Here is a 72,089-nt window from a genome sequence, read left to right as displayed (position 1 = left end):
CGATATAATTTCTAAACACAACTGTATGAAAATAAGTAGAATAGTGTAAATAAAAAATAGGAAGGTGACTCTGAAGCCTGCGAACGCAGCAACAGGGTTACCTTGAGTCTCCTCGACAAGAATCCTCATAGCCACTAACGATCAATACCTGGATTTGTGCAAAATAATGTACAGAAATGTAGTATGAGCATACCACAGCGGTGCCTAGTAAGTATCAAGACTAACCTCGATGGAGTAGTACGAGGAACAGTCAAGACAACTACTAGTCTAATAAACTGAACAAGTATAAGTGTGGAAACAACAGAATATGATATCTATACCAAGACTACGCGATGTAGATAACGATACAGTAATTCCAATAAGGAAAGAAAACAGGAAGTAACAACGGAACACCATAATAAGAACACAGAAAAGTGAACGGAAATACAACCCAAATCAGAAATCACAAATACAGTAAAGACAAGTCATAACTCAGCAACTACGACAGTTTTCACATTAGGTCTTAGCCAACAAACTTCAATCAATTAGTCAAATCCTTCAATTGATAAAAATATTTTGAAATATACTTCCTTCAAGTAAATATTTTTCAAAAATAGTTCTTTCAAAATGAATATCTTTCGAATATAATCTTTTCAAATAAATATCCTTCGAATATAAGTCACCCTGTGGCACCTCATCTCATAATCATACAATACGAGTCTCAATACCTGAATCCTAACGCTTGGCATCCTGTGCCCTCATCACACCTCATAATCATACTGACAACTCACATGCCAAATAGAGCCATTCTCACATGGAACGCAAATAAACAAGGGTGTGTGTCTAAACTGAGTAATATCAAGAAGCCTCTTATCCGAATAGGGTGCTTAGCCACGTGTATGCTTGTGCAAGTTTCCTAACGTAGTTCATACCAGCTAGTAAGCATAAGGAAAAGAACGGACATCACGTATAATATTTACACAGGGAAAGGATCAATGAAAAGCAATAGCTGAGAACACAATGATAATAACAGGGGATCTCCCAGATACCGTCCCGTAATCTCAAACATAAATGTGTAGGGGGATCTACCGGAATACCATTTTATAGTCCCAAAGTAAATATACAGAACAGGGGGGTCTGTCGGGATACCATCCCATTGTACCAAACGTAAATGTGCAGGGGGGTCTACGGAATACCATTCCATAGTCCCAAAATAAATATGCAGAACAGGGTGGATCTACCGGGATATTGTTCCGTAGTCCCAAAGTAAATATACAACGCAACCAATAGAAATAACAGTTACAGCACTGCAGAAACCTCGTACATCACCCCAATAGATACAACAACAAAAATGACAATAATACAAAGTACAGCGAGTAAATCAACTCAAGAACGTTAAGTCACAAAGAAATGGTAAAACCAGTTCACAAGGAATAACCACAGTAAAGAATGCTAGGCATAAAGGGAACAGTTCAACATGGGAAAACTAACATGTAGCAACGACCCCGAAATAAACAAGTCAACATTATGGAAGCCAACACGAGTCAAATAGTTCCAAATTAAGGCAAGTCAACTAAGATATAGGTTATCTAAACTCCTTTTAAGGTTGAGCGGTTGCGAAGGATATTCAACAATGCAAATAATCGTAAGTAGCAGAAGATAATCTTCACCCCAATTAAGATTAACAATTATAGGATGAGACAATAATAATTCAATTAAAAATAAGCAGTTATAAAAAGATAGCATGAGAGTAGAAGAGGCAAAATCTTCAGTTAAGTCAAATAGGCAATAAAATGAATCCTAAAGCAATTAATTCTAACTAAAGCATGTAGAAGTAAAACCAGCAAATAGGAACTCAAACGTATCATGAACAACTTCATACACAGTGAGTATAAAGACCTAAGAACCCTAAAGGCCAAGTTTCCAATAATTAGTCCGAGCACGCACTCGCCACCTCACGTACACGAACTACAATCAACATAGAAGACCCAAATCCTAACGAAAAATACCCCACACAAGGTTAGGCAAGATACTTACCACAAAGACGATAAACCGATACTCAAAAATGCACTTCTCGGGTGAAAAAACCTCCGGACGACTCAAATTTAACCAAAATAACTTCAAAGTACAAATAAAACTCATAAGAAACTATTCTGGATCATAAAGTCTCAACCCGTAACAAAATCCAAAAATTGGTCCAGAATTCGACCCCCGGGCCCGCACCTTAGAACCCGACAAATTTTACAAAAATTGGATACCCATTCCGATACGAGTTCAACCATACGAAAATTATCAAATTCCGATACCATTTAGTCTCTCAAATCGTGATTTTTCATTTTAGAAATTTTCTTCAAAAACTAACATTTTTCCTCAACCCAAAACACAATTTAAATGATAAAAACAAAGATAAAATCATGGAATATATTAAATTCTAGGTGAAGAACACTTACCCAATCGATTTGCTTGAAAAACCCACAAAGAATCGCTCAAAACCGAGCTCCACAAGTCAAGATATGATAAAAATTATCCAACCCTCGATTTGAGAATATATTTTTCCTGCCCGGATATTTGTGCATCGCGATCGCAGAAGAAAAGATGCGATCACGTAAAAGAAAAATAGCTACTGTCCAAAATGTGGTACGCGATCGTGGAAGGGCTTATGCGATCATGTAGTGAAGGAATTATCTGCTGCCCAAAGCCATTCTTTGCGATCGCGAAGAGGAAGATGCAATCGCGTTTAAGGAATAAATAGCTGCCCGAATGAAAGAACAATGCGAACGCGGACATAGAAGATTTGAACGCTAAGAAGGAGCAAATAGACTTCCGCGATCGCCAACGTGGTCATGCGAATGCGTTGAACAATTAATACCTCCTTCAAAATTACTCTTCGCGATCGCGGAGGAGCAGAAGTGAACGCAAAGAAGAAAACCAGCTGACAAATAACAATAGTTCAAAATAGGAGAAAAATGGCCCGTAGCCCACCCGGAACACACTCGAGGCCCCCGGGACCCCGTCTAAATACTTAAACAAGTTATATAACCTAACATGAACCCGTTCGAAGTCTCAAATCACATCAAACAATGCCGAAAATGCAAATCTCACCATGAATTGTGCTTATGAACTTCCAAATCTTCCAACTTCTAGAACTCGCGCCGAAACCTATCAAATCAACCCGAAATGACGCCAAATTTGGCAGACAAGTCCAAAATGACATAATGGAGTTGTTCCAACTCTAGAAATTACATTTTGATCCCGATATCATGAATGTCAACTATGGGTCAAACTTCTCCATTTTCCAAACTTCAACTTTTCCAACTTTCGCCGAAATGCCTCAAATTATCCTACAGACTTCCAAATCTGAATTCGGACGCACACCTGTGTACAAAATCACCATACAAAGCTATTGAGATCATCCAAAACTCATTTCGGAGCCGTTTATACAAAAGTTAAATTTCGGTCAAATTCTCACCGCTTAAGCTCTCAAAACTAGATTCATTCTTCCAATCCGATTCTAAATCATCCGGTAACTGAATTCAACCATGCACGCAAGTCAATAAACATAATATGAAGCTTCTCAAGACCTTATGTCGTTGAACGAATCTTAAATTCTTAAAACGATCGGTCGGGTCGTTACAATGCTTCACTTCAATATCAATCACAAAACACATAATTCGGGGTTTCATATCCTCAACACTAAGTTTAGATGAGTTACTTATCTTGAACTAGCCAATTCCAACACCGAGAAAGCCAAGCGATACTCTAAAAATACCATCACGCGCGTAGTGACCTCCAAACGACTCACAACTAGCCGAAAGTAACTCAAATACATCAGATAAAGCCCAAGGAACAATTACAAATGATAAAGATAGAATTCTACATCAAATCCCAAATCCGGCCAAAAATCACACCCGGTCCCACATGACAAAACTCACAAAATCCGACAACCCATTCAATTGCGAGTCCATGCATACTAGTTTCACTCAAATCCACTCTAATTCGGTGTTCAAAACTCAAAATTCATATTATGAAACTTTAGGCAAAAATCCCCAATTTCCTCTTTAAAATTCCTCAACCAAGAGCTAAAATCGAAGATAAATTCATGAAATATGACCAAAATCGAGTAGATAACACTTACCCCAATTCATATGGTGAAAATTGCTTCAAGAATCGCCTCTATCCGAGCTCCCTAGCTCTAAAAATGCAAAAATAGCCGAAACACTTGAAATAGAGTACTTTATATTCTGCCCAGGCATTTAGCCTATGCTATCGCGGACAAACTAATGCGATAGCGAAGCACAAAATTTTCCAGCCCTTTTTTTCTTACTCTATGCGATCGCGGCCATTCTCCCGCGATCGCGAAGAACAAATTTTTCCAATAGCCTTTTCCAACTCTTTCGGATGACCTCTAGTATAATGGTCATAAATTTTTGTACAAAACTCCAAATTACAATTGGTTTAACTTCCTAAAAACTAGACATCAAGATATACAACTTTCATATTTGGATCATCTCCAAATTCCTTATAGATTGTGAGATATAAGCTTCCAAAGTCGAGTCAGTGCAACAGAGATTTTACTCTATGAGACCATGTGAAGGCTTCCGCAATCGCATAGCACAACTCTGTTTTTCCTATTTTTCTCTTTGCTAACGCGGCCAGATCTACGCTAACGCACTGTACGCCCCTGAAGCAAAAAACCAGCAACTAGAAATGGCCTAGAAATGGTCCGAAACCACCCCAAAACTCACCCGAACCCTTCGGGACCCTGTCCGAACATACAACAAGTCTCAAAACATATTACAGACTTAATCGAGGCCTCATATCACATCAAACAACGCTAAAAATACGAATCACACATCAATTCAAAATCAATGAACTTTGAGACTTCAAACTTCCATAAGTGATGGCAAAACCTATCAAATCACGTCCGATTGACCTCAAATTTTGCACACAAGTCACATTTTACATTGCGGACCTGCTCCAACTTTCATAATCAGAATCCGGCCCTGATATCAAAAAGTCCACTCGTGATCAAACATTCCAAAATTCTAACTTTTGCCATTTCAAGCCAAATTCTACTACGGACCTCCAAATCGCAATCTGGACGCGCTCCTAAGTACAAATACCCAACAGAGCTAACAGAACCATCAAAAATCCAATTTGAGGTCAAATACTAAAAAGTCAAACTTGGTAAAACCTTTCAAATTTTAAAGCTATCTCATAATCATTCTTCTAAATCAATTTCAAATAACTTGAAAACCAAAACCGATGATTCATATTAGTCATAATACCTCATACGGAGCTACTCATGCCCGAAACAGAGCGAAGTGTAAATTCTCAAAATGACTGGTCTAGTCGTTACAATTTTTCTTTCCAATGTTCATTCATCTAATGAACTAGTGTCATTATTCCTTAGATTCCTCATTTCTTGTTTGCAATCTTTATTTTTAGTCTGTTATTTTATGTTAAGTTCATTTTGAGTGTGTAGCGTTCACTTAATTGTTGGAATTGATGCATCAATATGTCATACCATTATAGAAATCCCTTTTCAACTGTTTAAGGCAAATTACTTTTATCTAGTGCTTCCTCTTACTTTATTTTCTGATGTTATACTCGATTTTATGTTCTCTAAGCAAAAATGATGTGAAGATATCCAGGGTTTTACTATTATATTACCTAGAAATTGATTATTGCAAAGACCAAAATGATATATATTTTATAGTGTGTCCATAATAGTAGATATGAGGCTGTAACTCTCTGATTATAAAAAAGAGACCCTCTCTCCTCACTATTTTTAATGATTTACCTTCGAATAGAAAATAGGTAGTTCAACGCTTTTCATTTTTATCTTTTCCGTAAACTGATAGGTGATGCAGGACACTAGGTGAATATTTTTGGTTGCAACGACATTCAAAAGGTACACATGATGGGTGGCCATCTCCCAATTCCTTATAGATTTCGAGATATAAGCTGCCAAAGTCAACCCTGTACAACACAAATTTTTTCTTCGCGATTTTCAAATATCTTTCCAGACAACCTATAGTTTACTATCCGTAACTTTTTGTACACAACTTCAAATGCTAAATGGTTTGATTTTCTGAAAACTAACACAAAGTGCTACAACATTCTTTTTTGGATCATCTCCAAATTCCTTATAAATTGCAAGATATAAGCTTTCAAAGTCGGGTTAGTACAGCATAAAGTTTCCTCTATGCGATCACAAAAGTTCTTCCACGATCGCAAATCACTGGCCAATTTCTCCCATTTTACTCATCCCGAAAGGCCAGCCCCCCACGATCGCATAGCACACTACTGTAGCCAGAAACCACTAGTTAAAAATGACCTAGAAATGGTCCGAAACTATCCCAAAACTCACCTGAGCCCCTCAAGAACCTGTCCGAACACACCAACAAGTCTCAAAACATAACACGAACTTAGTCGAGGCCTCAAATCACATCAAACAATGGTTAAAACATGAATCACACACCCAAATCAAGCCTAATGAAACTAAGAAATTCCAACTTCTACATTCGATATCAAAACCTATCAAATCAATTCTGATTGACCTCAAATATTGCACAAATCATAATTGATATTACAGACATACTCCCACTTTCAGAATCGAAATCCAACCTCGATATTAAAAAAGTCCACCCCGATCAAACTTCCAAAAACCTTCAACTTCCAGCTTTCGCCAAGCAGCCTCGAAATGACCTGCAGACCTCTAAATTCACATCCGGATGCACTCCTAAGACAAGAATCACCATACGGAGCTATCCCCACTGTCAAAATCCCAAACGGACATCGACAACATTAAAATACACTTAAACCCAAACTTATGAAATTCTTCCAAAATGCTAACTTTCCATCATAAGCACCAAATGCTTCCGGTTAACCCAAACCCGATCTGTCACGACCCAGATTTCCCACCATCGAGAGCCGTGATGGCGCCTACTATTAGAGCTAGGACATCCAAGTATTAAAACATTGCCGATAACATTCGCAACAATATAAATAAAACGAGACAATTAAATAAAAGCGGAAGTCTTTAAAAGTAGATAACTGAAATCAGATGCGGAAGTCTAAATACATCTCTACCCAGAGTCTGGTGTCACTAACTCACGAACTACTAGAGAGTACTACAAACAAGGTTTGAATAAAAGATACAATGCTTTGTTCCGATACAAAAGGGAAACAATCTAAGAAAAATAGGAAGGGACTCCGGCCTGCGGACGTCAGCTAGGCTACCTCAAAAGTCCCTGGACTGAAGTCAGCTCCCGATCAAATCCTACTACTGAGGTCCAAACGCTGCTCCTGGATCTGTGCAAAAAGATGTTCAGAGTGTAGCATCAGCACAACCGACCCCATGTGTTGGTAAGTGTCTTGGCTAACCCCGGCAAAGTAGTGACGAGGCTAGACAGGACCTACCGAAAACAACTTGTGCAGATATATGCAATAAAAGGAAATATACAGAATTTAAACAGCTAAGAGGGGGGAGCATGCTATGGGGGTGTAGCAGTTCAGATATAAAGTCAACAGATAGAGAAGTGAAACTGTACAATAGCAACAGTTAAGGAGAACAAGTTAATCAACAAATGCACGACACCAACCTTCGTGCTTTCTGTCATGACCCAAATTGGAGGGCCATGACTAGCACCCGACCATACTTGCCGAACACCAATGTACATTTCATCTAATCTTCTTTATTATCTTTTAGGGCTGACGAGATCAATATAAATGGTAGACCTGGATCATGGACAACCAGCAATAAAATATGACGGCATGAACATACATAGCAGGGGATGACCAGACAATCAAGAAACTACATATAAGGTATGAGCTACCACGCTACCATGAAAGACTATACAACAAAAACCAGCCGACAAGGCATACCAAACTATACATGAGTCGACACTTGTCTATGAGCCTCTAAATGAACATAAGTGCTGCAACATAGCCGGAACAGGGCCCTGACATACCCATAATGTCTATAACAGAAATGCATACCAAGACCATGGCAAGTCCGGAGAAGAGATCTCGCCAATCACGCTGAACTGGACATCCTACTGTGGTGGGGAAGCTGCACCTGCCTGTCTATCAAGACCTGCAACACGACATGCAGCGTCCACAAACAAAAGGACGTCAATACGAATAAAGTACTGAGTATATAAGGCAGGGAACCATAAATACGAACAGTAATGTAAGCAGGGATAGAGAATATACAACCTGGAAAATCTTAGTACCTCTGAGGGCTACTGATATGCAATGCATGATACATATGTATGTATACATAAACTTTTAAAACATACGCCTCTGTGGGCATCATCATCATCATCATATCATACTCGACTATAATAGGCTCAGTAAAAACATACCCGGCCATCATAAGGCTCGGTAAAATCGTACCCGGCCACGTGGAGATCGGTAAAACCCAACTGATCAGTGGTTGCACAATAGGTGTCGTACCCGGCCGACTATAGCGCGGCTCGGTAGAGTAAAATAGATACATATATATAATGCATGCTCGACTCATGGAATCACATTCAAAACCTTTCAGAGTGACGTAAGGTCGGTATCCTATGTACACGTTATTAGGACCAACTCTTCATTACGAACCTTATAAGAATCATGAAGTACCAACAACATTGATAACATAAGAATAAGAGAAATAACATTAACATCAATCGTTCCATAAGAGGGAAAGCAATGTAAGTACTACTAGCTTCTAAGAGTAGAGTATCTTTGGAAGCTCGTTCATTACATTATGTACAATCGGAGTCGTGCAAAAGAAGAAAAGGGATAGCCTCACATACCTTGTATATACTTCCCCAATCACAAGCTATGCAATTGTCACAACTCCTTAGTCTACAATAAGAGAAACGATACTATCGTTATCATTTAAGCGTCATAACTATTATGTATCGACCACAACCTATTTTACGTTGAAACGGACAACACCTCCCCTATATATATGACTTCACACCATTCCAAACAATCACCAAACAGCCCAAACAACATCAATAATAAACATATTGAGCCTCCCAAAATAGTCCACGCACAACCTTATTACATCATACATACGACGACCACCGTAGTCGTGTCAAACGACCAGGAAATGTTACGAATCACTATCAGCCCACAACCCTACATATATATGGTGTTCCTACACACCCTTCCACATCCAAAACTCCACAAAATAGTAGTAAAACACGCAGCCCAATAGCAACACAAAACAGTCCACAAAACAGTCCACAAAACAGTCCGCTACAAGTGAATAACTCGAACTCACGACTTCCGATCAACGTCCCGTGAGTTCTTACATGTATAGAACGAATTACCATGAATTCACAGCAGAGAAAAATGTATGAAAGATGTCAGTAACTTACCTTACTTGTTGGATAACTCAGCCCTTCCCTTGGTTCTTCAAACTCTAGGTTTTACCTTCAAATAGAACTTGAAAGAGAGGGAAAATCGATTAGGGTTTGTGTGGGATTTTGGGGAGGAGTTGCAGGGGTTAACTTTGGTTTTGAGGGTCTGAAATATGGATGAAATAACTGAGTTCATAACCCCTTAAAAGTACTCTCTTGGCAAACTTAGGTCTTTTAATTTTGTCCTATCATTTTGGCAAGTAGGTGATGCACCTACTTGTCATCTACCAATCTGTTTGCGAAAATATGAATATCTCTATACTCCGAGATCGTATTGACAAATGGTTTAATGCGTTGGAAACTAGACTCATAGATCTTTAATTTTGTGGGTAGATAACCCCGTAATTCCTTGTAAATTAGGAGAAAAGCTTAGAAACATTTAACCTAATGTTTAAGTAAAATTATGAACTTAAGTTGCGACAACGTTTGTCGACTTTTGTTTCATAAATCGTTTGACTTCAAGACTTATGATACGTATATTATATGATTCAAACACCTTAATACATGACCTTGAGTATATTAAGAACCTCTAGGTTACCTGAAAATACGAGTTACCACATCCTTGATTCGTTTAATTTCTAATACTTGTTAATCACCCTCATACACCCTTGTATCACTTAAGACCAATAGGATTAACTTCTTATCATCTCAAAGGTAATTCCTTCTTGAATTTATGTTAAATAATATATGGCATGAACTAACGCGTGTGGATATGGGTTGTAACACTTTCACTCTCATTCTCACCAAAACTATACACGGCAATAACCTTCGTGCTTTTCCTCACGTAAACTCTCATATCAAGGCACGGAATGACCCTTCGTGCATAAATATTCAAAACATGGCACAGAATGACCCTTCGTGCATAAATATTCTAAACATGGCACGGAATGACCCTTCGTGCATAAATATTCAAAACATGGCACGGAATGACCCTTCGTGCATAAATATTCAAAACATGGCACAGAATGACCCTTCGTGCTTTACACTCTTTCCTCCCAATAGCAAACAATTCACGGCATCACCCTTCGTGCTTTAACACTCTTCCTCACCCAAACAATAATCACAAACAAAGGGGCAAGGAAGTAGATAAATAATGGTAGAAATCCCGGCAAGGGAATACAATTAAACAGCTACATCCCGACAAGGGAACAATATCAATAAATCTCAACATCCCGGCAAGGGAACATTTACATCACTTTCTCTTTTGATCACTTCTTGCTCAATTATCATATTCTCGTTTGAGCCAATGCTACAAGAATGTACAACTCATAATTCTTCCTCAAACTCTTCACATTATATGAAATTTTATCAATTTAACAAGGAAGAGGTATCACAAAATCCGAATAAACACAAATAAGACTTACGGTCATGCTAGACTCCGGTGTATAGATACTCGTCACCATGCCTATACACCGTACTCAACAATTAGCAATTAGCAAACAACACTCTAATCCTATTCCCTCAAGCCAAAGTTAGAACAAACACTTAGCTCGAATGCTCCAAACTCAACTCAAGCCTCTAGTATAGCTTTACCCCTCGAATTCGGCTCCAACTCAGTCAAATCTATGAAATATTGACTTTACAATATTAATAATAGCTAAACAAACTAAACCCAATGCCTAAATATGAATCTCTAAGCTTTCCCCCCTAAATTCCAAAAATCGACCCCAGACCCGCTTGGTCAAAACACGAGGTTCGGACCAAATTCATATCACCCATTTATCCACGAGCCCGAATATATAATTTGTTTTCAAATTCGACCCCAAAACGAGGTCTAAATCAAAGAAAAACGAAAAGCCCTAACTCTACCCTTTTCCCCCAATTTAAACCCTAGATTACATGATTTAAACTTAGGAATTCAATAATTAATGATGGAAAATGAAGAAAATAAGTGAGAATTTACTAAACCAAGCGGTCTTGAAGAATGGGGGCTTCAATGGACTCCTAAGTGCTTGGGGAAGAAGAAAGCTCATGTGTTTTTGAATGAATCCTGTAGCTACTGTGTCTATTTTTTAGAAATATAACTGGGCAGAATTTACTCTATGCGATCTCGGAGGGAGTTATGTGATCGCATACTGGAAAGGCAGTTGGCTATTGCGATCGCATGAGGGAGATTGTGAACGCATAGAATAAAACGACTGTGCACTCCAGGTTTGGACTTAATGAAACGCAATCGCGGAATAAAGATTGTGTTCGCATTGAAGGAGCTGGCTAAGCTATACGATCGCGGTTGAATCTATGCGATCGCATAGAACAAATGTGGGGCACCTGAAGGATTACTCTATGCGATCGCGATGCTACCTATACGATCGCATAGAACTAGATACCAGAACATCATAACTGAAACTTCTGCAACTTTTCTAAGGCCAAAACCACTCTGAAACACTTCCGAAATACTCCCGAGCCCTTAGGACTCCTAACCAAACATACACACTAACTCAACAACATCCTATGAACTCAACCGTGCGATAAAATCGCCAAAATAACATCATAAACGAGGAATCAAACCTCAAAATCATCACTTTTTCATCAAACTTCATAAACTTTTAAACTTAGAGTTTTAGGTCCGAAACACGTCAAATGACGTCCGATTTCAACCAAATTTCACAGGAAGCACTTAAACCACATATAAGACCTGTACCGACGCCATAACCAAAATACGGGCCCGATACCAATGCTTTCTAATCCATTTTCATTTCAAATTTCCAAATAAATTTTAGAAAAACAATTTCTTTTAAAAAATTCATTTCTCAGGTTTGGGACCTCGGATTTCGATTCCAGGCATACGCCCAAGTCCCATATTTTTCTACGGACCCTCCAGGACCGTCAAATCATGGGTTCGGGTCCATTTACCCAAAATGTTGACCAAAGTCAACTTTACTCATTTTAATACCAAATTTTAGCATTTTCTACAGAATTTTACATATAAGCTTTCCGACTACGCGCCTAGACTGCACACGCAAATCGAGGCAACTAAAAAAGAGGTTTTCAAGGCCTCAGAAGCACAGAAAAAGGGAGAAAACAGGTGATAATCCTTTGGGTCGTCACATTCTCCACTTCTAAAATAACCGTTCGCCCTCGAACGGACAAAAGAAAGAATATCACCTCACATTCTTCTATCTCTCTTTCATAACCTCCCTCCCACACAAGTATTAATCACATCCACCATTTGAAGCTCTATTATAATACTTGCACCTCTGATGCCTATACAATCTGGTGGGAGCTCCATACTGAATTCTTATGAGGTTGGTGTTTTTCTAACTGGCTTTATCGTAAAACCATTATAGAATATGGTTGTTGTGCTATCTCTCTTACACCTCTAATATTAAGAGTGATTTTGCTATATTCTCAATCATGATTTCTATAAATTCTTGGTCCAATAATCGAATTCCCGATTTACTTCGTTAATGTAACTCTTTAGTTTCCTCCTTCTTCTAATCGGCCTTTATGTTGGCTTAAGTTATCTCCCGATCTATGGTTCATGGTATTAGTTATTCTGTTTAGCCTTTCATGGGCACTGAGGAATATGCATGATGCAATCCTTTAACAATTTAATCCCTCATTTATGACTTGGGCTCAATTCTTTCTTTTAACGTATACCAGAATCTTCTACGACTGTATATGTTGCATGTATAAAAATCTGATACCTTAAGTGCATTCATAACGTAACCAACTCTGGATTATTGATTGAATAATTTCTTTCGTTCCTTCTTTGCTTTCTTTCAACGTAAGCTATTACTTTTCCTGGCCTTTCTGCCCCTTTGTTGCGTCTATACTTAGCTTATCTTAGTTCCCACACATGCCAGAGTTTTTGTGCAACTCATATGATCTCAAATATTACTTTTAATTTTACTTCCCGTTCATTAGCCATGGTAGGTGCCACTTTTCTTTGGAGTTCTTACGGTGTTGTTGTGAGATTGTTGTTACACGACCATTTCTTCTTTAGGTCGTTGTGCTTAGGTTGAAGCCTGAGTCAGGAAATAGATGAGGATAACGGCTCCGCATATCAGACTCGGACTCCCAGGTCGATGCCTCAGTAGACTGACCTCTCCACTGAACACGAACTGAAGGAAAACTCTTCGACCTCAACTAGCGAACCTGCCGGTCTAGAATAGCTACCGTCTCCTCCTCATAAGATAAGTCCTTTTCCAACTGGACAGTGCTGAAATCTAACACGTGGGATGGATCGCCGTGATATTTCCGAAGCATGGACACATGAAACACTGGATGTACGGCTGATAAGCTCGGTGGCAATGCAAGTCTATAAGCCACCTCTCCCACTCGATCAAGAATCTCAAATGGACCAATGAACCTAGGGCTAAGCTTGCCCTTCTTCCCAAATCTCATCACGCCCTTCCTAGGCGACACCTGGAGCAATACCCGCTCACCCACCATGAAAGCCATATCTCGAACCTTGCGGTCTGCATAACTCTTCTACCTAGACTGAGCTATACGAAGCCTATCCTGAATAATCCGGACCTTATCCAAGGCCTCCTGAACCAGATCTGTACCCAATAACCGAGCCTCTCCCGGCTCAAACCATCCAACTGGAGTCCGACATCGCCTACCATACAACGCCTCATAAGGAGCCATCTGAATGCTGGACTGGTAGCTGTTGTTGTAGGAGAACTCTGCTAACGGCAAAAACTTGTCCCACGAGCCTCCAAAATCAATGACACAAGCTCGGAGCATATCCTCTAGAATCTGAATAGTCCTCTCAGACTGACTGTCCATCTAAGGATGAAATGTTGTACTCAACTCAACCTGGGTGCCTAACTCTTGCTGGACTGCTTTCCAGAAACGCGAGGTAACTACATACCTCGGTCCGAAATGATAGACACAGGCACACCATGAAGATGAACAATCTCCCGGATATAGATCTCAGCTAACCTCTCGGATGAATAGGAGACTGCCACAGGAACAAAATGCGCTGACTTGGTCAGCCTATCAACAATGACCCAAACTGCATCGAACTTCTTCCGAGTCATTGGAAGTCCAGTAACGAAATCCATGGTAATCCTGTCCCACTTCCACTCAGGAAGCTCAATCCTCTAAAATAATCCACCAGGCCTCTGATGCTCATACTTAACCTGTTGAGAATTCAAACATCGAGCCACATATGCAACTATATCTTTCTTCATTCTACGCCACTAATAGTACTACCTCAAATCCTGATACATCTTCGCGGCGCTCCGGTGAATAGAATACCGGGAAGTATGGGCCTCCGCTAAGATCAACTCTCAAATCCCATCAACATTGGGCACACAAACTCGCCCCTACAATCTCAAAACACCACCATCATCTAAGGTCACCTTCTTGGTACCTCCACGTTGCACCGTGTCTCTCAGGACACACAAATGGGGATCATCAAATTTTCGATCATGGATACGCTCCAATAATGAAGAACGAGCGACCGTGCATGCTAACACTCTACTAGGTTCAGAAATATCCAACCTCACTAACTGATTGGCCAAAGCCTAAACGTCCAAAGCAAGTGGTCTCTCACCGACCGAAATATATGCAAGACTGCCCATACTGGCTAACTTCCTACTCAAGGCATCGGCCACCACATTGGCCTTTCCCGGGTGATATAGGATAGTGATGTCATAATCTTTCAACAACTCCAACCACCTCCTCTGCCTCAAATTCAACTCCTTTTGCTTGAACAAATACTGAAGACTCTTATGATCAATGAACACCTCACACGCCACGCCATACAGATAGTGCCTCCAAATCTTCAATGCGTGAACAATGGCTGCCAACTCCAAATCATGCACTGGATAGTTCTTCTCATGAACCTTCAACTGCCTCAAAGCATAGACAATGACCTTGCCATCCTGCATCAACACTGCACCAAGTCCAATACGAGATGCATCACAATAGACTGTATAAGGCCCTGAACCTGTGGGCAAAACCAATATCGCTGTTGTAGTTAGAGCTGTCTTGAACTTCTGAAAGCTCGCCTCACACTCATCCGACCATCTGAACTGGGCACCCTTCTGGGTCAACCTGGTCATCGGGGCTGCAATAGATGAGAACCCTTCCACGAACCGACGATAGTAGCCTGCCAATCCCAAGAAACTCCGAATCTCTGTGGCTGATGCTGGTCTAGGCTAGTTCTTGACTACCTCAATCTTCTTTGGATCAACTTGAATACCCTCTGCTGATACAACATGACCCAGAAATGCAACTGAGCTAAACCAGAACTCGCACTTCGAGAACTTAGCATATAACTGACTATCCCTCAAGGTCTGAAGAACCACTCTAAGATGCTGCTCGTGCTCCTCCCGGCTGCGGGAATATATCAAAATATCATCAATGAAGACTATCACGAACGAGTCAAAATAAGGCCTGAACATTTAGTTCATCAAATCCATAAAGGCTGTTGGGGCATTGGTCAACCCAAATGACATAACCAAGAACTCATAATGCCTGTACCGAGTGCGGAATGCTGTCTTAGGGATATCGGATGTCCTAATCCTCAACTGATGGTAGCCAGATCTCAAGTCAATCTTTGAAAATACCTTGGCACCCTGAAGCTAATCGAACAAATCATCAATCATCGGTAGTGGATACTTATTCTTAATTGTAACCTTGTTCAATTGCCGATAATCAATACACATTCTTATCAAACCATCATTTTTCTTAACGAACAATACCGGCACACCCCCAAGGCGAAACACTAGGTCTAATGAAACCCTCCTCATGCAAGTCTTGTAACTGTTCCTTCAACTCTTTCAACTCCGGCGGGGCCATACAATACATCGAAATAGAGATGGGCTGAGTGCCCAGAGCCAAATCAATGCAAAATTCAATATCCCTGTCGGGTGGCATACCCGGCATGTCTGAAGGAAATACCTTAGGGAACTCACAAACAATAGGCACAGAATCAATAGATGAAACCTCAGCACTGGAATCATGAACATACGCCAAATAGGCCAAACATCCCTTCTTGGCCATGCGCCGAGCCTTCACATAAGAGATAACACTACGGGTAGTATGGACAGGAGTCTCTCTCTACTCTAAACGAGGCATACCCGGTAAAGCTAAGGTCATAGTCTTGGCAGGACAGTCCAAGATAGCATGGTAAGCTTATAACCAGTCCACCCCCAGTATAACATTAAAATCGACCATGTCTAGAAGCAACAAATCTATTCGAGTATCAAGACCCCCAATCACAACTACAAAAGAGCGATGGACTCGATCTACCACAATAGAATCACCCACCGGTGTAAACACATAAATTGGAACACTCAAGGAATCACTAGGCATAACTAGATATGGTGCAAGATAAGTTGACACATAGTAGCATGTATACCCTGGATCAAATAACACTGAAGCATCTCTATCACAAACCAGAATAGTACCTGCACCTCCACCTCTAATACCTTTACCTCCACCTCTAGCATCTCTACCTCCACTTCTAATACCTCTACCTTACCCTTTAATACCTCTCTCTAAGTGATGTGGAAAAACTTCTCCTGAAATAGCTGCGTGAATTGTTCTCAAGTCAAAGCTGATGACCTAACTGGTATAGCCAATCAATAAACCCTCTAACAGGTCTTGGCAGATTCAGACAAGCGAAAAGTAGCAAAATCAACCTCATTGGTCCCCACGATCCCCATGTCCATAGATTATTTAACAAAATGGCAAATCTCAATTTCTAAAGAGTTAAAACTAATTAAATGAGGGCCATGGGTTTTGGGATTTTATTCAACATGGCACACCTTGAGTTGTTTTACTCAGCCAAAACGAACTAAGGATATTCATAAGTGATTATTTTGCTAAATGAGAAAAATATGCTAGCTTTATGACTTAATTGCTTTACCAATGCCTATGCGAAATGGCTCGAACCAATAGATAATATTTGTTTTAATCCCAATCCAATTTTGTATCTTCCTAAGATTAACAAACGGCCTAACCAAAGTAAATGCTAACCAAGCAGCCTATCGATTAGTGAGGCAATGGGAATTCAATTTAACGAAATTCACATTTTTTCAAACAACTTATTTTCCAACTAAAGATAGAAGCTACATAATATTGTAGCAAAATTATGAATACTAGCAAATGATTAAATAAATACAGAGGAGGCAAATTATATTTATTCAATTCTTACGTACCAAGAAAACAATACAAATCCGCCGATTATTGCTGGCTTAAAATGATTACTAGTTTATATCTAAAACCCTTAAAAGAGAATAGCCATCGAAATAACTTAAACAAACATATACCAACCAAATTTCGGAATTACGACAAATCCATTGCAGCAGAAATGGAGGATCGTAATTCAACATACTTCAGATTTCCATTCAAGCTTAAAAGACAAACGAATCAAACCTAGTAATGGTTTGATTATGAAAGCAGGATTACACTCCAATTTCAACGATTAACAAAAGGGAATGGAATTTAGCCATTTTAATTTCATAACAACACAACTAATCATGTTGCTCCTGTGCAGAAGCTACCATATCTAGTGATATTTGATCATTCAATATCTAATTAAGCAAATGACTACTCAAAATTATATGCAGAACTCCATTACTGACCTAACTAAGCAAACATGTTGTCCTGACTTTTTAAACAGGTTTAAACATTATGACCAGGTCCATTTACACAATGTTGGTTTTAAATTACAGAATATTCGACCAAAATCGAATCCCATATCTATTTTAAACCAAACTCAACCTCTAGAAGCATTATCACTTACCAACATTCAAATGCAAGCATGTTCAAACTAAAACTTGAAATAAAGATAGAATTAAACTCTTCTAATGAGACTAAACGGCCAACATGCTTCAGATTTCCATTTCACAGAAGGGTTTACAGTGGGTAGAATAAAAATGTACCTGGAAATAAAAGAAGGAAGCAGAAAAATGAGGTATCAGCAATAACCAACAGCAGTAGTAGCATTCAAAAGTTGCAACAGCAGTACAACAACAAATAACCAGCAGTTTTATACTTCCCCAAGTATATAGCAGAAGTAAAAGGGAGAAAGTTCTAGCTATTTCAGATCCTAAACCAAGCAATGAAAAAGACAGTAGCTATTTTTCAACTTTCCCAGCTCTTCCAATTCACTCTCTCAGAATGTTCTGTTTTCTCTGAAAAATCCCCCCCTCTTATACAGACCCCCCTTACCTTTTAAACCTACTGCCCGACCCCTTTCTCCCAACAAAATCTGAATTTTTCCACTTAAAATCCCACTAAGGAAAACATTTCCTTATTTTCAGCCCCCCAATCCTTTTTGTTCCCCATTACCAAATTAATTTAAAGACATTAATATCCCACTAACAAAACACTAACATTATAATATTATCCTAACTGTTTCATTCCAAATCACCCCTGAAATCCCTTAATATTACTGCCCCAAATACAATTATTCAACTGTATTAAAACTCAATTCTGAAATCTGTTCAAGCTAACAAAGATTTAAAAACTAAACCTGACTAACAGCTATAACCAAACTTATTGACAGCTAAATGACTAAGGTTGAACTCCAATTGACACAAATGAACTGAATTTAAATCACCACACAGAACTAACATAATCATTTAACCTGAGATTGAAAATTGAATTAAAATGCACATGAATGCAGGTAACATGAATGCAGGTTTATTGTCAACCTGTTGACAATGCCCTGAAGCTAAGTGTTCACAGATCAAGCATACAGAACAACCATTTGACGAGCTTATTGGTTTACAAACAAGAATGAATTAATCGACGAGACCTAATTAACTGATTACCTACAACAATTGATAACAATCAATCTGAAAATAGATAATCATGCAATTTCAAATGGTATTGACAAGAACAGAGGTTTATAATAAAACAACTAATCGGTGAAACTTATTTGAATTGCTTATGCAGCCTATAATTATACACAACAAAGAACAGAAACAAATTCGACCAAATAAAAAGGCCTGATGGAGAAGGAAAGAATAATCGACAAAACTGAAAAATGAATATAACAATACTAAACACATAAACAGACACTTAAAACATCAGACAATAGAAAAAAAGAAAAAAAGGAAAAATACCTTAGATAGAACAAAGAACAGACGGACTTGAATCGACTCGAATTTGAACTTCTTTTGAGGTCAAACGGACCTTAATCGAGTGTTCTCAACTGAGAACACTTCGAATAAGGTCAGTTAAACACCCAAAACCTCTTAAAATTCGGACAGAAACTAGTTTTGGTTTTTCTAGGGTTCTGTTTGTTTCAATTTGGGGTTCGAGTGTCTCTAGCCAGATTCGAACCAAACCAACGGTGGTTTGGTGACGAGGGAGGTCATGGACATGTCTGGTATGAGTTTGGGACTGGTTGGGGTAGATCTAGTTCCTGCTCGAATCTTCGATTGAAGATTCGAGAAGCTGGGGGTTGATTCGAGGCCAACGAAGTATGGATTCACGTTGAGGGTGGTTAGAAGGCTCAGGGGTGTTAATTTCATGGCCGGCGGCATCGTTGCCGCTGGGTTTACGGCGAAAGGGAGGGGTGGTGGCTGCTAGGGTTGAGGGGGTGTTCGTTTCTGAGTTTGGAGACGATGGGGTGGGTTTGGCTATAGGGGGCGGGGTAAGGTTTAGGAATATATACTAGGTGTGAGATTAAAACCTGGCCATTTGATCTGATGAGATCAACGGCTCGGATTAATTCTCTTGAAGGAAATGGTGTCGTTTGGGTGCAGTAACGGGTGAGACCGGGTTGGGGAATGGGTCGGGTTAAGTCAATGGATATAGGGGTGTGGTTTGAGTCGTTGGATCGATGTGGATTGAATAGCTAAGATTGGTTGACGCTAAAACGATGTCGTTTGAGTCGTCTCTGAGGTCTGAACTGAATGGACCGGGTATGCATGGTTTTGGGCCGATTTTGGTTGGGTATTAGGTGTGTTTGATTTGGGCTTGAGGATTGGATTGGATTAGTCCAAGAATTCTTTTCCCTTTTCTTTTCTTCCTTTTCAAAATTTGAAAATAAAATCCTAATTAAAATAATAAAAGACCTAAATTAGCTTAAAAATAGTAATTAACTTTAAATAATACCTATCACAAAATATTTAAACACTAAATTAAAAGAAAATCACACAATTTGACCAAAAATACAAACAATATGTTATTTTTTGTGAATTTTTATTTTTGTAAAACACCTAATTATTAATTAATTCCAAAAATATAAAAATCCAATCCTAAATGAAAATGCTATATTTTTTTTTTTGTATTCTTTTATGCATTAATAGAATTAAACATGCACACAGATCTATGCAAACAAACAGAAAAATCGCACAATATTTCCTAAAAATAACACATAATTAAAGAAAAGACCTAATTTTGGGAATTATTTTGGAGTAATTCGTATGAGGCAAAAATCATGTGCTCACAATTGGCACCATAGGGCGAAAGCTGAGAAAAAGTAAAAATGAGAGAGTCTTATCGATGAAAACCTTCGCGGGCATCATAATGCGACAAGGAACTGAGGAACAAACGAATGAGAGAGGATTTGTCGGTGAAAGCCCTTCAGGGCACTGCAAGTCAAACAAGGTCCGTAAGTTGGCGGAAAGTAAAATTGGGTTGTGGAAATCTTGGAGAACAAAGTAAAACAATTGGAAAAGAGATTGGTTAAATAGACTGGGCTGATTAATCCAAAATGCATACCATGATCATTGGTGCCAGTGACTCCACTCAGATAAGTTCCTTGTTCTTATCTCCAACAGTCATCCAAATTTTGATTTTCTTCTTTATTCTTAATTTTCAAAATCGTCGTATTTCATTGCTGTTAATTTTTACTCCTCTAAAGCTCTTCTGAGGTTAGCCTTGTTCCAACAAATAAGAAGGAATGTCAAGGTATACTACCAAGATTCAAAATTGCACAAAGCAAAATACGACTAGGATATGCTGGAGGCAATATGATGAAAAATGAGACATAGGGTGTAAGCAAAAGTTAAATCGGTGAAATGGTTCAGTAATGTCATGAGAGATGTATGGTTACGAATAGAAGGGTCAGAAGTGAAAACAACAGTTGGGGATCTTGCAGTTAAGGATCAATCATGAGGTCAAAACAGTCCTTTCGACCAGTTCAACGCAGTCTGATGAAGCAAAGCAGGGCAAAGAGAAAACCCTCCCCAGCAAAAATGCCACAACTAACTACCACGTTTTAAACTGATAAGATTTTCTTTGATTTGAAAACAGGGGCAAAGACGGCATTTGTTTCAGGAAGCGCCCTGTGAGGAAAGCAAGTACCATGCAGGTTTGATCATATAAATTCTCAGGACCCTCCTAGAAAATGGGACTTAGCTTTAATTCAAAACATTCATGAATACAAGATCTGACATAAGCTCTACTTCGTGAAAATATAAGTTGGTTTGAATTTTTTTTAAGACAAGACTAAATTAGAAACTTCAGGAACCTCTTTAAAAATGGGACCTAGGTTAAACCTTAAAACAATCATAAGTAGTAAATGTAGGACAAATGTGCACCAAAGGGAATATAAGTTGGCTTCAAAGTTCGCGTAAGAGTTATCAGGACCCTCCTGGATAATGGGACATAGTTTAAAACTGGTTTAGATAACAAGATTTAGCAGAAGTCCTGCCTTTAAAAGATATAGCTTAGATTTAAAACTGTCGTTTAATTAAGAGTTGTCAGGACCCCCCTGGATAATGGGACATAACTTTCAAATTCTTAATAATATTTGGTAGTATGATTTAGTTTTACAATCACATCTGTCCCCAACTACCAAACCGGGGCAGAAATATTTCTTTGATTTTGTCTATTTTGTTGAAATCAGGCGTCCACCTGGAGAACAAGGAACAACAGTTGAAGTTTCAGCAATCAGGAGCCCACCTGGAGAATAAGGGAATACAATTCAAGTTTCAACAATCAGGAGCCCACCTGGAGAACAAGGGAATACAACTCAAAGTTTCAGCAATCAGGAGCCCACCTGGAGAACAAAGGAATACATTTCGAGTCGCAACAATCAGGAGCCCACTTGAAGAACAAGGGAATACAATTCAAATTTTGAGTAGTCAGGAGCCCGCCTGGAGATCAAGGAAATGCAATTCAAATTTCAAATAATCAGGAGACCGCCTGGAGAACAGAGGAAAGGAAACAATAGTCAAAGGAAGACATTTAAAGGGTCAGCAGTCAGGAGCCCGCCTGAAGAACAGAATGGTGTTATATTTTTAAGAAGTTGTTGAAGTCAGGAGCCCGCCTGGAGAATGGAGGTGCTATATTCTAAGAAGTAATTATTGTTGAAGTCAGTAAAGCAGTGGGAAACAACAAAAATCCCCAGCAGAGGAAGTCAGTTCAAGATTCGAAGGAAAATAATGCGAAGGAAATAAACAGTTCGAGATCGGCGATCAAGGGAGAATGCAAGTCAAGTCAGAAGTAAAAGCAACATCAGAGGAAACACAAGGCAACAAGGCAACACCAGTCACATGACCAAGTTTGAGAATAAATTTTTGTAGATCATAGTTTAGTATAACTTCTTTATCTTTCATCAAGGTATAATAAGGAGGTCAGTAAGAGGTAACATCAGCAGCAACAACAGTAACAGCAAAAGTTAGTCCCATGGTAGTCCCAGCTACCCAAAACTTCCCGAACTACATTGACCTAATTCCTTTATAGTCAAGGATATGTATGAAACTTTTGAAGCAGAGGTTCGGTCAAATCTTTCAAAAAATGCTTCCCATGGAGTATTCAAACAGGCAAAAATCGCTCGTATCCGCTCACTTTATCTTTGCACGAAAACTCTTCGTGTTTCCGGACAAATAGGGGTAGCTGTGAGCACGTGATTTTTGCCTCATAAAAATCACTCCAAAATAATTCCCAAAATTAGGTTTTTTCTTTAATTATGTGTTATTTTTAGGAAATATTGTGCGATTTTCCTGTTTGTTTGCATAGATCTGTGTGCATGTTTAATTTTATCAATGCATTAAAAAATACAAAAAATATAGCATTTGCATTTAGGATTGGATTTTTATATTTTGGAATTAATTAATAATTAGGTGTTTTACAAAAATGAAAATTCACAAAAATAACATATTATTTGTATTTTGGTCAAATTGTGTGATTTTCTTTTAATTTAAGTGTTTAATTATTTGTGATGGGTGTTATTTAAAGTTAATTAATATTTTTAAGTTAACTTAGGTCTTCTATAATTTAATTTAGGATCTTTAAGTTTAATTATTGAGAGAAAAAGAAGAAAAGAAAAAGAGTTAATAAAAAGAGAGGAACTCAAATTTGGGCCAGAAGATCCTCAAGCCCAAACAAAATCCGTCCAAACCCACGACAAACCAGCCCAGACCCGTCTACCATACCTGGTCCACCCCCACCAGAACCAAACGACATCGTTTGGACACGTTTCAATCTGGACCGTTAATCTCAGTCGATCAAACGGTCCCAAAGCTTTGACCAAACCCGACCCTCGACCCGCTTACCCTGAACCACACCTACCCCAGCATTACCCCAAAACGACACCGTCTCCCTTAAATGAACTAATCCAGGCCATTGATCGTGCCTGATCCAACGGCCAGGATTAGACCATCCCTTCAGTATATAAACCTAACCTCTCTCCTCACACCCCCCTAAGCCATACCCTGTTCATCAACTCTTTCAGAGACGAACCCAAGCAACCCTCCCAAACCCTAGCCACCCTGAAACACCTTCGCTTGAAAGCCGGCGGTAACAACGCCGGTGACCACCAAAATAACACCCCTGAACCTCCTAACCACCCTCTCCACAAATCCCTTAACCGTTTTGCTCGAATCAGACTCCAGCTTCTCGAATCTTCAATCGAAGATTCGAGCAAACTTGAAACCCACCCCAACCAGTCCCAAACTCACACCAAGGAACCCCCTGACCACCCTCATTATGGATCTGTTAACCGTTGTCCTCGAATCATCATCAGGGCTTCTTCGAATCTTCGATCGAAGCTCAGGACCCAAAACCCTAGTTCATCTAATGAACCCCAAACTCACACCAGCTATCCACCTGACCTCCCTCGTGCCTAAAATGCCCTTGGTTTGGCTCGAACCTTGTCAGAACTGTTCGAATCCCAAATCAAACAAACAGAAACCTAGAAAAACCAAAACTGGTTTCTGTCCGAAGTTTGAGGCAATTTGGGTGTTTAACTGACCTTAGTCGAAGTGTTCTCAGTTGAGAACACTCGATTAAGGTCTGTTTGACCTCAAAAAAGTTCAAATTCGAATCGATTCGAGTCCGTCTGTTCTTTGTTCCATTTAAGGTATTTTTCCTTTTTTCTTTTATTCTATTTTTTGATGTTTTAAGTGTCTGTTTATGTGTTTAGTATTGTTATATTAATTTTTCAGTTTTGTCGATTATTCTTTCCTTCTCCATCAGACCTTTTTATTTGGTCGAATTTGTTTCTGTTCTTTGTTGTGTATAATTATATGTTGTATGATCAATTCAAATAAGTTTCGTCGATTAGTTATTTTATTATAAACCTCTGTTCTTGTCAATGCCGATTGAAATTGCCTAATTATCTATTTTCAGATTGATTGTTATCAATTGTTGTAGGTAATCGGTTAATTAGTTCTCGTCGATTAATTCGTTCTTGTTTGTAAACCAATAAACTCGTCAAATGGTTGTTGCGTATGCTTGATCTATGGACACTTAGCTTCAGGGTATTGTCAATAGGCTGACAATGAACCTGCATTCATGTTACCTGCATTCATGTGCATATTGATTCAATTTTCAATTTCAGTTTAAATGATTCTGTTGAGTTCTGTGTGGTGATATAAATTCAGTTCATTTTTGTTTCAATTGGGATTCGACCTTAGTAATTTAACTGTCAATAAGTTTGGTTATAGCTGTTAGTCAGATTTAGTTTTTAAATCTTTGTTAGCTTGAACAGATTTCAGAATTAAAAGTTTAATACAGTTGAATAATTGTATTAGGGGCAGTAATATTAAGGGGTTTCAGGGGTGATTTTGGAATGAAACAGTTAGGATAATATTTTAATGATAGTGTTTTGTTAGTGGGATATTAGTGCCTTTAAATTAATATGGTAATGGGGAACAAAAGGGAATGGGGGCTGAAAATAAGGAAAAAGTTTTCCTTAGTGGGATTTAAAGTGGAATGATTTAGATTTTAGTGGGAAAGGAGGTAAGGCAGTAAGTTAAAAAAGGTCGGGCAGGCCTGTATAAGAGGGAGAATCAGGTCTGTAAAGAAGAGGGGAATTGGAAGAGCTGGGAAAGTTGAAAAATAGCTACTGTCTTTTTCATTCCCTGGTTTAGGATCTGAAATAGCTAGAACTTTCTCCCTTTTACTTATGCTATATACTTGGGGAAGTATAAAATTGTTGGTTATTTGTTGTTGCACTGCTGTTGCAACTTTTGAATGCTACTGCTGGTGTTGGTTACTGCTGATACCTCATTTACTGCTTCCTTCTTTTATTTCCAGGTACATTTTTATTCTACCCGTTGTAAACCCTTCTATGAAATGGAAATCTGAAGCATGTTGGCCATTTAATCTCAATAGAATAGTTTAATTCTGTCTTTATTTCAAGTTTTAGTTTGAACAAGTTTGCGTTTGAATGTTGGTCAGTGATAATGTTTCTAGAGGTTAAGTTTGGTTTAAAATAGATATGGGATTCGATTTTGGTCGAATATTCTGTAATCTAAAACCAACATTGTGTAAATGGACCTGGTCATAATATTTAAACCTATTTAAAAAGTCAGGACAACATGTTTGCTTAGTTAGGTCAGTAATGGAGTTCTGCATATAATTTTGAGTAGTCATTTGCTTAATTAGATATTGAATGATCAAATATCACTATATATGGTAGCTTCTGCGCAGGAGCAACGTGATTAGTTGCGTTGTTGTGAAATTGAAATGGCTAAATTCCATTCCCTTTTGTTAATCGTTGAAATTGGAGTGTAATCCTGCTTTCATAATCAAACCATTATTAGGGTTGATTCGTTTGACTTTTAAGTTTGAATGGAAATCTGAAGTATATTGAATTACGATACTCCATTTCTGCTGCAATGGATTTGTCGTAATTTCGAAATTTAGTTGGTATATGTTTGTTTAAGTTATTTCGATGGCTATTCTCTTTTAAGGGCTTTAGATATAAACTAGTAATCATGTTAAGCCAGCAATAATCGGTGGATTTGTATTGTTCTCTTGGTACGTAAGAATTGAATAAATATAATTTGCCTCCTCTGTATTTATTTAATCATTTGCTAGTATTCATAATTTTGCTACAATATTATGTAGCTTCTATCTTAAGTTGGAAAATAAGCTGTTTGAAAAAATGTGAATTTCGTTAAATTGAATTCCCATTGCCTCACTAATCGATAGGCTGCTTGGTTAGCATTTTCTTTGGTTAGGCCGTTTGTTAATCTTAGGAAGATACAAAATTGGATTGGGATTAAAACAAATATGATCTATTGGTTCGAACCATTTCACATAGGCATTAGTAAAGCAATTAAGTCATAAAGCTAGCATATTTTTTCCATTTAGCAAAATAATCACTTATGAACATCCTTAGTTCGTTTTGGCTGAGTAAAATAACTCGAGGTGTGCCATGTTGAATAAAATCCCAAAACCCATGGCCCTCATTTAATTAGTTTTTAACTCTTTAGAAATTGAGATTTGCCATTTTGTTAAATAATCTATGGCCCTCAGATAATTAATACTAACTCTTTTATAATTGGGATGCGCCGTGCCAAATAAAAATGACAAATGCGTGGCCCTCATATAATTATTTCTTTCAAAAAACTTAAAATTTGAGGCATGCCACTTAGCTAATTTTCAGGGCTCTCGCAAAGTTAATAACGCGTTAGTTGCTTTAGGCACGTTTAATATATTGTCGTGGTTGTGGACACGTTCGTGTGACATGATTATAGTTCTAAAGACAATTTGGAGTATGCGTTCGCGCAACTTTGAACAAATCTTCTAAATAAAAAATGAATTTTCAGAGGTTATTAAATTAAATTATCTCATTTAGTCCGAGGCGCGCCGCTTACCATTTAATCATACAAAAAATGACAAATTTTCGTAGTTTGTTTTAAGCACGCGCAACTTCGGCCAAATTCGTTTTTATAATAAAAAATGTTATTAATTTAATTATGTACACGTACACGTGACATGATTCCTTACATACAAAAAAATAAAACGAATATACGTACGCGTGATTCGTTTCAAGACAATTCTATAATTACAAATAATCAAGCTAAAAGCGGTAATAAAAGTTAAAAATACACAATAGGTATAAAATGTGTAATAAGTCAGATAATTAGGCCAAGTATAAATTGTTAAGCGACCGTGCTAGAACCACAGAATTCGGGAGTGCCTAACACCTTCTCCCGGATTAACAGAATTCCTTACTCGGATTTCTGGTTCGCGGACTGTTAAACAGAGTCATATTTTCCTCGATTCGGGATTCAATCGGTGACTTGGGACACCATAAATCTCCCAAGGGGCGACTCTGAATTTCTTAAAATAAATCCCGTTTTGATTGTCCTTTAATTAGAAAAAAATCCCTTTACGTATACCCTTTTCCGCGGTGTAGGAAAAAGGAGGTGTGACACAAGTATACACGTAATTAATCACCTATGTTGGATTAAGAAGATGAATCCTGATGTTATTGACCATTTTCATGCACTCTTGTTTATCTGCCTTATGTGGGAGAGTTATTCTATGGCACGTGAGTTGTCTGTGCGGTCATGAGTCATTGTTATTGTTGGTACGTGAGTGGTCCCTGCGGATATTAGATATTGTCATGCTTTTGGCACGTGAGTCATCCACGCGGTTATGAATTATATTATGGGCACAAGATCCTAAATGATTAGGGCTCATGAATTAGGACCCTTGATTTGTGATTATGAGGTTTGGTACCTCGTGGAAGTTCTTGAATAAATCTGATGTGAAAGCGGTTGTTCTTATTGAGTTATTACTTTATTTCTTTTATTTGGTTTCACCGGACTTAAACTGCGTTCAGCCTACTCTACAACGTTATTACTTGTTTGCCACTGTTGCTAATTGTTGCTCTTATTTCCCTATTATAAGCGTTGTTTTTGTTATTGTTATCATTCTTAGCTCTATATTGATATTGTCCCCTACTATTTCACATTTATACTTGTTCTGGTTGTTTAGTACAGCAGGTATCTTGACTGTCCCTCGTCACTACTCTACCGGGGTTAGTCTTGATACTTACTGGGTACCGATGTGGTGTACTCATGCTATGCTTTATGCATATTTTTGTACAAATTCAGGTACTTTAGAATTTGGTTGTTGATTAGCTAGTTGTTCGGACCTTGCCGTGGAGACTCAAGGAATACCTGACGTCGCGTTCGCAGGCCTTAGAGTCACCTTCTGATATTGTACATGTACTCTTTATTTCTATTCTGAAACAGTTGTACTTAGAAGACTTTCTAGTAAACTCGGTAAAGCTTATGACTTGTACTTCAGGTTTTGTGATAGTTGGCTTGTATAGAAAATTCATGTTTCATGTTTAATAGTTTTTGGTTGAGTTTTCTATTTATTCAGTAAGTATTAGGCTTACCTAGTCCCTAAGACCAGGTGCCATCACGATATTTTACGGAGAAAAAATTGGGGTCGTGACAATATCTTTCCTTATTAAAAGAAGTGGCATCAAAAGGACCACATATATCAGTGTGTATAATTTCAAGAAGCTGTGTGCTTTTTGTTGCTCCTTTCTTTGTGTATTTTGTTTGTTTTCCTTTAATACAATCCACAAAAATATTAAGGTTTGTAAATTCTATATTTGGAAGGATTTCATTCTTAGCTAACCTTTTCAGTCTTTCTTTGGATATGTGACCTAAACGTTTATGCCATAAGTAAGCAAAATGTTCATTCACCAAACTACGTTTGGTTCCAACATTATGATATAGAGTTAAGAGAGTTTTCGGCAAACAAATTATCAAAGTTCAATTTGTATGAATTATCACAAATAATATCAGAACCAAAAAAATGATTATGCTTAAATAAACTAAATTATCCATTGCCAAAATTTAAAAAAATATCCAGCTTTATCCAAGTTAGACAAATATTTAAATTTCTTGAAAGAGACGATACATAAAAAGTTTTAAATAAGTCTAAGTGACGCCCAGTATCTAGGATTAAACGATAAGTCCTGATATCTTCAATTGGAGCCTTCATTCTATTCCTCAAGTACACAAATCTTTCATTCCGATTTATGGTCTGGGTTGTAAGGAATCCCTGCATTGTATGAGAAACATGAATAGTAGATGCAGAGTCAATCCACCAAATATTATATGAAAAGTTAAATTTGATTCTAGACACGTAAAAGCACAAGGCTTACCTTTCTTCTCGAACCATGCCTTACATTTCAGGCAATCTTTCTAAAAGTGTCCAAGTTTTCCACAGAAACGATACTTATAATTCTTGCGTTCCTTCTTACGTACTTGAGAAGAGGACTCATTGACATTATGTTGCCTTTGTTTAACTTTTCTATGTTTCTTCCTTTCTTTCTAGCTCCTTGATGTCCTACAAGGTTAATGGAGTGGGCTCATTGATTCTTCAGCCTTGTTTCCTCTTGAACCAGCATTCCGTACAGTTCATGCATGTTCTATCTGTCTTTCATGGTGTTATAGTTCATTTGGAAAGGACTATACTCAAATGGTAATGAGTTAATGATTAATTGAACAAGGGAATTCTCATCCACTTTTATTCCAAAAGACTTAAGTCTTGCTACTATATTTGTCATTTTAATGGCATGGTCATGCATGGTACGCGAACCATCAAATTTCATAGTGGTTAAAGTACTCCATTAATGTCCCAGCAAGAGATTTGTCAGCGGTTTGGGGGCATTCTTCCACAAGTTTCAGAAGTTCTTTTGCACTTTTAGTTTTGGGAAGAGTAGTCTTAATGTTGCCTGAAATATTTATTCGCATAAACATTAAGCTTAGTCTGTTAGACATGTCCCAGTGCTTAAAATAAGACCTTTCTTCATCACTGCTAGTTTCAGTAATAGCAGTTGGCCTCTCAGTATAAAGTGCAATATCAATATCTAAAACTCCGAGATGGAATTTGATTTGTTCATACTAGTGTGAGAAGTTGAGTCTGTTAAAGCTCGTAACAGAAGCAGAGTGCGAATGAAGAGCAAGTGCTGCAAATAAAATATGCTCATTTGTTAATGCTTTGAGTAAAAAAATTAAGATTCAAAGTTTATGTATTGTTAAACGTATATTGATGTTCTCTTTTAGGCGAATCTTCAAAATACAACTTTAGACATTATGATGCTTAAATATTTGAACATAATTCGATAATTTTTAATGCACCAGTTAGTAATACTTACTATCTTTGGATATATATAAATAGAACTAATAGCACATCGACTTAATGTTCAATGATTATAAGAACAAACTATAAACCTTTGGGCGATCCATAAATGTCTTATAATCAAGAACTTCAATTTACCCATAAATATTATATCGTTTATAAGCATTGAATTTTATGGGTAATTGAATTTATGTTCAATAATTTTGGAATTAATCCTTCAAAGATTTGACCACTTTGGTGATTAACGAATTTCGCATATATAATTCCAAATAATTTCATAAAATTTTATAACCTTAATTTTGATGAATTTAGAGGATTTTTGCATAACAGTGAAACATTAAGAGCTTTTCCATGATAAAGTTCATCTCTTTCTTTTAATTCCTGCTAAACATTCACATCAAAAGTATTCACATACATACTGTAGAAAAGTTCTCCAAGAACTAACCATTAGTCAATGTACTCTTTCAAATTTAATTTAATATTCTGGATATAACTAAACTGTTATCAAACTAGAAAAGATGATATAATAAAGATTTGCCATAAAAATTCCAAATCTAGTAAGAGACAATATTATAACAAAAAATTCAATTCCAACAGAATCATGATTCATGTCTCTGCCTAACAATATTCTTGGAACCATTGTTTATAAGAAGTTGTCACGACCCAAATCGATGGGCCGCGACGGGTGCCTGAATCCTACCTGTCAAACACCCCTAAGCATGCGTCTAAGATATGAACCTGAATAACATCTACTGCATTACGAAAATAACATACGTGAAAGAAACCTGCCATCAAGGCATATGTACGTATACATGCAGAATATAGTGGGCGAGCCGGCAAGGCTGCTATTATTCATCCAAAACTAAAACTGAAAGCCGACAAGGCCACATACAACCCAACTAGACATACTGTCTACAGACCTCTAATAGAAATATAACTGTACAAAGATGGGACTGGGCCAGGTCATACCCATATATATATATACAAACATATCGTACCAAAATCAAAAGCAGCTCTGGATCAAGTGGAGCACGCCAACTCTTGCTGATCAAGGATCCTAAGAAGGGGGACCATTAGAAGCACGCCAACTCTCGCTGATCAGGGATCCTAAGAAGGGGGACCGTCAGCTTGCCTACCTGCACCTATGGGCATGAAACGCATGCCCTGTGAAATAGGGCGTCAGTGCGAAAAATGTACTGAGTATGTAAGGCATGAAAATTAGTACGTAAAAGACAAAGATGAAACGTGGAATATAGAAACACATCTTTAAATCTGAATAACTTTGTAAATTCTAAAACGTTTATAACGTCATGCACATGCATATAAATGTCGTGTCATGCATAGGTATGGGTGTACATAATATCATCAAGCCACTGAGGGCATCCCATCGTATCATCTCGGCCACTGTGGGAAACATCATCAACATATACCAGTTGATCAGGTGGTGGTGCGTATATAACGCCGTAACCTTTTCCCATATTCCATATACTTATATTTACATGTATACATGTATATAACGCCATCTGGTCATGGGTCAATGTACATGTATAAATGAGTGAAATGCATGAAAAATACGTAATAATCTCGATATTCCTTCCGGATAAGTTTTTCCAACTGCGTATTATTCTGAGTCCCATAAACAGAAGCTAATAATAATTCTCATGGGGAATCCAGAATATAAACACTCATACTATTTCTATGAATAGAGTAATTTATGTAAACTATGTGTTTGCTCGTTTTTTCAGTATCATATAGACCATGCCAAAAGAAAGAAGGGAGGGCCTTAATATACATGTTCCTAGAATTATTTGAACGGAATGAAGCTTCTGCTTTTGTGAAATATGTTGAACGAAATTCTGCTTGAATCTCTTGAAATTTTGAAACGAATTTGTGGTTATTCTTTGAAATTTCAATCGAAATTTTGGCAACAATTTGGACGAAATATTTTTTGTTTCAAGGTTCTTGGTTTCAAGCCAAATATATGAATTGAAGCTAAAGACAGAATGGATAAGATTTTCCAAGTCTTTCTAAGACTTAATCTTTAAGTCATGAGTATGATATTCATAGGTAGCCACCTAGAATTATGACTACTTAGTCATTTTCTAGGTTTGTGGCTTCTTTCCACGTTTGGGGGGGGGGGGAGGGGTTAATTTATTAATTTTTTATCCACTAATCCTGTTATCCGGTAATTAATCAATTACCCGCATAATTAAAAAATTACCACAAATTACTTAAAATTCTATTTATTTTTAAAATACTTCATATATACTTTATATATTATACTACCGTGGTCATATGGTACCTTGTATGGTACTAATTTATAATTATCGAGTATTATCGCTCGACCCATATTTTATTCCAAATTGGCCACTTTCAACGAAACTCATTTTCTTTAATCCATGTACCCCTTTATTTAACGTCAATATAATCTCATCCCCGAGTCTATGTCGGTTAACTGAAAACGAAATTTTAACGTACGAAAACACGAGATGTAACATCCTTCCCTCCTTAGAAACATTCGTCCTCGAATGTTCAACTCCACTTTGGTAGGGTCAACTTTGTAACAACACTATTACTAACTCTCCCTATAGAAGCTTAATAATCCAATGCCACACCGGACCATAATTATCAATAACGACAATGGCCTCACATGACCAACGACAACAACTAACACAAGAATTTATACACGTACCTTATGATTATGACGTCTCAGTCGGACCCTTCTCTGGAGGAGGAAATCGGTAGGGATATCTAGACTTCATGTTTTCCATGGCCTCCCAAGTCATTTCTTCCACATTGTTCTTCCTCTAAAGTACTTTCATGGAGGCTACCTCCTTATTCCGCAGCTTGCGGGTTTGTCGGTCTAAGATGGCAACCGGAATATCTTTAAATGACAAGTCCTCTGTAATCTGTACATTATCTGTGGCACCACTCGGGTAGGATCGCCAATGTCTTTCCGTAACATAGATACATGAAAAACCGGATGGACAGACTCCATCTCCGAGGGCAATTCTAACTCATAAACTACTTGTCCCACCTTGCGAATGATCCTATAAGGCCCAATATACTGTGGGCTAAGTTTGCCTTTCTTGCTTTAAGAATACCCAGTCATCAACCCGAACTCTAAATATCATCGCCACACGTCAGAATATGACTTCTGAAAATTCTAAGCTGTCAATAGTCGATCCCAGATAAACTTTACTTTTTCTATGGCCTGCTAAACCAGGTCTAGCCCATGTAATTCAGATTCTCCAACATAGAACCACCCTATAGGCGACCTACACTTCCGTCCATAAAGAGCTTCATATGGAGCCATCTGAATACTGGCATGGTAACTATTATTATATGGAAACTTAATAAGCGGCAGATGATCATCCCAGCTACCTATGAAGTCTATTACACAAGCTCGTAACATATCCTCCAGTGTCTGAATAGTACACTCAGCCTATCCGTCTGTCTGGGGATGAAATGTCTTACTAAGACTTACTTGAGTCCCCAATCCTTTTTGGAAGGACCTCCAGAAGTTAGCTATAAATTGAGCTCATCTATCCGAGATAATAGATATAGGGACACCATGCAGTCGTACTATCTCCTTAATATAAAGCTTTGCATAATCCTCTGAGGAATATATAGATCTAACGGGCAGAAAATAGGCTGACTTTGTAAGCCTATCAAAAATCACCCATATCGAATCGAACTTATGCTGGGTACGAGGAAAGCCTACGATGAAGTCCATATTGATTACTTTCCATTTCCAAGTCGGAATCTCCATAGCCTGCAATAGTCCACCGGGTTGTTGATGCTCAGTGTTAACCTACTGACAGTTAGGACACTGAGCAAAAAATTTTGCTATATCCTTTTTCATTCCGTCCCACTAATACACTTCCCTGATATCATGATACATCTTTGTTTCTCTTGGATGGATAGAATAACGAGAATAGTGAGTGTGATGACCCAAAAGGGTCATCACTTGTTTTAGAAATGAATTTTGCATTCCGAGGCCTTAAAAACCTCTTTCAACATCACCTCAATTTGCGTGCATAGTCTGGGCGCATAGCCGAAAAGCCATTATGTGTAAATCTATGAATAATGATGAATTTTGACTTTCAAATGAATTTAAGTTGACTTCGGTCAATATTTTGGGTAAATGGATCCGGACCCGTGATTTGACGGTCCCAGAGGGTCCGTGAAAAAATATGGGACTTGGGCATATGTCCGAAATCAAATTTTGAGGTCCCAAGCCCGAGAAATAAATTTTTAAAGAAAATTGTTTTCTAGAATATTTATGAGTTTTGGAAATGAAATGTGTTTAAAACTTGATGGTATCAGACCCGTATTTTGATTTTAGAACCCGGTACATGTCTTATATATGATTTAAGATGAGTCTGTGAAATTTGGTAAGAAAAGGAAGTCATTTGAGGTGATTCGGACCAGTAGTTGTGAAAATTGATACTTTGAAAGTTTTGAGATTTTTCTTAGATTTCTATGCTAAATTCATTGTTTAAGAGGTTATTTTGGCGATTTGATCGCACGAATAAGTTCAGATGATGTTTTTGAGTTAGTGTGCATGTTCGTTTTGGAGCCCCGAGGGCTCGGGTGAGTTTCGGATGGGTTTAGGAAGGTTTTGAACTTAGGAAAAATTGCAGGTTTTTGTTGTCTCAGGTGCACAGAGGTTTTGTTCTTCGCATTCGCATAGTTCCACTCGCGAACGCGTAAGGCAATTTCCTTAGGTGTCAGTTTGTTCTTCGCGAACACGGAGCGTGGGACGCAAACATGAGGCTGTGGGGGGAGGGGGGGAAGTACCCTTCGCGAACGCATAAGGTTAAATGCCTGGGGGAGGGGTGTTTCACATTTATTCTAGGCGAACGCGAAGGCTCTAGGAGCTGAAGCTCCGCAAACGCGAGCTATCGAACGTGAACGTAATGATTAGCTGGGCCTGACCCATAGCGAATGCGACAGGCCTGTCGCGAACGCGATGAAGGCCTGCCTAGTGATTTTTGAACAGTAACAGAACATACGGGATTTAACCCAAATTTCATAACTTCTTCTTCCAAACTCCAAGCAATTTTTGAAAGAGAACTTCACCATAAATCCATAGGTATGTAATCTTGGACTCATATATTTCAATTTTCATTAACACTCATTAGATTTCTAGGCTTAAATCATGTTCTTAAGGGTAGAAATTAGGGATTTGGGTAGAGTTAGGACTTTTTGTATCATCGGGATTTAGACCTCGTTTTGGGGTCGAATTTTGGAACTAATTATATATTCGGGCTCGTGGGTAAATGGGTGATCAGGTTTTGGTCCGAACCTCGTATTTTGACCAAGCGGGCCCGGGATCGATTTTTGACTTTTTGGGAAGAATGATAGAAAATCTAGAATTAAGCATTGGATTTGGATTCTTTGGCGTTTATTGATGTTATTAAGTCGATTATGTCTAGATACAATTGATTTGGAGCCAAATTCAAAAGGAAAAAGCGGTGTTTGAGGCTTGAGTTGACCGTGAAAGTTCGAGGTAAGTGTTTGGTCTAATCTTAGCTTGAGGGATTAGGAGTCGTGTCTTAATTGCTACGTGTTAACTGTAGAGTACGACATATAGGCATGGTGACGAGTATCTATACGTCGGTGTCAAACATGCCCGTGAGTCTTATTGTTATTGTTATGACTTTGTTGTGGTTTATTGCGCTTTATATGAGGATTATCATCATTGTTCCCTTGCCAGTATGTTATTATCATTATTGTTCCCTTACCGGGATGTTATTGTATTATTATTATTCCCTTGCCGGGATGTTTGTTTTGATATTATTGTTCCCTTGCCGAGATGTTGTTGTAATATTATCGTTCCCTTCCCGAGATGTTGTTATATTGCTATTGTTCCCTTGCCGGGATTCTTTTATGATTGGTGTTGATAAATAAAATGGGAGCGAGTAGCACGCCTGCAATGATAGTATATGAAATGGGAGCGGGTTGCACGCCTACAATGGTAATATGTGAAATGGGAGCGGGTTACACGCCTGCAATGATAATATATGAAATGGGAGAGGGTTACACGCCTGCAACGGTATCATATGAAATGGGATCGGGTTGCACGCCTGAAACAGTATTACATGTGTACATGTTCTTATATTTACTTATATTTGCTGGTAATTGGTTTATGGCATTCCTTATATTTTTCTATTGTTGTTCTGTTATTACCTGTTACTCCCCGCAACATGTTTCCCCCGCCCAACTTTAGTTGTAATTATTTTCTTTTATTTTCGATATATATGATTTAACTGCACAGCTTTATTTGGTAGTCTGGTCCTAGCCTCGTCACTACTTCGCCGAGGTTAGGCTGGGCACTTACCAGCATATGGGGTCGGTTGTGTTGATAATACACTCTGTACTATGTGCGCATACTGATACCGGAATGCTTGGACCGCAGTGAAGGTGCTGTATTCTGTCCATACAGGAGACCTGAGGTAGTCATGTAGACGTCTGCGGGCCTTGGCGTCTCCTTCTATATTTTCTCTTACTGTTTTTACTTATTTAGAGACAGACTTATGTATTTCATTCAGACCTTGTTTGTAGTATTCTTAGACCGTTTATGAAGCTGTGACTCCAGTTCTGGGTTGTCTTGTTTAAACAGTTGAATTAGATATACTTAGTAGTTTTATCAGTTAAGATCTGGCGACCATCAGTTGAGGATTAGGGCATCTGACGTCCCTAAGATAGCTTTCCGCACTTGGTACGGGCATTATGAGTTCTTGGTGATGTTGTTCGGGTTGACAAAAGCCCCAGCAGCTTTTATGGATTTGATGAACTGAGTGTTCAGGCCTTATTTGGATTCATTCGTGGTAGTCTTCATTGATGATATTTTGATCTATTCCCGCAGCCGAGAGGAGCACGAGCAACATCTTAGAGTGGTTCTTCAAACTTTGAGGGGTAGCTAGTTGTATGCCAAGTTTTTGAAGTGTGAGTTTTGGTTAAGTTCAGTTGCATTCTTGGGTCATATTGTATCAGCAGAGGGTATTTAGGTTGATCCAAAGAAGATTGAGATAGTCAAGAACTGGCCTAGACCAGCATCATCTATAGTGATCCGGAGTTTCTTGGGGTTGGCAGGCTATTATCATCGGTTTGTGGAGGGGTTTTCGTCTATTGCAGCCCCAGTGACCAGGTTGACCCAGAAGGGTGCCCAATGTTCAGACGAGTGTGAGGCGAGCTTTTAGAAGCTCAAGACACCTTTGACCACGACACTGGTATTAATTTTGCCCACAAGTTCAGGTCCATATACACTTTATTGTGATGCATCTCGTATTGGACTTGGTGCGGTGTTGATGCAGGATGGCAAGGTCATTGATTATGCTTCGCGTCAGTTGTAGATTTATGAGAAGAACTATCCGGTCCATGATTTGGATTATTAGCCATTGTTCACGCGTTGAAGATTTGGCGGCATTATCTAAATGGCATGGCGTGTGAGGTGTTCACGGACCATAAGAGTTTGTAGTAATTGTTCAAGTAGAAGGAGTTAAACTTGAGGCAGAGAAGGTGGTTAGAGTTGTTGAAAGACTATGATATCACCATCTTATATCATCCGGGAAAGGCCAATGTAGTGGCCGATGCCTTGAGTAGGAAGTCAGCCAGTATGGGCAGTCTTGCTTATATTCCGGTCGTTGAGAGGACGCTTGCTTTGGATGTTTGGGCTTTGTCCAATCAGTTCGTGAGGATGGATGTTTCTGAGCCCAGCCGCGTGTTAGCTTGCACAGTCGCCCGTTCTTCTTTATTGGAGCGTATCCAAGATTGGTAGTATGATGATCCCTATTTGTGTGTCCTTAGAGACACGGTGCAACACAGAGGTGCCAAGAAGGTTACCTTAGGAGATGATGGAGTTCTAAGATTGCAGGGTCAAGTTTGTGTGCATAATGTGGATGGACTCCGAGAGTTGATTTTAGAGGAGGCCCATAGTTCCCGGTATTCTATTCATTCGAGCGCCGCTAACATGTATCAGGATTTGCGGCAGCATTATTGGTGGCGGAGGATGAAGAAAGGCATTGTTGCATATGTGGCTCGGTGTTTGAATTGTCAGCAGGTTAAGTACGAACATTAGAGGACAGGTGGGTTGTTCCAGGAAATTGAGATTCCTGAGTGGAAGTGGGAGCGTGTTAATATGGACTTCGTTGTTGGACTCCCATGGACTCAGAGGAAGTTCGATGCAGTGCGGGTTATTGTTGATAGGATGACCAAGTCAGCACATTTCATTCCTGTGGCAGTCTCCTATTCTTCCGAGTGGTTAGTTGAGATCTATATCCGGGAGATTGTTCATCTTCATGGTGTGCCCATATCTATCATTTTGGATCGAGGTACGCAGTTTACCTCACATTTTTAGAGAGCATTTCAACAAGAGTTGGGCATACGGGTTGAGTTAAGCACAGTGTTTCACCCTCAGATTGACGGGCAGTCCAAGCGGACTATTCAGATTTTGGAGGAGATGCTCCGAGCTTGTGTCATTGACTTTGGAGGCTCGTGGGATCAGTTTTTGACTTTAGCAGAGTTTGCCTATAACAACAACTATTAGTCGAGTATTCAGATAGCTCCTTATGAGGCTTTGCATGGTAGGCGGTGTCGGTCACCGGTTGGATGGTTCGAGCCGGGGGAGGCTCGGTTGTTGAGTACGGATCTAGTATAGGATGCCTTGGTCAAGGTCAGGATTATTCAGGATAGGCTTCTCACAGCTCAGTCCAGGCAAAAGAGTTATGCCGGCCGCAAGGTTTGAGATTTAGCTTTCATAGTCGGTGAGCAGGTATTGCTTCGAGTTTCGCCTATGAAGGGTGTGATGAGATTTGTGAAGAAGGGCAAGCTTAGCCCTAGGTTCATTGGCCCGTTTGAGATTCTTAATCGAGTGGGAGAGGTGGCGTACAGACTTGCGTTGCTGCCGAGCTTATCAGTCGTGCATCCAGTGTTTCATGTGTCCATGCTTCGGAAGTATCACGGTGATTCATCCACGTGTTATATTTCAGCACTATCCTGTTGGACAAGGACTTGTCTTATGAGGAGGAGCCGGTAGCTATTCTGGACCGACAGGTTCGTTAGTTGAGATCAAAGAGTTTTCCTTCTGTTCGTGTTCAGTGGAGAGGTCACCCTACTGATGCATCGACCTGGGAGTCCGAGTCCGATATGCGGAGCTGTTATCCCCATCTTTTCCCCGACTCAGGTACTTCCTTCTTCTATCTGTTAGAGGACGAACAGTTATTTTAGAGGTGGAGAATGTGATGACCCAAAAGGGTCATCACTTGTTTTAGAAATAATTCTAAATTCCAAGGACTTAAAAACCTCTTTTTGCATTACCTTGATTTGTGTGCGCAGTCCGTGCACTTAGCCGAAAAACCATTATGTGGAAATCTGTGAAAAATGATAAATTTTGACTTTAAAATGAATTTAAGTTGACTTCGGTCAATATTTTGGGTAAACGGACCCGGACCCATGATTTAAGGGACTTGGGCGTATACCCAGAATCGAATTTCGAGGTCCCAAGCCCGAGAAATGAATTTTTAAAGAAAATTATTTTCTAAATTATTTATGAGTTTTGGAAATGAAATGTATTTAAAACTTGATGGTATCGGGCCCGTATTTCAGTTCCGGAGCACGGTACAGGTCTTATATGTGTTTAAGATGAGTCTGTGGAATTTGGTAAGAAACGGAAGTCGTTTGAGGTGATGCGGACCTGTAGTTCAGATGATCGCACACTAACTCAAAAACATCATCTGACCTGCCTAGTGATTTTTGAACAGTAACAGAACATACGGGATTTAACCCAAATTTCACAACTTCTTCTTCGAAACTCCAAACAATTTTTGAAAGAAAACTTCACCACAAATCCATAGGTATGTAATCTTGGACTCATTCTTTTCAATTTCCATTAACACCCATTAGATTTCTAGGCCTAAATCATGTTCTTAAGGGTAGAAATTAGGGATTTGGGTAGAGTTAGGATTTTTTGTATCATCGGGATTAAGACCTCGTTTTGGGATCAAATTTTGGAACTAATTATATATTCGTGCTCGTGGGTGAATGGGTGATCGGGTTTTGGTCCGAACCTCGTATTTTGACCAAGCGGGCCCGAGATCGATTTTTGACTTTTTGGGAAGAATGATAGGAAATCTATAATTAAGCATTGGAATTGGATTGTTTGGCGTTTATTGATGTTATTAAGTCGATTATGTCGAGAAACAATTGATTTGGAGCCAAATTAAAAAGGAAATGCGGTGTTTGAGGCTTGAGTTGGCCGTGGAAGTTTGAGGTAAATATTTGGTCTAACCTTAGCTTGAGGGATTAGGAGTCGTATCATATGTGTTACGTGTTAACTGTGGAGTATGACATATAGGCATGGTGACGAGTATCTATACATCGGTGTCAAGCATGCCCGTGAGTCTTGTATTGTAATTGTTATGACTTCGTTGTGGTTTATTGAGCTTCATATGAGGATTATCATCATTATGCCCTTGCCGGGATGTTATTATCATTATTGTTCCCTTGTCGGGATGTTTGTTTTCATATTATTGTTCCCTTGACAGGTTATTGTTGTAATATTATTGTTCCCTTGCCGGGATGTTGTTATATTGCTATTGTTTCCTTACCGAGATTCTTTTATGATTGGTGTTAATAAATGAAATGGGATCGGGTTGCACGCCTGCAACGGTAGTATATGAAATGGGAGCGGGTTGCACGCCTACAACAGTAATATATGAAATGGGAGCAGGTGGCACGCCTGCAACGATAATATGTGAAATGGGAGTGGGTTGCAGGCCTGAAACAGAGTGGGTTGCACGCCTGCAACGGTAGTATATGAAATGGAAGCGGGTTGTACGCCTGCAACGGTATCATATGAAATGGGATCGGGTTGCACGCTTGCAACGGTATTACATGTGTACCTGTTCTTCTATTTCCTTATCTTTGCTGGTAATTGGTTTATGGCATTCCTTATATTTTTTTACTGTCATTCTGTTGTTACCTATTACTCCCCGCAACATGTTTCCCCCACCCAACTTTAGTTGTGATTATCTGCTTCTATTTCCACTATATATGATTTAACTGCACAGGTTTATTTGGTAGTCTGGTCCTAGCCTCGTCACTACTTCGCCGAGGTTAGGCTGGGCACTTACCAGCACATAGGGTCAGTTGTGCTGATACTACACTCTGCACTGTTTGGAGATACAAAATAACCGGAATGCTTGGACCGCAGTGAGGGTGTTGTCTTCAGTCCACACATGCAACCCAAGGTAGTCCTGCAGATGTCTGCAGGCCTTGGCGTCTCCTCCTATCTTTTCTCTTACTATTTTTACTTATTCAGAGACAGACTTATGTATTTCATTCAGACCTTGTTTATAGTATTCTTAGACAGTCTGTGAAGTTGTGACTCCAGTTCTGGGTAGTCTTGTTTAAACAATTGTATTGGATATACTCAGTAGTTTTATTGTTTTTCTTCTGCTTGTCATAAATTTGACTGTCTTTAAATTATTGCTTATAATTGTTAAAAGATTTAAAATGGGAAAAAGGTAAATTGTCCAAATAGTCGGCTTGCCTAGCTCACATTAGTAAGCTCTATCACGACTCCCGAGGGCGAAAAATCCGGGTCGTGACAAGTTGGTATCAGAGCTCTAGGTTACATAGGTCTCACAGTTCACAGACAAACTTACTAGAGTTTGAGGGAACGGTAAAGAGACGCCTGTATTTATCCCCAGAGGCTACAGAGTTAGGAAAAAACTTCACATTTATTCCTTCCTGTCGTGCGGTTTGGTTTCTCAATGCTAATTGAATTTCTACTCTGTTCTTTCGCAGATGGCGAGAACACGCACTTCCTCATCCACTGACCAGCAGCCCGAGCCCCTAGTAGCAGCTCATACGAGGGTCAAAGGGCGAGGCCGAGGTCGTGCTAGAGGCTGAGGTAGGGGCAAAGCTCAGCCTAGAGCAGCAGCACCAGTGGCGAAGCCTCAGGTTGACTTTGACGATGAGGTTCCGCCCCAGACAGTTTCGGTGGGCCCAGCTCAGGTCCCATAGGGGTTTATTGCTATACTAGTACTCCAGGATGCTCTGGTCCGTCTAGTGGGCCTTATGGAGAGTGTCACCCTGGAAAGCTTGCTTCTTGTAGCACCAGCCGTCTCTCAGGATGGAGGAGGAGCCCAGACTCTTGCTACTCGCACTTCGGAGTAGATGGCTCCTCAGTTTCAGACTCTAGTAGCTCAGCCAATTGGAGCAGTTAGTCGGGTGTGATAGCTCAGACCGGTGATGGAGCAGCTATGTCTGCCGATACTTTGTGAATATTGGATAGGTTCACCAAGCTCTTCACTACTACTTTCAGTGGTGCATCTTCTGAGGATCCCCAGAATTATCTAGACAGCTGTCATAAGGTTCTCAGGAACATGGGGATAATGGAAACTAATGGGGTCGACTTCGCTACTTTCCGCTTGTCTGGATCCGCCAAGACTTTGTGGAAAGATTATTGTTTGGCTAGACCAACCGGATCACTAGATTTGACTTAGGAGCATTTTACTCAGCTATTTCTGGAGAAGTTTCTCCCCATCACTCAAAGAGAGGCCTATCAGAGGCAGTTTGAGCGTCTCCAGCAGGGTCCTATGATCGTTACTCAGTATGAGACCAGATTTATAGACTTGGCACGACATGCTCTTATCATACTTCTCACAGAGCGAGAGAGGGTGAGGAGGTTCATTAAGGGACTTATTCAGCCGATTCGACTTTAGATGGCTAGGGAGACAGGGAGTGAGATTTCTTTTCAGGAGGCGGCCAATGTGGCCAGGAGAGTGGAGATGGTTCTATCACAGGGAGGTGGTTAGGGGTCCGACAAGAGGCCTCATCATTCAGGCAGATTTAGTGGCGCCTCGTTTGGAGGCATGGATTCGTATGGTAGAGGCCATTCTCCTAGGCCTTTTCAGTTAGTACTTCAGGTTTCTCACGGTGTTTTAGGTGGCCATGGTTCTCATATGCAGTATTCTGATTAGCAATCCTACAGTGCACCATCAGCTCCTATTAGTGCACCGCCGCTTCAGAGTTTTCAGGGTCGTCAGCCTCAGCAGCCGAGGGCTTGTTTTACCTGTGGCGACATGAGGCACATTTCTAGATACTGTCCTCGAGCATCGAGCATATCTCAACATCCGAGTTCCCGTGCCATAGTTCAGGCACCGAGTGTTCCACAGCCCGTCCAGCCAGCCAGGGGTGGGGGTAGAGGAGCTAGAGGTAGAGGAAGAGGTGTTAGAGGTGGAGGCCAGCCAGCTGCAGGCCGTCCCAGAGATGTAGTCCAGGGTGGTGGGGCCCAGCCCCGATGTTATGTTCTTCCAACCAAGCCTAAGGCTGAGGCTTCCGATGTAGTTATCACATGTACGGTTCTGGTTTGTAATAGAGATGCTTCAGTCCTATTTGATCCAGGGTCTACATACTCTTATGTGTCATCTTATTTTGCACCATATCTGGTCATGCCTAGTGATTCTTTGAGTTATCCTATTTATGTGTCTACACCGGTAGATGATTCTATTGTAGTAGATCATGTTCATCGCTCTTGTGTAGTTGTGATTGGGGGTCTTGAGACCTGAGTAGACTTATTACTGCTGGACATGGTTGATTTTGATGTCATACTGGGGATGGACTGGTTATCACCTTACCATGCTATCTTGGACTTCCATTCTAAGACTGTGACCTTAGCCTTGCTGGGTTTACCTCGTTTAGAGTGGAGAGGGACTCCTGGTCATTCTACCTGTAGTGTTATCTCTTATGTGAAGGCTCGGCGTATGGTCGAGAAGGGGTGTTTGGCCTATTTGGCATATGTTCGTGATTCTAGTGCCGAGGTTCCTTCTATTGATTCTGTGCCTATTGTTCATGAGTTCCTTGAGGTATTTCCTTCAAACTTGCTGGGTATGCCACCCGACAGGGATATTGACTTCTGCATTGATTTGGCTACGGGAACTCAGCCCATTTCAATTCCGCCGTATCATATGGCCCCACCTGAGTTGAAAGAGTTGAAGGAGCTGTTGCTAGACTTGCTTGAAAATGGCTTCATTAGACCCAGTGTTTCTCTTTGGGGTACGCCGGTGTTATTTGTCAAGAAGAAGGATGGATCGATGAGAATGTGCATAGATTACCGGCAGTTGAACAAGATTACAATCAAGAATAAGTATCCATTGCCGAGGATCGTTGATTTGTTTGATCAACTTTAGGGTGCCAATGTTTTTTCGAAGAATGACTTGAGATCTGGCTACCATCAGTTGAGGATTAGAGCATCTGACGTCCCTAAGATAGTTTTTCGCACTCGGTACGGGCATTATGAGTTCTTGGTGATGTCATTCGGGTTGACAAAAGCCCCAACAGCTTTTATGGATTTGATGAACCGAGTGTTCAGGCCTTACTTGGATTTGTTCGTGATAGTCTTCATTGATGATATTTTGATCTATTCCCGCAGCCGAGAGGAGCACGAACAGCATCTTAGAGTGGTTCTTCAGACTTTGAGAGGTAGCTAGTTGTATGCCAAGTTTTCGAAGTGTGAGTTCTGGTAAAATTCAGTTGCATTCTTGGGTCATATTGTATCAGCAGAGGGTATTCAGGTTGATCCAAAGAAGATTGAGGCAGTCAAGAACTGGCCTAGACAAGCATCAGCTATAGAGATCTGGAGTTTCTTGGGGTTGGCACGCTATTATCGCTGGTTTGTGGAGGGGTTTTCATCTATTGTAGCCCCAATGACCAGGTTAACCCAGAAGGGTGCCCAGTGGTCGGGCGAGTGTGAGGCGAGCTTTAAGAAGCTCAAGACACCTTTGACCACGGCGAAAGTATTGGTTTTTCCCACAGGTTTAGGGCCATATACACTTTATTATGATGCATCTCGTATTAGACTTGGTGCGGTGTTGATGCAAGATGGCAAGTCCATTGCTTATGCTTCACGTCAGTTGAAGATTTATGAGAAGAACTATCCAGTCCATGATTTGGAATTAGCAGCCATTGTTCACGCGTTGAAGATTTGGAGGCATTATCTGTATGGCATGGCATGTGAGGTGTTCACGGACCACAAGAGTTTGCAGTATTTGTTCAAGTACAAGGAGTTAAACTTGAGGCAGAGAAGGTGGTTGGAGCTATTGAGAGACTATGATATCACCATCTTATATCATCCGGGAAAGGTCAATGTAGTGGCCGATGCCTTGAGTAGGAAGTCAGCCAGTATAGGCAGTCTTGCTTATATTCCGGTCGGTGAGAGACCGCTTGCTTTGGATGTTCGGGCTTTGTCCAATTAGTTCGTGAGGTTGGATGTTTCTGAGCCCAGCCTCATGTTAGCTTTCCCAATTGATCGTTCTTCTTTATTGGAGTGTATCCAAGATCGGCAGTATGATGATCCACATTTGTGTGTCCTTAGAGACACGGTGCAACACAGAGGTGCCAAGCAGGTTACCTTAGAAGATGATGGAGTTCTGCGATTGCAGGGTCAAGTTTGTGTGCCTAATGTGGATGGACTCCGAGAGTTGATTTTAGAGGAGGCTCATAGTTCCCAGTACTCTATTCATTCGGGCGCCGCTAAGATGTATCAGGATTTGCGGTAGCATTATTGGTGGCGGAGGATGAAGAAGGACATTGTTGCTTATGTGGCTCGGTGTTTGAACTGCCAGCAAGTTAAGTACGAACATTAGAGGCCTGGTGGATTATTCCAGAAGATTGAGATTCCTGAGTGGAAGTGGGAGCATGTTACTATGGACTTCATTGTTGGACTCCCACGGACTCAGAGGAAGTTTGATGCAGTGTGGGTTATTGTTGATAGGCTGACCTAGTCAGCACATTTCATTCCTATGGCAGTCTCATATTCTTCTGAGAGGTTAGTTAAGATCTATATTCAGGAGATTGTTCGTCTTCATGGTGTGCCCGTGTCTATCATTTCGGATCGAGGTATGCAGTTTACCTCACATTTTTAGAGAGCACTTCAGCGAGAGTTAGGGATACGGGTTGAGTTAAGCATAGTATTTCACCCTCAGACTGACGGGCCGTCCGAGCGGACTATTCAGATTTTGGAGGATATGCTCCGAGGTTGTTTCATTGACTTTGGAGGCTCGTAGGATTAATTTTTGACTTTAGCAGAGTTTGCCTACAACAACAGCTACCAGTCGAGTATTCAGATGGCTCCATGGTAGGCGGTGTCGGTCGCCGGTTGGATGGTTCGAGCCAGGGGAGGCTCGGTTGTTAGGTACGGATCTAGTATAGGATGTCATGGATAAGGTCAGGATTATTCAGGATAGGCTTCGCACAGCTCAGTCCAGGCAAAAGAGTTATGCCTACCACAAGGTTCGAGATTTAGCTTTCATAGTTAGTGAGCAGGTATTGCTTTGAGTTTCACCTATGAAGGGCGTGATGAGATTTGTGAAGAAGGGCAAGCTTAGCCCTAGGTTCATTGGTCCGTTTGAGATTCTTGATCGAGTGGGAGAGGTAGCGTACAGACTTGCGTTGCTGCCGAGCTTATCAGTCATGCATCCAGTGTTTCATGTGTCCATGCTTCGGAAGTATCACGGCGATTCATCCACGTGTTAGATTTCAGCACTATCCAGTTGGACAAGGACTTGTCTTATGAGGAGGAGTCGGTAGCCATTCTGGACCAGCAGGTTCGTTAGTTGAGATCAAAGAGTTTTCCTTCTGTTCGTGTTCAGTGGAGAGGTCATCCTACTGAGGCATCGACCTGGGAGTCCGAGTTCGATATGCAGAGCCGTTATCCCCATCTTTTCCTCGACCGAGGTACTTCCTTCTTTTGTCCGTTAGAGCCGTTAAAAACCTATTTTAGCATTACCTCGATTTGCGGGCTCAATCCAGGCACTTAGCCAGAAAACCATTATGTGGAAATCTATGAAAAATGATGAATTTTGACTTTAAAATGAATTTAAGTTGACTTCGGTCAATATTTTGGGTAAACGGACCCGGATCCGTGATTTAATGGTCCTGAAGGGTCCGTGGAAAAATATGGGACTTGGGCGTATGCGCGGAATCGAATTTCAAGGTCCCAAGCCCGATAAATGAATTTTTAAAGAAGATTATTTTCTAAAATATTTATGAGTTTTGGAAATGAAATGTGTTTAAAACTTGATGGTATCGGGACCGTATTTCAGTTTCAGAGACCGATACAGGTCTTATATGTGTTTAAGATGAGTCTGTAAAAGTTTGTAAGAAACGGAAGTCGTTTGAGGTTATTCGGACCCGTAGTTGTGAAAATTGATACTTTGAAAGTTTTGGTATTTTTCTTAGATTTCTATGCTAAATTCGTTGTTTAAGAGGTTATTTTGGCGATTTGATCGCACGGATAAGTTCAGATGATGTTTTTGAGTTAGTGTCAATGTTTGGTTTGGAGCCCCAACGGCTCGGGTGAGTTTCAGATGGTTTCAGAAGGTTTTGAACTTAGTAAAAATTGCAGGTTTTTGCTGTCTCAGGTGCACGGAGGTTTTATTCTTTGCGTTCGCGTGGTTCCACTCGCGAATGCGTAAGGCAATTTCCTTAGGACCAGTTTGTTTTTTGCAAACACGGAGCTTGAGACGCGAATGCGAGGCTGTGGGGGGAGTACCCTTCGCAAACGCATCCAAGCACTCGCGAATGCATAAGGTTAAAGGCCTTGGAAGGGGGGTTTCACATTTGTTCTACACGAACGCGGCTATCTGACCGCGTACGCGAAGGCTCTAGGAGATGAAGCTCCGCGAACACGATCCATCGAACGCGAATGCGATGATCAGCTGGGCCTGACCCATCGCGAAAACGATAGGCCTATCGCGAACGCGATGAAGGCCTGCCTAGTGATTTTTAAACAGTAACAGAACATACGGGATTTAACCCAAATTTCATAACTTCTTCTTCCAAACTCCAAATTGGGCGATTTTTGAAAGAGAACCTCACCACAAATCCATAGGTATGTAATCTTAGACTCATTTTATTCAATTTCCATTAACACCCATTAGATTTCTAGGCCTAAATCATGTTCTTAAGGGTAGAAAATTAGGGATTTGGGTAGAGTTAGGGCTTTTTGTATAACCGGAATTTAGACCTCGTTTTGGGGTCGGATTTTGGAACTAATTACATATTCGGGCTCGTGGGTGAATGGGTGATCGGGTTTTGGTCTGAACCTCATGTTTTGACCAAGCGAGCCCGGGGTCGAGTTTTAACTTTTTGGGAAGAATGATAGGAAATCTATAATTAAGCATTGGATTTGGATTGTTTGGCATTTATTGATGTTATTAAGTCGATTATGTCTAGAAACAATCGAGTTGGAGACAAATTCAAAAGGAAATGCGGTGTTTGAGGCTTGAGTTAGCCGTGAAAGTTCGAGGTAAATGTTTGGTCTAACGTTAGCTTGAGGGATTAGGAGTCGTGTCTTATTTGCTACGTGTTAACTATGGAGTATGACGTATAGGCATGATGACGAGTATCTATACATCGGCGTCAAGCATGCCCGTGAGTCTTGTATTTTAATTGTTATGACTTCATTGTGGTTTATTGAGCTTCATATGAGGATTATCATCATTGTGCCCTTGCCGGGATGTTATTATCAATATTGTTCCCTTGGTGGGATGTTTGTTTTGATATTATTATTCCCTTGTCGGGATGTTGTTATATTGCTATTGTTCCCTTGCTGGGATTCTTTTATGATTGGTGTTTATAAATGAAATGGGAGTGGGTTGCACGCCTGCAACGGTAATATATGAAATGGGAGCGGGTTGCACGCCTTCAACTGTAATATGTGAAATGGGAGCGGGTTGCACGCCTTCAACGGTAATATATAAAATGGGAGGGGGTTGCACGACTGCAACGGTAGTATATGAAATGGGAGCAGGTTTCACGCCTGCAACGATATCATATGAAATGGGATCGGGTTGCACGCTTGCAACGGTATTACATGTGTACTTGTTCTTCTATTTCCTTATCTTTGCTGGTAATTGGTTTATGGCATTCCTTATATTTTTCTACTGTCGTTCTGTTGTTACCTGTTACTCCCCACAGCATGTTTCCCCCACCCAACTTTAGTTGTAATTATCTGCTTTTATTTCTGTTGTATATGATTTAACTGCACAGGTTAATTTGGTAGTCTGGTCCTAGCCTCGTCACTACTTCGCCGAGGTTAGGCTGGGCACTTACCAGCACATAGGGTCAGTTGTGTTGATACTACACTCTACACTGTGTGCAGATACTGATACCGGAATGCTTGGGCGGCAGTGAGGATGTTGTCTTCAGTCCACACAAGCGACCCGAGGTAGTCCTGCAGACGTCTGCGGGCCTTGGCATCTCCTCCTATCTTTTCTCTTACTATTTTTACTTATTCAGAGACAGACTTATGTATTTCATTCAAGCCTTATTTGTAGTATTCTTAGACAGTCTATGAAGTTGTGACTCCAGTTCTGGGTAGTCTTGTTTAAACAATTGTATTGGATATACTCAGTAGTTTTATTATTTTTCTTTCGCTTGTCATAAATTCCACTGTCTTTAAATTATTGCTTATAATTGTTAAAAGATTTAAAATGGGAAAAAGGTAAATTGTCCAAACAGTCGGCTTGCCTAGCTCATATTAGTAGGCACCATCACGACTCCCGAGGGCGGGAAATCCGGGTCGTGACAGTGCGTTTCTCCCATAACCTGCTGACACAGCTCTGCAACATTAGACACACATAATCTCCCTTGATATCTGAGGACCCCATCTTCTATAATTTCAAACGGTGTCTTTTCCTTCTGAAGAGTGGTATCCCTATAATGAACTAGCACAAGATCCTCGTACTTGCATTCCTTTACTTCAGTTACTAAAGAGGATGTTGATGTATCCTGAAGGGTAATTCCAATATCACCTGAGTCCAGTAACTGAACTCCAAGACTAGCTAGTTGATGAACCTCATGGGCTATTCCCCTCTTTTCTGGCCGTAAATACGAGGCTACCCATAGATCTACGGCTGAGGGCGTCAGCTACTATGTTTGCCTTCACCGGATGGTATAAAATATCAACATCATTATCTTTAAGTAGCTCCAACCATCTCCTTTGACGTAGATTCAATTCCTTTTGCTTGAAGATGTACTGGAGGCTCTTATGATCTGTATAGATATCAACATGAATACCATACAAGTAGTACCTCCACATTTTTAGCGCATGAATCACTGCGGCTAACTCTAAATCGTGGGTCGGGTAGTTCTTCTTGTGATTTCTTAGTTGTCTAGAAGCATAAGCCACAAGCTTACTATGCTACATCAGCACACAACCCAATCCAACGCCTGCAATGTCACAATAGATCACATAACCATCGGTCCCTTCTAGAAGCATTAGAACCGGTGTTGATGTTAATATGTCCTTTAATGCCTGGAAACTCCATTCACAAACATCAGTCCATTGAAACTTTGCTCCCTTCTGAGTTAACTTTGTCAAAGGTGCTTAAAGGGAAGAAAATCCTTCCATGAATCTTCTGTAATAACCTGCCAAACTGAGAAAGCTACGAACCTCCATCGGTATTGTGGGTCTAGGACAAGTCTTTACTGCCTCAATCTTTTGTGTATCCACCCGGATACCTTCATCCGAAATAACATTCCCAAGGAAAGCTAAAGAGTTCAACCAGAATTCACATTTAGAAAATTTTGCATACAACTTCCCTTCTTGTAGAACTCTGAGCACAGTACGCAGATGATCAACATGCTCATCCTCTGAACGAGAATACACCAATATATCATCGATAAATACAATTACGAATAGATCTAAAAAAGGCCTGAAGTCACGATTCATCAAATCCATGAATACTGCTGGGGCATTGGTCAGACTGAATGACATAACTCGAAAATCAAAGTGCCCATATCTAGTCCTGAATGCTGTCTTCGGAATATCTTCATCCTTAACCCTTACCTGATGGTACCCAAACCTCAAGTCTATCTTTGAAAAACACTTGTCACCTTGCAACTGATCAAATAAATCATCAATTCTCGAGAGAGGGTACTTATTCTTGATCGTCACCTTATTTAACTGCCTATAATCAATACACATGCATAAGGAACCATCTTTCTTTCTCACAAACAAAACAGGTGCTCCCCGCGGTGACGTACTAGGTCTGATAAAGCCTTTTTTAAGTAAGTCCTTTAATTGTTCTTTCAATTATTTCATCTCTGCGGGGCCATCCTATAGGTAGGAATAGATATTGGGTAAGTATCTGGTAGAAGGTCAATAGAAAACTCAATTTCTCGCTCTGGTAGGAGGCTCAGAAGCTCATCGGGAAAAACATTGGGAGACTCATTCACCACAGGGATGGACTGAATGGTTGGTGACTCCATTTCCATATCCTGAACCCGAACTAAGTGAAAAATACATCCCTTTCTGATCATCTTCCTTTCCTTGAGATAGGAAATGAATCTTCCTCTCGGCGATGCCGTATTGCCTTTCCACTCCAAAATAGGCTCCCCCGGAAATTGAAATCCGACTATCTTTGATCTATAATCAATGTTGGCATGACAAGAAGCCAACCAATCCATACCCATTATAACATCAAATTCTACCATATCTAACTCGATTACGTCTGCTACGGTAGTTCGACCATGAAATACTATTATACAACCCCTATATTAGCTATCACTGAGTCTCCAACAAGTGTAGATACCTCAAAAGGTTTAACCAATTCAGGTTTTGTTCCAAACTTACCAGTAACTAATGGAGTAACGTATGATAAGGTGGAACCTGGGTCAATCAGTGCATATACATTATATAAGGAGACTGATAATATACCTGTAACAACATCAGATGATGACTCTTGGTCCTGTCATTCTGCCAATGCATAAATGCGGTTCTGAGGGTTGCTCGAGCTAGATGCTCCGCCTCTGCCTCTACCACGACTCATTGGTGCTTGGGGACCTTGCCCAGGGGGGCGTACTGATGATGACGAACCAGCTACAGATCCCGATGGCTGAGCTATGCTTGAATCACCTCTCATCGGACAATCCCTCATAACGTGGCCTGGATAACCACAAGTATAACAAACACCTAACCTCATATGGCACTACCCGGTATGCTTCTTACCAAATTGAGTACATCGTGGCAAGGGTGGCCACATCTGATTTGACTCACCCTTTTACTAAGAACTTGAGGCCTTGAATATGTAGAACAATCAAATATCTTATCGCCAAATTGAGGGGGCGCGCTAGCCGAGGGATGGGATGGATACCTCGAGTATTGCTGCCTCTGGCCACCTTGAAACTCACCAGAAGGACCCGAAGACCTCGCTCTCTTATTCTGGTCCCTATCATGCTCACGATCGTCCATCTGTTTCTGTTTATGCTCCTCTACACCCTGAGCGTATGCCTGAATACGAGAAATATCCATGTCTGGCTAAAGTCAGACCGACATACAATCGTTAAGCAAGTGAGGCTCTAACCCCATCACAAACCGGTGCACCCGATCCTCCATCTTATATACAATAGTGGGAGCATACCTAGCCAACGAAGCAAACTGAAGCATGTACTCCCGAACACTCCATGTTACCCTGCCGAAGGTTCAAGAACCTATCAACTCTGGCCTGTCTAAGCTCTGGTGACAGATAATGACGAAGAAAAGCTTTTGTAAACTTCTTCCATACCGCTAGAGAGGCATCCTCACCTCTAGACAATTTCAAAGACTCATACCAATTAACTACAACATCTCGGAGTCTATAAGAAGCTAGCTCAACTGACTCAGTCATAGTGGCCTTCATTACCCATAACGTCCTTTGCACTCTATTAATAAATACCTGAGGCTCCTCGTTTGGATTTGCTCCAATGAATATCGAAGGGTCTAAATTAATAAAGTCACGAACCCTCGCACTCACGGACCTATTTACATGACCAATACCTACTTCCTAATGTCGAGCCTGTGCGACTACTAATCAGGTCAATAACTGAATAGTATCTCTCATCTCCTGACCCGGTGCATCCGGTTGAGGTGCTGAATGTACAGGGGCGGGCGCTAGAGCTGGAACCCCTCGGAGCTCTTCTAGAAAGGGCGGGGTATGTGAAGTCTGAGATGGAACCTCACTATGAGACTCTTCCCGAGCCCTAGTAACTCGTGGCACTCGACTAGTAGTCTCATGAACCACGAACTTTCCCTGTTGGGCTGCTGTACTCTTTGGAGGCATCGCTGAAAATATAGCATATTGTTAGGAACATGAATTCGTGTATCGTACGATCTGAGATAAAAAGAGATGATAACATCATATATGTCCTGTAGCCTCCTGTTTATAAGTGTAGTGCACAACACACCCATAAACAAGATTCTATTAGACACGGTCTGTAGACAACCCTAGGACAGAACTGCTCTGATACCACTTTTGTCACGACCCAAACCGATGGGCCGCGACGGGTGCCTGAGTCCTACCTGTCAAACACCCCTAAGCATGCATCTAATATATGAACCTGAATAACACTGTTGTATTACGAAAATAACATACGTGAAGGAAACCTGCCATCAAGGCATATGTATGTATACATGCAGAATACAGTGGGCGAGCCGACAAGGCTGCTACAGACAACCATACTAGACATACTGTCTACAGACCTCTAACAGAAACATAACTGTACAAAGACAGGACTGAGCCACGTCATATCCATATATATATATATATATATATATATATATATATATATATATATATATATATATATATATATATATATATGTATCGTACCAAAATCAAAAGCAGCTCCGGATCAAATGGAGCACGCCAACTCTCGCTGATCAGGGATCCTAAGAAGGGGGACCGTCAGCTTGCCTACCTGCACCTGCGGGCATGAAACACAGGCCCCGTGAAATAGGGCGTTAGTAAGAAAAATGTACTGAGTATGTAAGGCATGAAAATTAGTACGTAAAAGATATAGATGAAACATGGAATATAGAAACACATCTTTAAATCTGAATAACTTTGTAAATTCTAAAACGTTTATAACGCCATGCACATGCATATAAATGCCATGTCATGCATAGGTATGGGTGTACATAATATCATCAAGCCACTGAGGGCATCCCATCATATCGTCTCGGCCACTGTGGGCAACATCATCAACATATACCAGTTGATCAGGTGGTGGTGCGTATATAACACTGTAACCTTTTCGCATATCCCATATACATATATTTACATATATACGCGTATATAACGCCATCTGGTCATGGGTCAATGCACATGTATAAATGAGTGATATGCATGAAAAATACATAATAATCTTGATATTCCTTCCGGATAAACTTTTCCAACTGCGTATTATTATGAGACCCATGAACAGAAGATAATAATAATTCTCATGGGGAATCAAGAATATAGACACCCCTACTATTTCTATGAATAGAGTAATTTATGGAAACTGTGTGTTTGCTCGTTTCTTCAGTATCATATGGACCATGCCAAAAGAAAGAAGGGAGGGCCTTAACATACCTGTTTCTGGAATTATTTGAACGGAATGAAGCTTCTGCTTTTGTGAAATATGTTTAACGAAATTCTTCTTGAATCTCTTGAAATTTTGAAACGAATTTGTGGTTGTTCTTTGAAATTTCAATCGTAATTTTAGCAAGAATTTGGACGAAATGTTTTCTGTTTCAAGGTTCTTGGTTTCAAGCCAAAGATATGAATTGAAGCTAAAGACAGAATGGATAAGATTTTCCAAGTCTTTCTAAGGCTTAATCTTTAAGTCATGATGTTATTCAAAGGTAGCCACCTAGAATTATGACTACTTAGTCATTTTCTAGGTTTGTGGCTTCTTGCCACGTTTGGTGGGAGGGTTAATTTATTATTTTTTTATCCACTAATTAGTTAACTGGGTAATATCCTGTTACCCGATAATTAATAAATTACCACAAATTACTTAAATTTTATTTATTTTTAAAATACTTTATATATTATACTACTGTGGTCATATGGTACCCTGTATGGTACTAATTCATAATTACCGGGTATTATCGTTCGACCAGTATTTTATTCCAAATTGACCACTTTCAACGAAACTCATTTTCTTTAATCCGTGTACCCCTTTATCCTTCATAACACTTATTTATCGCTTGTTATAAATAGCGTAAGTACGTTAACATCAAGATAATCTCATCCCCGAGTCTATGTCGGTTAACTGAAAATAAAATTTTAACGTACGAAAATGCGAGATGTAATAGAAGTACTACGACTAAAACAATTTTTAATACTTTCATAGTTCCCATCAAAGTTACTATAATACATATCAACAGCAAACTTGAATTCCTAAATTTCATAATTAGGGTTCATCAAATTGGGAGAAAACTTTAATCTTTATGGACAATCATTTGTTCCAAAACCTTGTGCTCTTGATACCACAAGTAAGGATTTTTAATGTTCTAGATTGTGGTGCATAAACAATCGATATAAAATCTTATTAATTATTTAGAACCGTGCAACTATATAATTTTCACATAAAATACATATACAATAATTTCAATCAAGAAAACTTACCTGAATCCATAATGTGTTTTCTTGATAATATTGAGCGGAAGCCTTCTTCAGAGTTGATGTTCTTGAGAAAATAAGTACTTCTCTCTCTTTACTTTTTTTTATGTTCTTTTTAGAATAGAGTGTGATAAAGATACGCTATTCTTCTTTTAATAGGCAGAGAGAGGGACCATTGATTAATTCCCACTTTTCATTAAAGTAGGTTAATGGGGAGTTATAATCATAATTAACTTCCCATAATTTTATTCATATACTAATTTAACAAAATATATTTATTAAACCAAAATATTTCATAAGCCACATGTGGGACATTTTATATGGATAAGAAGCACTAATTCAAGATATGACCGTTGCAGAAATGTTACAAAAGACACCAAGATTCATCCCGTCATTATTAGCTTTTATTGGGCTTTATTACCCTTTAATATTATTTTTTTTATATTGGTAATTAATTGGTAGATCCTACACTCATAGCTCTAGTATAAATAGAGACTTACATTCCGTTGTAAGTGGAAGAAAGACTAATAGCAAAAATCTAGTATTCCCTCTCTGAAGCTTTATACAAGTGTTGTCAAGGTTTTTCATTTATTCTTAATCCTGGTGGGAACATTCCAAACTCCGGGCTTGTCTTTTCTCCAATTGTTCTTATTTTATTCGCTTGTGCTATTCTTTACTTTATTTTATCGGATCAATTTAATCACGTATCTATATAAACCACGATACAAATTCAACTGTACCGTTTTTCCGGTAAACAAGCGTGTGGAGGAGAGGATGGTAAGTTGTGATGGCTACTGTTGTGACAGTTATATAGCTTGTTTGGCCAAGCTTTTGTGAAGCCAAAAGTGCTTATTTTTTCAAAAAAAAATAATAATATTTTTTAGAGCCGAGGTGTTTGGCCAATCTTTTAGGACAAAAATAAGTGTTGTTTAGTAACAAAAACTCTTTTTCATAAGCTAAACAAAAAGTAATTTCTCCCTAAAAGTACTTTTTGAACCTTGGCCAAGCACAAATTGTTGCTCCAATATTGGCAAAAGCGCTTTTCAAATTGATTAGCTAAACACAAATAATTTTTCTTTAAAAATACTTTTAAAAAAAATATTTCTGACAAAAAAATACTTTCCAAAATAAGCAACTTTTGAAAGTTTGGCCAAAATAACAGGTTGATTAATTTACAAAACATAATAGTCGAACGAGACATTTGTGTTTCTCAACAAAAGGATGCTCATTAAACAACCCTCAAGCAAGCAGATCAATCTTTTACAACAACCTGCTCTGATTATATCTAGACAAATAGAAGTCAGCTGACGAGCAATGACACAAAATGCACGTCGTGCATGGTGAAAAAATATGGCTATGTATATTTTTAGACAAACCAGTTACACTAAGACCGGCAATAAACACCCATGGATTCGGAAAAAAGGATCAAACACTCTTTTCATCAGTCACCACTTGAAGCAACTTGTTCGGAAAAAAATATTGAGTGTGGATTATGTAAAGAGGGGTTTACTTACTGACTCAACTTTAAAATAGGCATCACGCGCTCATCAAAAAATATACGACATGCAATATGCCAGGATGGATAGGGGTTTTTAAAAATTATACCCGGAACGAATTGAAGTGCCTATCTAGTCACTAAGTAAGTTTATGTCTATCTTACAAAAGATGCCAAGTTTAAGGGGTTATCTAGGTATTTGGCCAACGAAAAGGATACCGCATTTACTCGCATTACTGCTTTATAGCTTTCTTAACTTGTAGCCCAGCATAATGCTAGTCTAAATCCGCTCTATCAACTATTCTACCGGGTAGTTGTGAGCTTGTGCGCATATCCAACTGTTCTAATGAGAACCTGTTACTTTTTACCGACACAAGTACTAATGTTTTTTGTCAATCGGAATTTGAACTCTGATCTCCAAGATTTACACAAACATCAGTGACCACTAGGCCATACCCTTGGGTGCAAATGGTTAAGCTAATTCTAAGATCCGATCCAACTTTTCAGCCACAAAATATCCATGTTAATGGATAGCTGATCCAGTTATTACCTGCTCACATCTTGGCCACTTTGAACATAGTAAAAAACACCGCTAACAACATTATCTGGGAGCTCATTCCACTGAATATTTTCAGATGTTATTCTCAAACAGAAAATAACTTGTCACATACCATGCTATCAACAACTAACAGCCCCAATTTAGCCAAAACAATTAATAAAACAAATTCAGGAACTGCAGTAAGAATGTTAAAGACCAAAAAGAGTTGACATTTTATATAGCATATTTAGCCGTCACAGTAATTAGAACCCCATATAATACATCACCATCTGCCTGGGGTATCTATAGAATCAAAACTTGTTCAGAATTTCAAAAATAGAGTACAGTTGCTCCATCAGTGGACCTCAAGAAAAACCAGGAGCAAAAGAGTCTGCAAATCAAGATGGTTTTGCCACTTCAGTTTTTTCATAGATACGCTGAAGCTCACGACTAGCAGCTTGATAGGAAGCTGTATACAAGATGAAAAAATGAGTGTTAAAATAGAATAGTAGTAGAGGTGGTAAAATTGGTTAATGAGTGAAATAGGTAACACAGGACACATCGGCTAATTAAACGGGTCTAGCTATAAATGGGGGGAAATAAGAGCAGCTTTCACATACTTATCCAAACCCGTTAGAACACGTGATTACTTTTGTCATACATTTATCACACACTAATCCATTTTACCACCTCAAACTAGAAGGAATAAACAAGTAAAAGAAAAATGTGTCTTGCACTTATGGAGAAACAGAGTATTCACCTTTCCAAGTTTGGAAATTTTTCTGGTTGATAGGAGAACCAGTGATATTTTGAATTGCTTCAAACAGCTTTTCCTGAGGGGTATTCTTTAACTCCTGGACCACGGCATAAATTGTCTTCCCATTCTCGAAGTAAATATGATTGTTAGGATGTTTGGTCTTGCAAGCAGCATGACGCTCAAATTCAAAAGCATTTAGATTCTGCGTAAAAAACATTAATGCCCCCTTAGACATGAAATTTTGAGGAAGCATCTTGGCTGAATTGCCGAAAACATATAATAGAACACTAAAAGTTCTTGCCTTGGACAGCTTGCAGTCATTGCAGCCACACAAGTAACCAGTCCCTTTAATAATTCCTCGAACAGTTTTCTGCATGTATGCATGTAAAAGATACTCAGAACAAAAACCTCTAAACATCACTGAAGAATTCAAAATCAAAACGTACCTCTCTTGACCACGAGACATACTTCACCGGCACTCCATCAAGCATACCAGTTGACAATAGACTTTTAACATTGGATGGGAAATTGTTCGGGGAACTCTTAGGTGTCTTCTGCGCCTTCTGCTTGGACATGTTTTCTGTTCTGACAGTAGTTTCTGGAGCAACAATCTCAATTTGATCTGCAGAGTGCTCCACTGTACTTCTCTCTGTCAGTGATTCTGAAGCTTCAAGAGAGGATTCACTTATCAACATATCATAGCTGCTGATGACCTTGTCAGAAGGATTATTTCCTCCATGCTCTTGCTGAATCTCCCCAAAAGATATGGTGGCTCTTTCACCCTTACTCATTGATATGAAGCTTGAATTTTCTTTGCTGCAAGTACCAGTTGATATGACAGCTTCTACCACTTTATCAGGAGTTGGGCACCTAAAGGCAACACCAATCTCTGCATTACCAGTCAGACCCACAGGCATGAAGTTTTCATTAGCTTTACTATAAGAAGGGAACATAGAAATGAAATTCTCATGCACCTTGCCATAAGATGGTATTGGTGTGAAATTTCCATTTTCCATGAATGGCTGATTTGCTGTTCTGTAATAGCCGTTTCCTTTGTCAAATGATTGATCCATAAGATACAGACTGCAGTCACCCCTGCCGTACTGATGACCCATTAGCATGCGATTTCCATTCACCTTGTTGACTGTATTGCCTATAGGAGTGGCGGTTTGTTCGCCCTCTGCGAAGTCGTGCCCCATTGAAATGACATTTCCAATTCCAGCACTATATGTTAGTCCTACAGCTGTAGCATTTATGCTATCTTCTCCAATATTTGAAGAGTTCCGCAAAGAAAAAGGATAACCACTTGTATATTCATTTGCAAGATTGACCCTGGCTTCTCTAGTTCCAGCATTCTGATAAACAGGATCTTCCCCAGCATAAGACATTGATAAACTCACAGTTGAATTATTTTGAAGAAGATTCATGAAACGGTTTCTTTCTGTTGTCACATTTTCATTGCCTGAAGAGAAGACGTTTGTATCGCCAAAGCTGAATGTGCCTAGAGGCTCAGGTGCACGTGATCGATCACTAGAATGAAGTGGGGCAGACTGAGAATTAAATGCATTACCCCAGAAGGAAAAGTTCAGACTTGCAGGTGTTGAAATTGGTTTATCGCTGACAGACTGCAGAGCTTGTTTCTTATTGGAGAATAACTCCCCTTCAGAAGCATCCATAAAAAATTGATGAGCACGCTTCTGTTCAATCCTCAACGAAGTCTCGCCGCCCATCTCTCCATCAGTTAGAGGACCATTGTCTTTTAGCACCCAAAGGCCCTTATTCTGTAAAGACTGGGAAGATCACATAACAATTGTCAACGAGAGGAAAAGAAATAATTCAGGTTGTAATAGTAAAAGCAACCTGGAAGGGAAATGAGTACGAAGCAATTTGGAAGGGAAATGACCAACTTCAGGATAAATAATGAGCATATGATAGTCATATGCAGAAGGCCTAATCGATATGCATGAGTTTGTTTTCTTTAACTTCTATATTTGTTTGGGAGGAAAATAGATTACCTAAAAGAGAAAGGTCGCTAGCAAAGTCAGTTGTAACTATTTAAAAGATGGGAAAAGGGTCGAAAATACGCCTGCACTTATGAAATTGCTCATGTTTACCACTTTTATAGTTGGGTCTATTCAAACCACCCCACCCTCACCCCCACCCCAAAAGAAGAAAATCTCAATTTTTCCTTCCCGCATAACGATCCTCCAGCTGAATTTTTTAATTCGCTTTTGCTGATGTGTCCGTCAATGTGGATACTTCTGTCCCCTTTATTAATTTCTGCTTATCTTCTTCGTAAATTAGGTCTCCGGTCAACTCTTCCAAGTTGGAGTTCTCCATCAATTAATTTCCTTTCCCTTTCTTCTTCTTTTGAAAGTTAGGATTTAGGGTTGAAATAATTTTTCAATGTCTGAAGGAGTGTGTTACTACGTGAAATCCATGCCAACGTGAAATCTGGTATGCCAGGAGATGCCATTTTGGTAAAGAAAATGCCTTAGACAACTCCATTATCTATCTCAACAATCAGATAACCCCCCGCCAAAATATGATTGGAAACCCCTTCAACCAAAGAGTACTCTGGCGACTCCACTTACCACCAATCCAAATAATCATCCCAAGCCGAAACAGGAAATATGTGGATCGAGATCTCACTAACCGACAACTCAAACAAGAGAATTTTTATCCAAAATTCTCAACTCCGAGAAAGGAAAAGCCAATCTGCACTCAGGCAGAACATTCGATTCGAATCATCCTTAGCGGAGGAGCTCAGCGCCATTTGTAAAAATCTTGAGAAGCTAAGAATCGATAGAGAGAAGACGGAGAAGATGCTCAAGGAAAGGAATCTGCTGCTGGATTTGCAGATAAAAGAGATGCTAAACAAAGGGGAGCTGCAAAAACAGCTTGAGCTTGAAGTTGATCGTTTTTTCCAATTGAAAAAGTTCAGATTATCCAACACGGTAACTCTATTTTTGTTCTGATTGCTTTCAATAGATTTTATTTTGATCAAAACTGGGAAGAATTTTTTTTTCAAATCTTTGTTTGAAATAAAAACAAGTAAATTTCAGAGATTAAATTAAGTCTCAAAGGAAAAAGACTTGTTTAAGCAAATCATTTGACAAGCTCTTGGCATACGGGATTTGAGGTGCTGACACATGTCCTTCAGATATTGAAGAAAACTCAGCGCTAAACCCTTACTTTCAAACGAAGAAGGGAGATGAAATTAATTGATGAAAAACCCTTATCTGGAAGTGTTGGCCAGAACGATATTGATGAAAAAAGGGAAGGTGAAATTAATAGAGGAGATAAGTGTCCACATTGGCAGATGCATCAGCAAAAAGTGAATAAAAACAACTGGAAGATCATTAATTGGAAAGGGTCTAATTGAGACTTTTTCCTATCAGCAGGGGTTTGGATAGACCCCAAGTATAATGGAGGATAAACTTGAGCAAGTTTTTATAGCACATCGGTATTTATGACCCTTCTTCCTTAAACTATATACATTAAAAGTCTAGGTAATCCTCAGCTGCTGTCTTTTGGAAATTAAAGCTAAAGACCAGTTCAAAGAATCTGATCAGGAATGCAACCTGATATATTAATAGGTTATTAAGTCACAATACGTCCTACTTGGCAAGTCGAAGACAATAGGTATAGTACTTTCAAAAAGGAAAAGCAGGAAAAAGTTATTGTAGAGACCACTTAAGGTAAATGGGCAAAAATATAGCTATGAAGTACGCCTACGGGTAATTTGAATACAATACCAATCTGACATACACATTTTTGTATTATTAGCATGATATTATTGCATTTATATCCAGAAGAATGGCTATTACTTGTTTTTTTTTCTTTTGATAAGTAAATGGCTATTACTTGTTTAACAAAACAAGTGTCTTCATTAATGCATCCCTGGCATAAAATTACGGATGTTGGTAACAAGATTATGTTAGTTTTGCTCCTTTCCCTATACGTTTGAGAAACATGCATGCATTTCATGACTAATAAGGCACTCCTTTAGTTATCTTTCCTAATTTCCCTTCCCATCTTGAATATTGGAGCATTATTTGAAAAGCTTTAGACTGACTTATCAAAAAACCTGAATGGAAACAGCCTGCAATAGCACTTAAAACTTTCTCTGAAAAATAAAATTCCTAATTGGGAAAAGGAAAAAAATCTAAACACAAATGGCTAGATACGAGGAATAAAGCTACCTGCTTTGAATATTGAACCAACTAAATTCTAGTACACTAAATATATCACGGATATAGAAATAGTTACCGGAAAGGGAGCGAGAAGATAAATGCATCTAATCAGGTGCATCTGCTGACTGAACAAATATATATCGAACAAACAAGATGAGATCAATGAAGTACCCTCTACAAGCCAAGGAGGAGTCAAAATGTATCCTGTCTCAGAATGCAGAACGGAATACCAGTAATGCAACCTTTTGGTTCGAACAACTGAACTCAATTAATTTTATACAGCATGAACCAACAATTCTTCAACATGAAAAAGATTAAGCTTATGCCAAAATGTAAAAAAAAAAAAAAAAAAAAAAACATTGTAGCATGCTTTGAGATTGAAATGCAAGAAAGAATTACTGCCAAATTTAACAGGAACGCGAGAAACATAAAAATAATAGTCTTACAACAGTTAAAAATTGTCTAGTGCAACAGAATGTGCATAAATGCTGAAATAATTCAAATAAAAAACTTTACCATTTCCAAGTATTTCAAATGTAGTCCTCCGATTTGACGTACAGATAACTCCAATTCAGACTAGCAGCTACCCAGCTCTACCAATGCTACAATCTCTCCATTACGTTTAGAACGACATTCCAACTTCAAAAGCAAAGCCAAGAATGAAAATAAAATAATTAGAAAACAAACGAGGGAATAAATTCAACACTAGACCTAATAAAATGGGGGAAAAAACTGATAATTAAAAAACACAAAATTACAATGGTAGATTAAATCAAGCAGAATACCAAAAATATTGAAGATAAAAAATTAATAAATAATCTGTTACTTCTCAGGTAGATGTGCTATGTTCAACATCACATCGCTACCATTGACAAAATGAAAATTTGGGACGTAGGAGGTAGCAGATACCCAATGCAATAGTCGAGGTGTGCTCAAGCTGCCTCGATACCACCATCATAATTTTTTTAATTCTTTTTATATCTTTATTTTTTATTACGGAAGGTGTCCGGATTAGCTTGTGCGCACCTTGCCTAATTCCATAGGGTGTACCCTCTACCTCCACTAGCATTTCATATATCATACATTTCATATAATTTAATAATAAAAATCAGTTTACAGCTCCATCAAAAACAAATTCAGGTATATATAAGATTATATACATGTAAAAATATATCATGCATTTATATCGATGATCAACGTGAAGCTAAGCCCTAACTAAATGAATTAAGCATAATGACTGAGTTTTTCGAACAGTTCACCTCAATCGCCGGCGAATTCTCCGGGATGAATTTCCGGTGAAATCAGTCGGACAGTCTTTTGAGTTCAGTGTTTTCTCCTAAATTCTCTCAGAAAATGAAAAGAACACTGAAATTTGACGAGTGAGACTGAGAGGAAAAGCTCAGGGGTTTTATACTAATGTGCGGAGAGATCGTCTACCACGCGGTCTACGATAAATAACGTAGTACGCCTTTGTATATTATTCGATACGTTTCAAGGGGAGATGATCTTAGCCGTTGTTTTGTTGAATTTGGAGGGAACTTTTTCGGAAGAAAGTGATCTTAGCCGTCAAAATTTTGTTCTTGCTATGGATAAAAAAACAATAAAAACCTATTAGATAACAAAAAGCAATTAAAGATTTGAACACACAATATTACTCGAAGCTTGATATCATGACTAATAGTTTATCATTACGGATCTTATGATAAGTTGTTCATAATTAGATTTTGGAAGGTGAATGAATAAATCGAGACGTTTTATTAATTATAGATGAGACGTAAAGATTTGAATACACAATATTACTCGAATCTTAACGTCATGATAATTATCGTTTTTTTTTTTGTTTTTATAGTAAGCTATTGATATATAGTATTTTAAAAGTTATTGCTAGACGAGACGAGACATAAATCCTAAGACATCACGAGGCTCAAGCCTGTTTTTTAGTTTTATTATTTTCAAAATATAATGTTTAAAGGCATAAGATATAATTTTTTAATCTAAATTATATAATTTTGGAGCAAGATTGACTTTTGATGGGAAAAAACTTATCCGCATCAGGTATTTACACCAAACCAATAGATACATGACATGTATCTTGCATGTGGACTTCAATCATTTAACCATGATAAATTATATGCATTCTCATCTAATTTAATTAATTAACTATAATGAGTTAATATAGGTTGGTGCAAACAGCCGATGTTGTGTCCACACTTAAGCTGGATGTCTCAATGCTAAGCTGGATAGACTCTGATATTTCATATGAAAACTTATCAAGAAAAATCTAAAGGAGATTACATAATTAAATAAGCAGTTACAATGAATAAATTACACAGGAATTAATTATTTTTCATTTATAGGAGGGTAATTAGATTATTTCTTCTTAAATCCCATCTTATCTACAGCTTCAGTACTCGGACAAAACGGATGAGCTAAGGAATTACGTAAAACAAATCTGAGGAAAATGGTAAAAATTTTAAAACCTTGATATATTTTCCTCTCTAGTGTTTCTAAATTTAAAATTCAAATATTTTGTAAATAAGAAATTAATCATATACTACTTGTTTTATCCTAAATTACTTGATCACGCTTCTTGTCAACAACATAAAAATATATTCACACGATTTAATATAAAATTTGAAATTTAACATGTTACATTATCTTTTCTAGATTACCAATCTATTATTAAAGAGACACCAAGAATTGACTTCAAATGACACCATTAGTGTATTACTTATAGCAAATGAGCTTGAATTTTTTACTCTTTTATTTTTTTGGCACAAGGTTTTATCTGCACAACAAATTAGTGTACAAGCCAATACTCCGTGATGTTGTATAATTTTAATTTCGATGTGACATTTTTAACAAATTATTCCGTTTTAACTAATTGCTCTCTCAATGCCCCCTCAATCATAATTTATCATGGCAAATTATAAGAACTTAAATGCAAATATATATATATATATATATATATATATATATATATATGATTTAATGATTTAGTATAAATAACTATGAAGAGGAAAGTAAAAGAGATTAGATTTTTAGTAGAATATTGTGGGTCATATTGACATGAGAAAATTACGGACAAGGACATTAAGTAAAATGGGGTAGTAAGAATCGTGATTATCATGATTGTAAAGTTAATTAAATGATTCCAGCAGTACATAGAAAGTGACTAATAAATATAAGCTGGATCCTACCATTAATGCTCTTCAAAATTTACTTTTGAAAAAACAATTTTCAAAGGTTCTTACCTTATGATAACAGGATGATATAAGCCGGTTAGGAGTGCGATAAATCAAACCAAACCGAAAATTGATTCAGATGAAGAAAAAAAATCGCATTTTGGTTTTGATTTTTAATTGTAAAACCAATAAAATTTTGTATGACTTTGGTTTTAAGCAAAAAATTAACTGAAAAAATCAAACCAATACAAATACCTATTTAAAAAAATTATAATTATACATATATATGTGTATTCCTATATAAAATTTATAAATTTTACCGTACATATTAATCTTTTACACTTTTGGTTTGGTTTGTTATCTAGTCTTTGCTTAGCAATTTAGTTCTTTGCATTTACTTTCTAGTTTGATTTATAGTCTTTATTTTGATAAGTCCAAGAATCTATTTTGAAACAACTTATTTTTATTTGAGTCCTTAAATTATTCACCACAATTTAATTCAATTTCATTAAAATATCTTGGTAGATGAATTTTTTCTTAAAGAATAATTGGTTTTGGTTAGTATTATGCTAGAATATAGTCGATAGAATATGTGTATGATAATATAGTTTTCACATATTTTTTATTAAAAAAAAAGTAAAAAAAAAATAATCGATTAAAAACCGACTCAATTGGATTGATTTAGTTTAAGCTGGTATATTCTCCAACAAAGTCCTTACAAATTACCATTATTCTCCCCATTCACTCAACTTATACTTCAAATTATGCAGAAAATTGATGTTGGTCTATAAATTATAAGAGCAAAGTTTTTGCCTGTGTAAACTGTATTTCAAAAGGCCTTTATGTTATTTGCAAATAGAGCCTTAATCAGTCTTCATCAAACATATCACTCTCATTATTAGTGATTAGACTACAAAGATTAATGTGCAATGCACCTAATTAGCATTAGCACTATTCAACTTACACTCAATATCAATTGACGAGAGGCACTTATATTTTGAACATTAACGGAAAACTGAGCATTCTTTGAACGGTAAACATATATGAGATCAATCAAATGAAGATTTAATGTTCATTCAGAGTAGGCGTGCTAGCTATTATGTGCAAATGACGCATACGAAAATTTGATTAATATTTTACTCTGTCAATATGAACTACAAGTCTACAACTATTGCTCTGATGGTAAGCAATCTCCACTTCCAACTAAGAGGTTGTGAGTTCGAGCAGAGGCGGATCTAGGATTTAGATGTTGCGGGTGCCATATTACTTTGAACATATACATGTTCTTATTTATACAGTCTAAATATAGTATATTTATATGGTCCAAATAGAGTAAATATTTAGTCTGTTTGATTAGTTATGTGCTTCTGCTCGAATTATTTGTCTTTCAATTTATACGGACAAATTAATTAAACAAAAAAAATGTACTAATTATGACAGTTTGACGCAATAAGGGGTTTCGTTCTAATGGAGAGAAGATTCTCGGGAGAAGAATTATATATATATATAATGTTGGTGGAATTTTTTATCTTTTAAAATAAATTTTATATTGATAAAATTATCATCAATTTTTTTTAATATTTATAACTTTAAGATTAACTAAAAGTATAGTTATTAAATCTTTTTTTTTATTTGAGTAGAAAGTCCTAAACTTTAAGTTCCAATAAGCTTATATAAATAATTTTCTTATTTAAACTATGTAACATAATTATAGTACCTTTTATGGTAATTTTCCTAATATTTATATTAATTCTAAGAGAATATAATATAAATTGATAATAACGATCATGAACTACCGTGATACTCCGACTAATAAATATGAAGGAATCCTTATTAACTCAAATTAAAATTAAACAAAGAAAGGAAACAGTGAAATGTAGTTTAGGTTACTTTCGTAATTGTAGTCAAATTGTTGTCTATCTGAAGCAAGAAAGCCAAAACATCACAAAATTGTCACAAGGCCAGTTCGATCCCTCGCCTTAAAGATGACATGGTGATCTTCTACCACTGGCACCTTAGTGACTTTTGTTGCTCCGGGTGGCAACCCTTTTATTTAACTGATTTCGGGCATATAAATACATATATACATATAATTTCTACCGAAGCTTGCGGGTGACGTACCACCCCCTCGGGCCTTAATAGATCCGCCCCTGAGTTCGAGTCTCCACAAGAGCAAGGTTGGAAGTTCTTGGAGGGAAGGATGCCAAGTCTCTATTGAAAACAGCCTCTCTACTCCATGGTAGGGGTAAGATCTGTGTACACGCTACCCTCCCCAAACCCCACTAAGTAAGATTATATGCGGCCTGTATTGGGCTTAATCAGGTCAGCTTATTTGGACTTGGCCTCTCTACCCCCTCTAGGGTAGAGAAATTTTACTACCATAAAAAAGAAGAAAATTGAAGATCCCTTAAATTTAGCCATTATCAGTTACTATCCACGATAACCCCCCCCCCCCCATCCCCCACCAATTTCCAATAACCCCCTACATTTCCGATTCTTTTCCTCTTCCAAAAGATTTCAAACCTAATTTCTCTCTTACTTACTAAATCACCCAAATCTCTTTCTTTATGATCCCCCTACATTTCCGATTCTTTTCCTTTTCCAAGGATTTGCAATCTCAATTTCTCTCTTTCTTACTAATCACCGAAAGATCTCTCTTTCTTTTTTTATACAATGCAGATGTAAATTGCTATATTACAGTAGAATCAAGCTATGGGTAAGTTTTGAATCTAGTGTTCCTTTTTTATTTTTTTCTAATTTTCAAGCTTTACTCTGCATTAATAATGGCTATATTTATACAAATATAAATTCAAAATTATCTTTTAATTCAAATTCCGTATATATATATATATATATATATATATATATATATATATATATATATATATAAAATATACCGTCTATTTTTAGTTTAAGCAGTTGAATAAGCGACTATTTAGGTTAATTCTTCTTTGAAATATATGTACCATGAAGTAGGAGAAAATTGTTCAGAAATTACCAGCTATGTCCATTTATAGGTAGCTCATTACAAAAATTGGTCAATTGATAAAATATTACTAATATTAGCCAAATAGCTATTTGTAGCAAAAAAATATCAAATTTTGGCTTTGTTTTGAGTGGGTGTTATTAGAATAGATTGAGAACAACTTAAGGAGTTTGAATCTCAGTTTTGGGATGATTTGGTGAAGTTTTGAGGTTGTTTGAATTGAAAATTCGGTAAAAACTGAACATGAAAAAAATGATATGTGTATCACATATGTATCATATTTGTATCTATTGTGTATCACATGTATATCCATGTATACCTGTGTGTGAGATACATGTTTGATACATGTGTCGCAGAAGACTTTTTTGAACTCGATTTAATTACGAATTTTGATACAAAATCAGTCCAAATCACCTCCAATCTTCCTCAAATTTTGTATATTGACTTATCTATATATTTTCAATGAATTTCAACTATACCCATTGAAAAAGTTCCTTTTTTGTTTAGATTTTTGGAATATTGTATATATATTTTGTATTTCATCACCTTATTTGTTACCTCATCCATAAAATTTCCTTTCCGTCTTGTATCTAGTATTGTTAATCACGCTTAAAAATATGGAAGGTGATTTTTGCATATGATTCTTTGAGAGAAAGAACCCTATTATTTGGTTTTTCAATTTTTGTTGGCTAATTTTGATAAGTCTATGATTAATGACTAGGGATTAATAAGTTAAGATTTATTTAGGATATTTGTGTAAGTTTCCCAAAATTGTTTACCCAAATGAAAAAAAATTTGGCTCATTCATAATGGTCCTACATAGGCCTAAGTTATTAGGATCAGCTATCGCCACGTGGTTTATTCCAAGTTGAGTTGACCTATAAAAGGTCAAAATCATCAATCTTTTTACCACAAGAGATTGCAAAGTGGGAAAAGATATAGAAGTTACCTATGCTTATCAATTCTTTATTACTCCACAAGAAATCACCTTAGGGTGGTTTGGCACATGATAAAAATTTAGGGGCTTTTTCACTTTTAGCCCCGCCATAAGTTATTATATTCGATAGCTGGAAAAATATATAAAATTTGTATAATAATATAATATACAGAATGTATATATATACAAAAAAATATAGAAATTTTATACATTTTCGGTTGCTATTCAGTATTATTTTCCCAAAAATTTATCAGTTGTTGGTGTTTATACCAAAAATGAAGAAATATATATAGGAGGAACAATTTACATCAACCAAACAAATAAATAAATACAACATCCATAAGAAGATCAGAAGAAAACTGAATCTGCACCCAAATTAAACTCCAAGTGATCATTTTCCAATGGCGTCAAGTTCAAATCCAAGCACAAAACTCTCTTCGATTTCTTAACAACTTGAGGAATACGTAAAGGATCTTGAATTTTTTCATTATTCATTACAGCTCTATGTCTTCTCATATGCCCTCCTAAAGCTTGTCCTAAACCAAACTCAAGCCCACAAATGGAACACTCATGTGTTTTAGGTTTAATATTAGGCAACTGAAATAATTGCATGTTATTCAATTCTCTCATATTGATCAATCTTGGCTTCTTGTGACTTGCCCTATGGCCACCTAATGCTTGAAAAGATGAAAATTTACGATTACAAGTCTTGCACTCGAAAACTCGATTAGTTGTTGAGTTGTTGTACTTCATAATATTGTCAAAATGATAATCATTTGATTGGTTTGAGAATAACATCAAGAAATTTGCCATTGTTGTTACGCTATGGAAATTTTCCTCTTCTTCTTCTTCTCTTTCTCTCTTTGTTGGTATAAGCACCATGTTCTCTTGAAATGTTACACTTTTTTTATTGTACGATATGAGAGGAATGAAATTGAGGATTTTTATGGGGTTAGTTATTTATAGGGTTTTGTAGTTGGGAAGTTTGACGTTGATTAGTTGACCTTTCTTGTAATGACGACATATTGTAGTTAACACGAAACTAAATGGGAACTCAAAAAAAAAAATTATCATCTCCGTAATAATAGACTTTTTCTGCTTAATATTTCTTTGGTACAAATCTAAGTGATGACTGACTAATTTTATGACTTGAGACTATTGACTATATTTCTTAGAGATATGTAAAATATTAATAATATATACATATTATAAAAATACAGTTATTCTAAACCGATTAATTCTAAATTCTAAAAATTTGTCATCGGTGGGTGCTGATTATATTCAAAGAAGCACACTGCTATCTGCAGTTCGCGGAACCACAACTTCCATCAAAGGGTGTCAAAATATAAAAAATTAGTTATACACCGAAAAGTCAAGGGTAGACAACACATAGTAAATATACATAAAATAAAAAATTTATGTAGCAATTATCAAGAGCATTAGAATGAATTGGTTAGTTAAGAAACTAATTGAGGGACCTAAGTGTAGACAAAAGAACTTTAAGGGTCACATTGTTAGAGGGGTGTGAAGGTCACGTGATTCTGTTATATAGAACAGTGCCCTTCCTCAATTCAGTTGTATCATTTTCCTTTTACTGAAGCTAAAAATATTCTCTCTACTCTCCATCTCTTCTCCCCATTTCTCTTTCTAGATTTTATCATACACAACCCTAGATTCATTTTGCATGTTATGAAGCTTGATTCATAGAGTGTAGATTCAACAAATTGACATGGTATCAGAGCAGCGATTATTGTAATTGCGTAGATTGGAGTACTTAAATTGCAGAACTTAGAGCTCGATCATGGCAACAGATAGATCGCACAACTACCACACAATCACCACTGTTTCTTCGAGATTCAGATGCACCTGGAACCAGTGA

The 72,089-nt window shown here is 38.3% G+C and overlaps 2 protein-coding genes across 2 annotated transcripts; both read right to left on the bottom strand.

The window, feature by feature from the left end:
* Positions 1–58,354: 58,354 nt before the first annotated feature.
* Positions 58,355–64,477, bottom strand: LOC142170804 (uncharacterized). The gene is made up of 6 exons (XM_075233529.1): positions 64,362–64,477; positions 63,619–63,741; positions 59,353–60,696; positions 59,208–59,276; positions 58,910–59,108; positions 58,355–58,618 (listed from the first exon to the last, which is right to left on the bottom strand). The coding sequence occupies exons 2-6, from the start codon at positions 63,619–63,621 to the stop codon at positions 58,548–58,550; spliced, it is 1,686 nt and encodes a 561-aa protein (XP_075089630.1). The 5' UTR covers positions 63,622–63,741; positions 64,362–64,477; the 3' UTR covers positions 58,355–58,547.
* A 5,997-nt stretch (positions 64,478–70,474) lies between these two features.
* LOC107820611 (zinc finger protein ZAT11-like) lies at positions 70,475–71,124 on the bottom strand. Its single transcript, XM_016646927.2, has one exon. It carries the CDS (start codon positions 71,090–71,092, stop codon positions 70,559–70,561), a length of 534 nt encoding a protein of 177 aa, XP_016502413.1. The 5' UTR covers positions 71,093–71,124; the 3' UTR covers positions 70,475–70,558.
* Between the last annotated feature and the right edge of the window lie 965 nt (positions 71,125–72,089).

The sequence above is a fragment of the Nicotiana tabacum genome, chromosome 16 (genome assembly GCF_000715075.1).
Source record: "Nicotiana tabacum cultivar K326 chromosome 16, ASM71507v2, whole genome shotgun sequence".
In the NCBI taxonomy this organism is placed as follows: domain Eukaryota; kingdom Viridiplantae; phylum Streptophyta; class Magnoliopsida; order Solanales; family Solanaceae; genus Nicotiana; species Nicotiana tabacum.
Note: the sequence above shows the minus strand (reverse complement) of the source record. Positions and strands in the feature narration are given on the sequence as shown.

Excerpts from the sequence above, each read along its gene's own strand:
- LOC142170804 (XM_075233529.1), bottom strand. Across the intron at positions 59,277-59,352 it reads ATGTCTCGTGGTCAAGAGAG|AAAACTGTTCGAGGAATTAT; the intron begins GTACGTTTTGAT and ends GCATACATGCAG. Across the intron at positions 59,109-59,207 it reads ATGACTGCAAGCTGTCCAAG|AATCTAAATGCTTTTGAATT; the intron begins GCAAGAACTTTT and ends TTTTTTACGCAG.
- LOC107820611 (XM_016646927.2), bottom strand. The coding sequence starts at position 71,092 with ATGGTGCTTATACCAACAAAGAGAGAAAGAGAAGAAGAAGAAGAGGAA.